Source organism: Telopea speciosissima, chromosome 10 (genome assembly GCF_018873765.1).
Source record: "Telopea speciosissima isolate NSW1024214 ecotype Mountain lineage chromosome 10, Tspe_v1, whole genome shotgun sequence".
In the NCBI taxonomy this organism is placed as follows: Eukaryota; Viridiplantae; Streptophyta; class Magnoliopsida; order Proteales; family Proteaceae; genus Telopea; species Telopea speciosissima.
Genome location: NC_057925.1, coordinates 34,047,545 through 34,119,633, shown reverse-complemented (window position 1 = coordinate 34,119,633; position 72,089 = coordinate 34,047,545). Strand labels below are relative to the sequence as shown.

Genomic DNA, 72,089 nt, shown 5'->3' with positions numbered 1-72,089 from the left:
CTTTTGGTAGGACTTCTATTGAGTACCTTGGGCATGTCATCTCTGGACAAGGGGTCTTAGTGGACCCAGCCAAGATCTCTGCTATGTTGTCTTGGCCAGCCCCTAAGTCCCTCAACAAACTAAGCGGATTTTTGGGACTTACAGGATATTATTGACAGTTTGTTTCTAAGTATGCACACGTGGCTTCACCACTGACAGACCTTCTCAAGAAGGGAGCTTTCACTTGGACCACAGAGGTTCACCAAGCATTCTTGGAATTACAGCAGCGGATGACAACAACCCTAGTGCTCGCCCTGCCCAATTTCTCTCTTCCATTCACCAACGAGGCTAATGCCTCGGGTACTGGGATCGGGGCTGTGCTCTCACAGGATGGGCATCCCATTGCTTATTTCAGTAGAAAGCTTTCAACCAGGCTTCAAGCGTCGTCGACATATATTTGTGAAATGTATGCGATCACTCAAGCCGTGGGGCGCTAGCGTCAATGCTTGCTAGGTCAAAAATTCTACATCAAGACAGATTAGCAGAGCCTGAAGTAGCTCACTGAACAAACCATACAGACCCTAGAGTAGCAGAAATGGTTGTCAAAGCTATTGGGGTATGTGTTCGAGATTTCCTATAAACCCGGTAGAGACAACACCGCAGCTGATGCCTTGTCACGCATTCCAGATGTCTCCCTGGCTGTGCTCACATCAGCAACCCCCACCATTGATTTATTGGATGAACTTCGTACGGCTGTGTCCAACTCCCTTGATCTTCAACAAATTATTGGAGGACTCGCATCAGAACCACTACGTTATGAGGGTTACACTTGGCGCGATGGATTATTATACTTCAAAGGGAGGTTGGTCCTTCCCCCTGACTCTCCACTACATGCATCATTTCTTCATGAATATTACTCATTTTCCCAGGGGGGCCACGCTGGCTATCTACGCACCTTTAAGCGAATAGCAACCAATCTATACTGGAAGAACATGACGTCTGACGTAAAAAGATTTGTGTTGGAATGTGCCACTTATCAACAAATCAAACCTCTCCAGACTTCACTTGTGGGATTACTTCAGCCTCTACCCATCCCCGACCAAGTCTGGGAAGACGTCTCCATGGATTTCATTACCGGGTTACCCAACTCTGCAGGGAAGGAATCCATCATGGTCATAATAGATCGATTGACCAAGTACACACACTTCTGTGCTCTGCCCAATCAATTCACCAACTATAAGGTTGCAGAGATGTTTACCTCTCATATTATCAAACTCCATGGCTTACCACGCTCCATCGTGAGCGATAGGGACCGTTTGTTCCTCAACTCTTTTTGGAAGGACCTCTTCAAGCTCCAAGGGACAACTCTTTCTATGAGTACTGCGTACAACCCCCAGACAGATGGGCAGACCGAGGTGCTAAATCGGTGCTTAGAGATGTATCTCCGCAGTTTTGTAAGTGAGCACCTCCTGCAATAGGCGAAATATTTAGGATGGGCTGAATACTGGTACAACACCGCCTTTCACTCAGCCACGGGAATGACTCCCTTTTAGGCTCTATATGGACGATTACCTCCCACTCTGCTCCAATATATCCCAAATTCTTCACCCAATTTGGCGGTGGATCAGGAGCTGCAGAACCGAGATCAACTTCTTCGCACTCTCAAATAGAATTTGGTCTGTGCCCAAGCACGAATGAAAGTTCAAGCAGATAGACACTGGACAGACCGGGAATTTAATATGGGAGATTGGGTCTTTATCAAGCTGCGACCTACCGCCAGACCTCTGTCGCGGTGTGCCATAGCCACAAATTAGCCAAAAGGTTCTTTGGACCCTTCCAGATCGTTGAACGGATCGGCAAGGTAGCTTACAGGTTTGCTCACAATATATCAATGTCCAAAAATCCCCGATCAAACTCCATATATCCCAAACACAGTCAAGAAACAACGATGCCTAAAAAGAGACAAAATCAATGAAATAGAGCCAACCTCAGTACCATTCCTATCATGTTCCTTCTCTTTTAAATCAATAACACCAACTAAAGAAGTTCTAAATTCACAATTGCACTTTTACAAACCAACTTTATAGAAATCGAAAACAAACTTGTTGAACCTTATCTTTGAACTCAATTTGGACTTTGCACTCAAAACAAGTGTGCAGCAGTAAACAACAACTACATTAATTCCTCTTCTCAAATCAGCAAATAAAATTAAGAAGAAGTGTCCAGGGCGGCTCCTCAGATCAGCAGCTCTCCAAATTATGTTATTTCCTTTCACTTCATCCTTGATTCAATCACCATTAAATCTCGATGAAAAACTGAACAACAAGATTGATACGTGAAGGGAAGAGGGGTATCGATCTACTTTGAGGGCAGGACCTCCAGAATAGAAGACTAAGAAGAGTAGCTAATTTCATTCTGCCTTAACGAGGCTCATCATTACACCTGGCCATGTCTTTCCTAATAATATTCCCTATTACAATATCATACCTTTTAACCCTTATGCGTAATCTTCTAGAATCGCAGGTCGTTTTCTAGCCCTCTGGGATCGGCGTGGCTCTATGGCCATAACGGTAGTCCTTGCCACGTGTGCTGTGGGGTCTCCAGGGTTTGCCTTGTCAGCCACGATTGTATCATCATCTTCCCCGTTGAAACAAACCTTGTCCTTAAGGTTTAAATAGGGAAAAGACTGCTAGAGAGTGGCGACATCGACCCATGATGCCTCCTCAAGTGGTAACCCAGCTCATTGTATGAGAGCTTGCTTAACAGGCCGTCCCCGGCGAACCAGTGAGTGAAACTGAAGAATGGCTATCGGTGTTCACGGCATCCTCCACTGGTTGCAGGGGCAGGGTATAAAGTGTGGAATGGGGTCCCCTACACAGAGCCGAAGGAGAGATACGTGAAACACAGGATGGATCTGGTTATTTTATATAAATCTCTGCTTTGATTTACTATTTTATTAAATGGTATAATTGAAATAGTATGAATGATTTTGGAATATGTTTTGGTTTATTACGAAAAGAATACATTAATGTTTTATAGCATAATGATACACAATGGTTTTCACGGATTTGCATTGCGGAACTATTACCATTGGAGTGCGACCCTTCCGACAGGGGGTTAACTATTGGGATGGCATGTTGAGTACAGGAGTGAGGCATCAACATGACGTTTAAGGACTTTACAAGAACCAAGAGTTTGATGCTCGCATTTTCATTTCGATTGGGTAAGAGGACTAGGGGTTAGGTAAGAGAATACATTTAAGAAGCGTGGTTTCCCCTCCATAAGAGCCCGTTACCTGTCCTGTGAGTCAAGAGCCAAAATTCTCTTCCCAATGATTATGTTTTATAATATGTCATGTTGATCTTTGGCAATACCACATTATGGACCTTACCTAAAATGAATCATGGGCCTATGTTTGGAACTTGATAATTTTAAAGTATGACTTGATGATTTGAATTGCATTCAATTTATGTATATGAAACTACATATTAAATATGTTTTGAAATGTTTACTAATATTTGAAAGTTCGTATGATTTATCGATATTATGATTTTGCTTCCCCTTTACTCACTAATCTTTCCCAAGCTTACCCTTATTGCTAATCTTCTAGATGGTGTTCGTACCAAAAAAAAAAAAAAAAAAAAAAAAAATTTCTAAATGATGTTGAGCAAGAAATTTTTCAGTGTGAGGAGTACACTGTGGATGTTGAGGGTGTGATCCCAGAGTTTGAGGAGAACTATTTATTTAAGGATTTTATTTGAATTATTGAAGACTTTAAAATGAGTTGGAACAATGTAACTTTGATTAATGAATGTTAAGGTAGATACATGAATTGTTTAAGGGTTTTGAATAATTGAGATGTTTTGAGGTTGTTTTACCTTTAGTTGTGGTGCCACCAGCACATTTGAATTTTAGACAATTCAGTTTGGATATGTGATAATTGTTATTCAAAAGTCTTCTGTTGTAGCATATTTTTTTTTTTAATTTACTTAAGTCATCCGCTGTGTGAGTAGATGATGTGATGAGATTAAATGAATTTAAGTGACTATAGTTCACTATTCAGTTCACTCATCAACCATATTGCAGTCCTGTGGTTTAGTGTGACGACTATTGTCCCCAAGCTGGAATTGAGAGCGTTATGTTATCTGGTCTTTGAGTCTCTCTCAAGAACACAATGATAATGGTGATTCTTGTGTATTTTTCACCAAGACCAAAATCCCCTCTTTTCCCTTGTTCTTTTAACTCTAACCATCAAGGAGTTACCCAAGGGATATTCTAACCACCTTGCAACTACCCATAGTGATGTGGCAATTGGGTCACATCAACCAAAAACTAGTGATTACTGCCAATGAAGTCGACTATCACCTCTCTTACTCTCCCTTCCTTCTCTAATCCACTGATTCCTGTAGTTCTATCGTACCTATGTAATATGTTCTATCTTACCTATGTAATATGTCCTTTTTCATCGATGACAAAAAACCTATGTAATATGTATTTGTTGGACGTCGTGGGATCATCTCAATTGAATCCCATGAGAAATCAATCATAGGAAATTTTGATTCTTGAAATCATCAAAAATGTTTTCTTTCTTATCCCATAAGAATTAGGGAAAATCAAGAAAAGAGAAAAATGTCTCTGCAGAATCCTCCCATGGGAAGAGGAAATCATCCCACACCCGGATGCGCAGTGGAAAGAGATCGAGTTGGGTTTCTTTCACATCTCATGAATATCAGAGAATCACCATGAAAGAGTTAAATAGATTTTCTTATTAATCTGACGATCATCAAGTGTTGCTACTCCTCCAGATAGTGGTTTTTCCTCCAACGAGCACACCGAACAAGACAATTTTGAAATTTCTTGGTGTAGCCAAAGTTCTCCAGGCCAATACGATGTTTCATCAAAGCTTTAGATAAACCAGGGTTTCAACAAACCCACACTCTCCATAACTAGTGAGCAAGAAGAGAGAGAGAGAGAGGGAGAGAGAGAGAGAGAGAGAGAGAGAGAGAGAGAGAGAGAGAGAGAGTGGAGAATTCGGCCAAGGGGAGGGGACAAAAAATTCGACTAAGAGCGCTTGGCCAACTCCCCCCCTTAGGTTTATATAGTTGAAACTCTAAAGAGCCCCTCTTGATTTCCTAGTGAGAGTCTGACTCTCTCTCTCTCCTCTTGACTTGAATCTATCTAATTCTAGTATGCTTCTAATTGGTGAAGAAGTAGAATCTTAAAGGAAAAATAATTAATTATTTATTTTTATTTAATGGAAAATAAAATAATAGCACCACATCCATTAAATTAATTAGAAAATCCAAAAAATACCATTACTTAATAACATCTTAATATGTACCAAACATCCACTAATCAATATTGTTGTTATTGAATCTAGGACATGTATACAAGTACTGCCAAACCCCATTCCATAGTACATGTCCATATCAGAGTATTTGTGTACGTGATTGAAATTTGCAAAACACGATCAAACATTTTTAATCACATATACATATAATCTATCATGTTATGTGAAAATAAGTTTTGTAAAACCATTTCTAAAATGGTATAGGATCCTGATTCTCATCCGACCATCCATAGATAATCTGTCACTTGATGTTCCCCAATCGGGCATCGGAGACCATATTGAGTGATTCTTTCATTCACAAAATGTTCTTATATTCCTAGAACACTGGGTTTGGTTCTTAGGAGCTCAGTCATTGATAAACTAAAGAATGTGTTCACATTTTGTAGTGATAAAATCCTCTCATGTATAGGGTCTCGATGACACATGTCTATCCCTAACTTACATCCGACAGTAGCATTAGGAAATTGACATAAATAGATTCTTCACCAATGCACATCAGTATGTGTACTCGCATTTATACCCTAACATCAACATGCCTAGGTAAAATCAATGTGACGACCATATGATAAGGGTGCCCAACTCAAACCCTAGTCGTGGCTACCATTTTAAGTGTAAACTTAAGGACACATAATGCTCAAAAAGTTTAAATCGCATGTGATAATATTAAACCAAGATGTATAAAATGGTTAAATAAAAATAAACAGGGCTTGATGGACACATAAATCCAACAACCTCCCACTTGTACATCATAGCCAATTTCCCATGTATTTTAACCCTTACCCTCCAAATGTCCTTCAAACACAATTGGAGACAAACCCTTTGTCATGACATCTGATACATTTTCAATAGTTTCAACCTTGGTCACCTTACAGGATAATTTTTTTGATGAGTTGATACTTTCGCCGCACGTGCTTGTTCCTTGATGAGCCCTAGGCTCCTTGGCTTGTGCAATTGCCCCTTTGTTCCTTTGTTGTCACATAACAAGGGAATAGGGCATTTGACAACTTGATGTGCAATCTCCAAATCAGATAAGAATTTCCTCAGCCAAACACCTTTATTTTTGACATCACAGGCTGCAAGGTATTCTGCTTTGGTAGTGGCATCAGCTGTATATTTTTGTTTTGTATTAAGCCAAACAATGACACCACTTCCCATTAGATAAACCATCACAGATGTGGATTTTCCATCATCTTTGTCAGTTTGGAAATCCAAGTCTGTGTATCCCAGAATTGACAACTGATCACATCTGTAAACCGAGAAATAATCCTTAGTTCCTCTCATGTACTTTAGGATATTTTTCACAGCAATCCAATGCTCTCGTCCGCGATTCAACTGGTAACGGCTCACAATACCTACTGCATAGAAAATGTTTGGCCTCATACACAATATAGCATACTTAAGACTCCCTACTGCTGAGGCATAAGGAATCATCTTCATCACTTCAATGTCCATCTGAGTCTAAGGATAATTAAGATTTAGAAAGATTAATTCTATGCTGAAAAAGGAACACTTCCTCTCTTGGAGTTCTCCATATTAAATCTAACCAAAACCTTGTCTATATAGGTTAGTTGTGAACCTAGGATTTAACTGGCTTCACCGAAATCTTTCATAGAAAAAGTATTGGATAACTACTATTTGACTGATGAAAGAAACCTCATATCATTATCGATGGGCAATATGTCATCTACGTATAAAATAAGAAAACACACTACGCTCCCACTGGTCTTCTTGTAAATGCACGGTTCATCCATATTTTGATCAAAATCAAATGATTTGATTGATTGATCAAATCTGATGTCCCAACTTCTAGAAGCCTGCTTCAGTCCATAAATGAACCTCTGCAACTTGCATACTTTTCCTTCTTCCTTCAAGGAAGAGAACCCGTTTGGTTGTTGCGTGTAGATTTCTTCAACAGGAAACCCATTCAGAAATGCGGTTTGCACATCCATCTACTAGATTTCATAGTCATTTTTTCATAGTCATAGTATATAACAATGGACAATAAAATTCTGATGGACTTCAATATCACCATTGGAGAAAAGGTTTCTTCATAATCTATACCATCTTGCTAGGTATATTATTTTTCCACCAGCCTAGCTTTGAATCTTTCAACCTTTTCATAGGATTCCTTCTTCCTCTTGAAGATCCACTTGCATCTAATAGGCTTTATGCCAGGTGATAGATCGATTAGAGTCCAGACCTTGTTGTAATACATTGAATCGATTTCAAAGCGCATTGTTTTCAGCCACTTAGTGGAATCAATGTCCTTAAGAGCCTCAAAGTATGTTATTGGATCATCATTTGATTCAACCAAAACCATATGGAATTCTTCCACTATTTTCTTTTCTTTTGTGAGAAGAGTGAATCTAGTGGGTGGTCTGATAGTCCTCCCACTACGTCAAGATTCTTGAGGAGTTTCATTTTCAGTGGGTGTGTTGATTGGTCTCATTTCTTGAAGTGAACTAAGTATCTGATAACTCTTTAATGACTACAGGTTCAGTTTTCTTGGTTAACATTTCTTCTTCCAGAAAAGTAACATGTTACAATGACCTTTTGGTCAATAGGGTCATAGAAATTGTAACCTATCGCACCTTTAGGGTAACCCAAGAAATAACATCTTGATGACCTAGATTCCAGCTTGTCTGTTTATTGCTTTCGCACGGGCGCAATGCAACCCCATACCCTAAGACATTGTAGACTAGGCTTACGCCCTTTCCACAACTCAAAAAGTGTCTTAACTACAGACTTTGTTAGAACTCTATTCAAGATATAAATTGTCATTTCTAGGGTAAACCCCTAGAAAGAAAGAGGCAATTCACTATAAGTGAGCATTGTTCGAACCATATCCAATAAAGTTGGATTGTGTTATTTGGATACACCATTTTTTTTGTGATGTTCCTGGAGTCATTAATTGATTAGCAATCCCCTGTGAAGTGAGATATTTCCTAAACTCATCTGATAGATACTCTCTTTCATGATCTGATTGTAAGGACTTAATGCTTTTATCCAACTGTCTTTTAACTTTGGCTTAGAATTCTTTGAAATTTTCAAAGGCTTCAGATTTTCTACGCATTAAGTAGACATAATCATACCTTTATTGCTAAAGGGTTTCTTGATCATTTTTCCCTAAAGGCATGACTCACAAGTAGGGAAGGACTCGAACTTCAAACTTTTTAATGGTCCATCCTTCATCAACCTACTGATTCGGTCCATGTTAATGTGACCTTATCTTAGATGTCATAGACATGTTGAGTTCACTGGAGCTGGTTTACGTTTCATATCAATATTTGAAACAATATTCGTTTTAACAGAGCAATCTAAAAAATACAAACCATTTTATAAGTATCAAGATACCACAAAAGAGTTATTTAAACGAATAATCAATTTAGAGTTAAAGGAAAAACTATATCCATCCATAATCAATTTAGAAATAGATAGTATATTCCTCTTAAAAGAGGGTAAATAATAACAATCCTTTAAAACTCAAATAATGGAATCAAATTATAAATAAAATGTTCCTATAGCCATCATCATGGCCTCAACTCCAATGCCCATCTGTAAACACACATCATTTCTTTCCAGTTTTCTTGTCTCCTTGAATCCCTATTGCTACACCCATAACCTAAACTCTATGTTTGTTGAATTTGTATATAGGTGTGGAGTTAGATTATGTCCTTGACCTGTGGGCCATTACTATGAAACCAACATACAAGGTCTTCGACCATGTGTTTGGTACGCCAGTTAAGGATAGATTCCTAGATTGGGACCGGGGAAGGTTCATGGCTGGGTGGAAAGTATTTGATCTTCCCTCTTACACATGTCAAGGGTGTGAGAGGCTGCGGGCTAATCGCACAGGGCCACCTTTCCCTGATGGTTGATGGTACGCACCGCTTTAACCTTTCACTATATTGTCTAGGCAATCGACCAATCTTTTATACCCCTCGAGCATTATTTGTTTGTATTGTGCATCTACCCTTACCATTCTTCCTTGTACGCACTCAAGGAAGCCCAACACTTTTGGATCCCAGACCCACACCTTGCGGGCTGCACTCTGCGGATGAAAGGTATCAATCGCAACCATTCACCCACAGAGACTTGGTGCAGCCTGGTTTATGATTTATGACTTGAGCTTGAGCCCAGGGTCAAACCCCAGCCTAGCCTAGGGATATTTATGTCCTAATGGACCTAAATTAACTCTAAGACCAATACCATAGGACCTATTTGGGATCCTTGTATTTTTAAAACATATTTTGGACTCTAAAACACCCCAATCCAAACACACCCTAAGATACTTAGCTAAATTAGGACAAAACCCTATCTCTCCTCATTTCCCTCATTTCCCAAACCCCAAAGAAGAGAGAAAACATAGGAGCTAAGGAAGAGAAGGAAGAAGGAAGAAAGAGGAGAAAGGAAGAAGAAGAAAGAAGGAGAAGGGAGGATCCAATCTTCCATTTGAGCTACACTAGAGCTCACCTCACTCTCTTGGCTACCTACCCTCTATACTTGGACTTAGAACTTGTGCAGCTTGATGTTGGAGCTCAATCACAGCCTTAGAAGACCCATCCTTGGCTGTCCTAGCTGATTCCTTGGTAAGCCCTTCAACTCATGTGATTTCCAACTAGTTTCTACTCGAGTTTGATTAGAATCCATTTAGTCGCCTACTAAACTATGGGTTTTTTTCTCCTAAATGGTTTGATGATCTCAATGGAGACTGGAAGCATCAATTGATGGCTTAGAAGTGACCCAATTCCGACTCCTTACCTTAGATGCCTTAGAAACCCCATTATTAGACTCCAACTTGGGGATCCTAGTAGTTGGGAACCTAAATTCCATTTTAAATCTAATTGGATTGAATGCATGCATTTATCAACACCTCAGGAGGCCAAATATACTCTCCAAAAGACCCCTTGCTGTCCCTTGGCCCTGAGCCAAGGTTGTGCTCAAAACAGAGCTAAAAAATAAGTCCCTACGAGCCAGCGAACGAAATCATGTGGACGGAGTGCTTCATCCATTGGTCCTTCGTCCGCTAAGGCCAGATTCTATCTCCCTACGGACGAAAGTCTGTAGATGAAAGGCTTCATCCGCAGCCTTCCATTCGCTGAGACCAAAACAGAATTGATCTGGATTTAACCTTGGGACTTGACTCTAGACCCTATCTCACCTATTGTTCACCCATGGGATGATTTGTTAAGGTAACCTACCGTGGTTGCGGGAGCGTACCTGCGCACAGGATCCAAGGAATATTCATTACAACAATAGTGAGTGGATTAAACATTGAATTATTTTATGAAATGTTTCTCATTAGGCATTGCTTAGGATATGCATGATGATTGTTATGATTCTTCTGCTTGTTAATTCAGTTATTCAATCTTCTTTTGACGGATTGTGGTGGTTGGTGATAAGATACGATCATGATGAATGCTAGGAGGTGTTAGGATTAAAATTCTGATTTGAATGGTAATAATAGATGATGTGATTAAAATGAAATGTGGAAATGTGTTGTGAAATGAGATGGAAATCAAAGCACTGTGAGTTGGTGCCGGGTTTGTGATTTTTATAAGAGTGTGGTAAGGTGAATGTGAATAAATGTGAAATTTAAGTAATGCGTAATCGATGGATTGGATTTGGGTGGTGACCGGCCAATTGGTATATCGGTATCACATCTGTCGGACTGTGACCTTATGTAGGTGTAAGCTAGGGGTGAGAGGATAGCCAGGCCACCAGGTATGGCACTATGGACTCGACCTCTAGGCTACACCTGCGCATAAATATATATTTATTTGTATTTCAGTAGTTGTTTGCTGGCTAGGATATAACTTACCTAGTACTATGATCCTCACCGACAGGGGTTTAGGTGTCAGGCAATCCTATGGGTCTCGACCGTGTTTTTAGGGTAACCCACCACAAAGTTCAGGCGTTGACTGTGGTTCGGGCTGGACGCCATGACGGAGTTTATATTGGGGGTTTATGGACAACCTAGTGAGGGGGTTCGATCTTACAGGCTCCCATTGTAACATGGGGTTGACATTGTCAGAATGTCAATGGTATATGGCATTGTTCGCTAACGATGTTGTCCATGTTATAATAGTACTTGACCAGACTTAGAATTTCGCTGTTAGGGGGAAAACCTACAAAAGCATTCATGCATCATATGTGATGAGCATACTTTAGCATGCATTATTATTATATCTATTATTCTATGGTTGTATATGGTTTGGTTCAGTAGTTGGGCTTGTAGAAGCTCATCCCTCGGGAACCTTTATTTTTAGATATGGATACAGGAGTAGTAGATCCAGTTGAGGAGGATGATCCGACATGTTGCTATGGAGGAGGCTACGAGGCTTGGGGTGCTCAACCCAAGGAGGAGCACAACCCTGACTATGCTTATGAGGCGTGTGCTTACGAAGCATAGTAGAGTGGGCCGGTGTCCCAGAGATTATGCATATCACTTTATTTTATCTTGCGAGTGCTTTGTGGCTAACTGTAATAAATATTGGATAATTCACAACTTTCCTTTATACCTTTATATTGTCTATATGGTATATGGTACTTGTGGATGTTGTGGAGATTTAAGAATAAATGCTACTTATAAATATATGATGGTATCACCTTTAGAGCTCTTAACCTATATTATATTATTATTCCTTAATTCTTCTACTGCGACTCTAAGTTTTACTCTTGATCTTAACAATCCTTAAATGGTGACCATGGCACTGCAAAGTGTCGATCCTGTGGTTTGTTGTGGAATATAGGGTATTCCAGTCATAATACCCTTGATTCGGGATGGGGGTGTGACAGTATGGTATCAGAGAGTACCACACGAAACCCCTAGTCCCATTCTAGGTGATCGATATCATCCTTGTCTGGGGAGAGTTTAGGTCAATGTGGTAGCTGATGCACTAAGCAGGAAGTCCCAGACCTTGTCCCTGGCAGCATTAATTCGAGTGAACCATTGATTGAAGAAGTTCGACAAGTAGAGTTAGAGATATGGACTAGTGATATCATTGCATCCTTGGTAGCCCTCACCTTACATTCATCCTTGGTTGACAGGATCAAGGAAGCTCAGCCCAATGATCCTGAGCTACAGGGGTTGACAGATAGAATTCGATCAAGCAGTTAGCCAGACCTGGATTTCACTTTATCGGAGGATGGCATACTTCGATATAGAGACCGGATTTGTTTGCCCAAGGATGAGTTACTGAGGAATGAAGTATTGAGCAAAGCACACAGTTCGTCTAATTTGGTACATCCTTGTAGTACCAAGATATACAAGGACTTGAAGAGAAATTTTTGGTGGAGTGGTATGAAGGCCAATGTGGCAACGCATGTTTTGAGGTGCCTTGTTTATCAACAGGTGAAGACCGAGAGACAGTGACCCCATGGTTTACTTCAGTCGATACCGATGCCAGAGTGGAACTGGGATAACATTACTATGGAATTTATCATCGAGATACCACGCATAGCTAGGGGTGTGGATTTTATTTGGGTCATAGTTGATCGATTGACCAAGGCGGAACACTTTATCCCTATGAGGATGACATACACCATGGATCGTCTAGCCAAGCGGTATATCCTATTTTAGTAACCGACTAATCTTTTGTGTAATTTTTCTGTCTTGTGTGTACACCTTGTGTACCTCCTCCCTTGTGTGGGTACCCTCGAGGAAGCCCCAACCCTAACCATTTGACCCACTCTGAATACAACCTGCGAATGGAAGGTATCATTTGTAGCCATTCGTCCGCAGAGACTAACTGCAGTTTGGTTATGATTTATGACTTAGGCTTGACCTAAAACATGGTTTGGACCTTAAATCACCCCAATCCGAACACACCCCAAGACACTTAGCTAAATTAGGACAAAAACCTATCTCTCCCCATTTATCTCATTTCCCCAAACCTTAAGAAGAGAGAAAACATTAAAGCTAAGGAAGTGAAGGAAAGAGGGAAGAAGAAGGAGAGAGGAAGAAGGAAGGAGAAGGGAGGATCCAATCCTCCATTGGAGCCTCACTTGAAACTCACCACACCTCCCCTAGCCGGCTGCCCTCTATACTTGGACTTGGAGCTTGTGGAACTTGTGGTTTGGAGTTCAAACTCAACTTAGAAGATCCACCGTTTGTTGTCCTAGCTAATCCCTTGGTAAGCTCTTCAACATATATGATTCCAAGGTCTAGTTCTACTTAGATTCATTTGAATCTATGCTTATCCCTACCAAACCATGGGGTTCTTACTTCTAAATGGTTTGATAACCCTATTTAATGTTAGATGCATCAATTAATACCCTTGAGGTGATTCCTTTCCAGCCCATGCCTTAGATGACTTAGAAACCCCATTTTGAACTCCAACTTGGAGATTCTTGGGATTTGGAATTATTAACCTTGTGTGGAATCTATTTGAGTTGAAAGCTTATGATTTTCATCATCTTAGAAGGCCCTTCTCACTCCCTAGACAACCCCCTGCTGCCCCCTTGAGCCAAGGCTAAGCTTTGACCAATACTGTATTCGATCCCTGCGAGCCAATGGACGAAAGCCTGCAGACGAAGTGTTTCATCCACTGGCCTATCGTCCGCTAAGGCCAAATTGTATCTCCCTATGAACGAAAGTCTATAGACGAAAGGCTTCATCCACAACCTTCCATCCACTGAGACCAAAATAGAATTGATTTGGGTTTAGCCTTGGGACTTGACTCCAAACCCTATCTCACCTATTGTTCATCCAAGGGATGATTTGTTAGGGTAACTTACTGTGGTTGCGGGAGCATACGCGCTTATGGGATCCAAGGAGTATTCATTGCGATGATTGTGAGTGGACTAGACATTGAACTATTTTACGAAATATTTCTCATTAGGCATTACTTAGGTTATGCATCATGATGGGTATGATTCTTATGCATGCTATTTCAGTTATTTGATCTTCTTTTGACGGATTGAGGTGGTTTGTGGTAAGCCAATCATAATGAATGTTAGAAGGTGTTAGAATTAAAATTCTGATTTGAATGATATTGATTGATGGTGTGCTTGGAATATAAATGTGGAAATGTGTTATGAATGTGAGATGGAATCCAAGCACCGTGAGTAGGTCTTGGGCTTGTAATTGCCATAGGAGTATGGTAAGGTGAATATATATAAATGTGGAAATTACGTATTGTGTAATCTATGGATTAGACTCGGGTGGTGATCGGTCGACTGGTATATCGGTATCACACCCGCTAGACAGTGACCTTGTGTAGGTGTAAGCTAAGGGGACAAGAGGATAGTCGGGCCACCGGGTATAGCACTATAGACTCGACCCCCAGGCTAAACTTGCACACAAAAAAAAAAAAAAAAAAAATATATATATATATATATATATATAGTAGTTGTTTGCTAGCTAGGATATAACTTACCCAATGCTACGATCCTTACCGATAGGGGTTTAGGTGTCCGGCAAGCCCATGGGGCCCGACCGTGTTTACGGGTAGCCACCGTGAAGTCCAAGCGCCGACTGTGGCTCGGGTTGGACACCAATCGGTAAGGGTGCCAGAGGGCTCCCACATAAATCTTTTGCTAGAACAAACACCATTGTGATTACGTCCTCTAACTCTCTCATAATTCTAGGCAAAGGCCACTTATCAACAGGTCCTTTTGATTAGCTTTTCGGGAAATTTCCAAACGAACAATTTCAATGAAATCTTTCAATTTCTTATTTTACTATGTTCAACTCTATGTATTCCTGTATCCACAGAGTACATTGAATGTACAGAAATGGCAATAACAGAGTTTCTGTTATTCGTATTAACAACTAATCTCAGAGGAATGTTTTTATGTGGTGCGAATGATTTAATAACTATCTGTGTAGCTCCAAAATGTTTTAGTTTATGCTCCTACCTATTATCTGGATATACCAAGAGAGATGTACCGTCTAATGAGGCTACTACGAAATATTTATTCATGGGTGGGGCAAGCTCTTCTATTCTAGTTTATGGTTTCTCTTGGTTATATGGTTTTTCCGGGGGAGAGATCGAGCTTCAAGAAATAGTGAATGGTCTTATTAATAAACAAATGTATAACTCCCTAGGAATTTCAATTGCGCTTATATTCATCACTGTAGGAATTCGGTTCATGTTTTATCTAGCCCCTTCTCATCAATGGAATCTTGATGTATACGAAGGAGTGCGGTTCGTTCGAGAAATTCCTACCTCTATATCTATCTCTGTAATTATAGAAAAGCCCTATGCGTATGCTCCTAATCAAGTCAAGTATGAGCCAGAAAATCAGGTGTTGATCTAGCTGAAAAAGAACAAGCTAACATCTCTATCTGGGAATTATTGATGGCCTCCCCGTTGCATCAGAAAGAAATTTTGAGCACTCAACAAGGTTCAGGTACCAATAGAAATGGGTCTGGAAGAACTCTCACACATTGTAGGGTCCACCTATGCCATGCAGTCCCCCTCCTTCTTGGAAAATGATCTCACGCCTGGAGGAAAGGACCATAATCGAGCTCTGCACAGTACAATAGAGTGCAATGGGAACCGAGTCCCTTAAGTTCTAATTGACAATGGGTCAGCTCTCAGTGTCATAGGTCTCAACGCCCTCTGCTCAGACAATCCGAGCTTATGATAATACAAAAAGGAAGGTTCTCGGGATTTTGACCATAGACATCCAAGTCGGACATGCTCTGTTCACTCTGGAATCTCAAGTGATTGACATCTAAGCACTGTTGGGACAGCCTTGGCTGCATTCTGTCGAAGTAATAGCCTCAAGCCTGTATCTAAAAATGTAATTTGTCTATGAAGGAAAAATGATCACTATCTTTGGCGATCTAGAGATTGTCCACACCTTGGCAAGCATTAAAGTAGGTAGCGAAGCCCCGGTAGATATCCAGTTGGGAGGATTTGAGATTGGGACAATCAATGTAATGGCCTCAGAAATGAAGGAGATAATTCCATCTAGTTACCCATCCACATGGAGCGGAACAATTTTGAAGATGATGAACAACAGGGGATATTTTCTGGGTCTTGGATTAGGAGGGAACCAACAAGGGATTCCATAATTCCCTGACTTTCCTACCTATGGCAACCATCACGGGCTAGGATACAAAGCATAGGAGAAGGGAAGTTACCTTGAAAAAATGAGCCAAGAATGCCAGAAGGCCAAGAAACCATCTCCATACTTCAAGACTTTAAATGGGTATTTTATCAAAGAAGGTGACAGCTTCCCTTACTGTGGAAATATTGAGCCTTGACTCGATCATGACAGTGGAAGTCTCCAGCCAGGGTTTGAAATCTTCTTTCAGGAGGACATCGACAGGATCGGCCTCGAAGTAGAACAGATGAAACTGAAAGCTACTAAAGAAGAACTGAACATTGGAGGACTGTTTAAAATAGCTATGATCTCTACAAAGGAGGAAGAAGGGTCAAAACCTTATCTGTTAATTCACCCTATCCAAGAGCCAATTGTGAACTAGATTAGTGTCTCTAAAAGGTTTAGAAAGATAGAGTCTCGAGAAGTGGTCAGTTTCGAGTTAGTCCTGTCTGTCGATGAGTCTATTGTAATTAAGGAGGGTAGTACCTTCCAGTCTATCGAGTCTGCTTGTATTCCTACTCTTATCATGAATGAAATCAACCATTCTGAGTATGTCTCATCTCCATCTGATTCCCCTTTTGATTCTTCTTCCGATGATGAGGATATCCTTGAACATAATCATTAAATAAAGCAATTAAAACAAAGAAAAGCCTAACATGTTCGAGAGGACATATGTCCCATAAATTTGGGAACTGAACAATGCCCACGAATGGTAAGATTGGTGCCTCCCTCAGCAAGGAGGAAGTTGGTCAAATGATAGCCCTGTTGAAGGAATTTCAAGAAGTGTTCCCTTGGTCCTACGAAGATATGCCCAACATCGATCCAAAGATAGTGCAACTCCAACTACCTGCTTATCCAAATGCACGGCCGATCAAGCAAAAGCCTAGAAGGATGCGACTTGATTGGAGTGAGAAGATCAGGGAAGAAGTCATAAAGCAATGGAATGTTGGATTTCTACAAGTGACACAATATCCTCATTGGTTGTCCAATATTGTCCCCATACCCAAGAAAGATGAGAAGGTGAGAATGTGTGTGGATTTCTAAGATCTCAACAAAGTCAGTCCCAAAGATGACTTTCCCTTGGCATATTAGTCAATAACATGACAAAATATGCCTTGTTATCATTCATGGATGGAATCTTTGGATACAATCAATCAGCATGTGTCCAAAGGATAGAGAAAAAACTACGTTTACCACACCATGGGAACTTACTGTTACAAGGTAATGCCCTTTGGTTTGAAGAATGCTAGGGCAACATATCAAAGGGTGGCAACAACCATTCTCCATGATATGATACATAAAGAAGTGGAGGTATATGTGGATGACATGATTGTCAAGTCGGTCACTCGATTGGGGCATTTTACGGCATTGAAGAAGTTCTTTAAACGAATTAAGGAGTACAAGCTAAGGTTGAACCCTCAGAAGTGCGTGTTCGGAGCAACAGCAGGGAAACTCCTAGGATTTCTCATCAGCGAGAAAGGGATAGAAGTGGATCCTGACAGGATAAAGGCCATAACAGAAATGCCAGCACCAAAAATAGAAAAATAAATCTGGGGTTTCTTAGGACGAATTCAGTACATAAGTCAATTCATAGCCCGACTAACCACCATATGTGAACCCACCTTCAAGCTCTTAAAGAAAGCAGAACCGAAGCAATGGAACAACAAGTGCCAAGAGGCATTTGTAAGGATAAAAGAATACCTAATGCGTCCACCTATCCTTGTTTCGTTAGTATTGGCAAACCACTACTATTGTACTTATTTGTCGATGAAACATCAATGGGATCCATGATGGCACAATAAGATTAGAAGAGTGGGGAAGAACACGCGGTTTACTACTTAAGCAAGAAACTATTGGAGTACGAAACTCGTTACACCCCATTGGAAAAGATGTGCACTGCTTTGGTTTGGGCGACCAAGAGGCCGAGACATTACATGATCGCACATCAAATCCGGCTCATCTTAAGGATGGATCCGATTAAATATCTCTTTGAGAAACCAACATTGACAGGAAGGATGGCCAGATGGTTGTTGCTATTGTCAGAATTTGACATAACATATGTCAAACAGAAATCCATAAAAAGATAAGCAATCTCGGACTATCTAGCTGCATACCCAATCAAGGTAGATTCACAGCCACTAGAAGACTCATTCCCAGATGAGGATTTGGCATATGTGGAGGAAGAAGACTGTGAAGGCTGGTGGCAAAGTACTTTGATGGTGCAGCCAATCAGAGAGGATATGGGGTAGGAATATTTTTGATAACCCCAGATGATCTCTATCTGCCATCTGCATTCTGACTCCCTTTCACCAACAACATGGCAGAATATGAAGTATGTGCAATCGGTCTCAAAACCGTCATTACATTAGGGATCAAGAAGCTAAGAGTCTATAGGGATTCATCGATCGTGATTTGTCAAACTCAAGGGAAGTGGAAGATAAAACATGAGAAGCTAAAACCTTACCAAGAACATTTGGAGAACTTGACCAAGAGCTTCAATGAAATCACCTTCAAATATTTGCCGAGGGATAATAACAGATTCGCCGATGCCCTGTCTACTTTGGCTTCAATGGTTAAATACACTCCAGATATTCAAGTTCGCCCATTTTTGGTAGATAGAAGGCATGGACCAGCATATGAAGAGTCAGTAATTTCTCTGATAACTGATGGGAGGTCGTGGTCTGCACCCATCATTAACTTTATCAGAGAAAGGAAATATCCTCCAAATTCCATAGCCAATGAACAGAAGAGGATACGGAAGCATGCCATGCAGTTTGTACTTCAAGGCGACTTGCTATACAAGAGGTCGTACAATGGTATACAACTAATATGCGTAGACAAGGAACATGCCCAAGTCATCATAGAAGAAATCCATCAGGGAATCTACAGGCTGCACATGAATGCTAGGATGCTTGCCAAGAAAATCCTTCAAATGGGATATTATTGGGCAACCATGGAAGTTGATTGCGCATCATTCGTGCGGAGATGTCACAAATGTCAAATATTTGCCAATATCATTCACATTCCTCCAACGGAGCTCCATTCGTTAAATGCTCCCTGGCCATTTTCAACATGGGGCATTGATATAATTGGGAAAGTCATGCCAAAGGGCATCCAATGGATATGAATTCATCCTTGTGGCCATAGACTATTTCACCAAATGGGTGGAGGCGCAGTCTTATACTGTCTTGACAGCTACAAAGGTAGCAAAGTTCATCAAAGAGAACATTATATGTAGATATGAAGTGCCACAGGCCCTCATATCCGATCAAGGAACACATTTTTGGGGAAAAGCGCACAAGTTTTGCACCAAGTTTGGTATCCAAAGGCATCAGTCTACGACTTATAAACCACAGACTAATGGGGCAATGGAAAGCAGCCAACAAGAATGTCAAAGTCATATAGCAGAAAATGGCTGATACTCATAAGGATTGGACAAATAAGCTCCCGTATGCATTATGGGCGTATCGAACTACAATTCAAACTTCTACCTGGGCAACCCCTTTCTCCCTGGTTTATGGGATGGAAGCAGTGCTACCTATAGAAATCTAAGTGTCGTCTCTCAGAGTATTGATGGAAAGCACATTACTTGAAGGAGAATGGATGCAAGCGAGACATGACAAACTTAACCTACTTGATGAAAAGAGGATGAAAGCTATGGATCACCTCAAGAATACCAACTCAGGATGGTAGGGGCATTCAGTAATTGAGTTCGCTTATGCAACATCGAAGAAGGAGATTTGGTACTTCGAGAACAAAGAACACCAGTTCATGACCCAAGGGGCAAGTTCAGGCCTAATTGGAGCGAACCTTACTATATAAAGGAAATCTTGGCTGGATGGAGAGGATCTAAAGGGACTTGTCAATATGGACCAACTTAAAAAATATTTTGTGTAGCTATTTGGTCTACTTGAACTACTTTTGACCAGATTCCTTTCCAAAGGATACGTAGGCAACTTGGTATGCTAAAGTGCGGTCTCAATAGCCAGTCCCCACCAGGGACATTCCTCTAATTCTACCACCCGGCATCTCTGTCATTTAAGAACCCTTTTTGCCAATTCTACCACTCGACAGTTCTGTCTGTTATAAAAAAAAATCTGCCATTTGGCATTCTTCCATGTGTCTCTAATAGGAGCTGACTAATCCTTGAGTCTAAAAAAAAAAAAAAAAAGAGACCTGTTCTAGTTTATTAAGGAAGTTCTTTGATTGAGTGTAGGTAACATGGTCATCCACAGAAGGGAACCTCCCTCGACGAGATCTTGCAAAAATGGACCGTTAACATGAATTCTGACGATCCAACTCTTCTGGAAGATGTTTGATTGCTAGTCCTAGGAAGGATCATGTACCTAAAGATTCATCACGACATGCTCCGACGAGCACACCAATTTTATGATCCAAAACTATATGTTTTTAGATTTGGAGAAGTAAGGGCAACACCCAAAGTTGAAGAATTCTGAGCTTGCATTCTCTCACCACCACCAGGGAAACTCTTTTGCCCCCCCTTATGCAACAACTATGAAGAAGTTATACAAGACTTCTTCAGATGGACCAAGAGGGAAGTCAAAGAAATCATGAATTAAGGAAAGGTGGATATTCTAAAAGGACCAGGGATTTTTCCAGGCAAAAAGGAGTTAAAAGAACCTAACAAAAGAACAGGAGGAGAGCGTATCTCTTTTGCATGATCGGAAGATACTTGTTACGAACTCCAAAAAGGGGTGTTCTCCCTATGGTTACAGACCTCATTTGGCAGCTCCTAGATGGATACGACATCATCCCCACGATACTGGTGGAGACTTTCAAGGGTCTAGATGAAATGAGTGCTTTCAAGGACTAGAAGAAGTAGTTGGAAGAGAGGACAGATGAGCAGGTTTAATGGAACTGCCATTGGTGGGACATGAAAACCCCAGTGCTCAAAACTCAAGGCTACAATGCTGTGAGGTTAATGGGTTTGGCTCATACTACTTTTTACTTGCCTCATTTGGTACCAACATAGTATCAGTCGCCGCCTAAGATAATAAAAGTGAAGATTCAGCCACCAGAAGAATTGACACCGAAAATTATAAATCTACTGGATAAACTATGGTGGAAATATGTAATTATAGGGTGACATTGTTGGTCTATGTGTCAATTACCCACCTTTTTTGGTTTTCCTTACCCCTCTACCATTTCCATGCATGTAATGGTCAGGGATTTTAAATAAAAATATTTTGGAAATTGTGCATTGCAAAGGAAAAAGCAAGTTTCTCAAATGGATTGACACATTGCAAAGGAAAAAGCAAGTTTCTCAAATGGATTGACATATTGTTCCCATTCCATATGCATAATAAAATAAATAAATAAATAAAAAGAATCATCCAATCATTCATCCAACATTCCCATATTTAAAACATAAGATCTAAAGAAAATATATGTAATAAGAAAGGAAGGAGACGAGACTAGTTCTCATCACTAGAGGATAAAGTCTCGGCATCCAGCACCTCCTCATCATTACTGCTCTCATAATCATGCGGCACGAACGGAGCAGGGGTGATTCCTGTAAACGCTAACTGTGTCCTGAGATGTCTATTCTCCTCAACTTGATTATGGCTGTAGTTCTCATGATAATCCCGAGAATCCCTCATATCGCCAAGTTGGCCGCTCTAGATTGGTTTCATTTTGAGAAGGTAAGGTCTCAAGAAAAGAAAAAAAGAAAGAAAAGAAAAGAAGAGGAAGAAAACACCCACCAGTTTTTGGATATAACATGTTTGCTCAGAAAGCACCGCATCCATGCTTGCCTGCATCCGACGCGTATCAGCATATCGTTCGGCATTAATCTATTCTGACAAAAGACTAGAGTTAGCACTAAGGATGAGGAATTCAATGAAAGAGGAAAAAAAAGTGATATACCCCATCAAAGGGAAGAGGAAGTCCCAGATCATGGTCGAAAACTTTGCAGATAGGAAGAACAGTTTGAAGACTAGTGTTAGAGATAGAAAAGATGGTCCATCCCTGGTACCCTGGGATGAGGTCACTCATCTCGACAATGCGAAGACCGGTGCTACTGCTCTGAGAGGGGTGGGAATCCATGCTGCAGCTATATGAGGGAAGCATCCAATATGCACCAGGAATCAGGGGATGACCTAGATATTGCGAAAAGAAGAAAGCAAGATTGTCGAAATAAAGGAAAGAGGACATAAAGTAACCCTCTTGAGTCAGGCAAACGCAGACTATCTCTTTGAAGAGAAATTCTTGATAGTTTTGATCAGCCAAAGTCAATCCCAGGGCAGGGATTCTGACCCTCAACTCTCCAATATCGGGAGATAAAAGAACAAAATGCGTATGGGAAGTAGGAGGATGAGGTACCAGTTGGGCGGAATACCACTGAAGGGTGACCCTCTCTTCCAAATAAAGCTCAACCTCGGCCGGTCCTTAAAACTATCCGCCTTTGGGTGAGCGCCAAGGCATAGTTGTAATCATTCTGATTGCCCTCATCATCAATCTCCTCTTCATCATAAAGATGCCAATGGACCTAGCAGACATGATCAGAAAAGTCAGTCATCATAATTAAAGCAATAACATGAGGAAAGTATTGATGTTACCCGATTGACTGTCAAGTTGTTGAGCTGGACGCACACTTGCTGCTCATCAATGATGGTGCACCTCGATGCCCCCCAATATGTCACTCTAGGGATGTAGGGGACGGTCTCGTCAGGAGAAGGGGGGACATAAATCCCCAGAACTTCATAGCCCCACACCTGTTAATGAAGGATGACACAAGGAAATGGCAGAAAAGAAGAAAAATGGAAAAGACAGGAAACTGAAATGTACCCAAAGGACATAGGTGCAGCTAGTGTGACTAGGTGACCCCAACGGTAACTTGTCCATCATCCCTATGAAGTGGATGTAAGTAGATCCGCCCCAATCAAAGGGTCTTGGCATCCTCAAAGTCTGTGAAGAAACGAGCACAGGAAGTATCTACGTGACCTCGTCTATCACAGAAAAGGACATTGGAGATCAAGTATAGGAGGAAGCTTCTAGTAGCTGGTCTACCAACTAATCAGAAGAAATATCATCTATCTCCTGGTCATCCCACTTCTTCTTCAAGGAGGGTACGAGCATTATGCGCTCAGTCACCTTGAAATCGAGAATCATTAATCTCCCTTAGAGACCTCATCCGATCTAATGGAGTCAATACAACGGGCCTCCTAGTAAAGGGAAGACCAGTATCACGAAAAAATCTAGATGGGTGATGGTTAACTCCCCTGCAGGCACATGAAAAGTGTGGCTCAATGGCCACCAATGATCAACTAGAGCTCGAACGACTGGAGTGTCGAGCTTCAGGGCGACTAATTGGGCCGTACGATTAAGCCCACTACTATCTACCCTCTCCCACACAACAGGGTGAAGCTGCCAATTACCATGACTGAACATCGTCCGTACGACAGTATTTCTTATAACGAGGAGCATAGAGATCCTACAAAGTGAATAGCTGAAAATGAAAAACTAAACCAAGCATATGCTATGAAATAGAAATAGGGCAAGAGTCATTTACATCTATGAGACCTTGACCCCAGATGATGTAGCATTTGTGATGGGCTGTGTCCATCACCGTGGAACCAGTATTCCACTTCGTTCGCATATCACCCACTGACCCTAAGGAAGGGCTCCTAGACCGAGATTTCTTCACAGACATCATGAAGAAGGAAAGCAAAATAAAAATAAATAAATTTTGGGGGCCTCTATGCCATGTTCTCTTGGGCCTCATCGCCATACCCTAAATTGTTCTTTCAAAAATTTTGGATCAGGAAACATCCTGTCTTTCAAATATTTGGTCGCGATGCCATCTCAATGTTATAGTTTCAAAAATTTGGTCATGATGTTGTCCCATCATTATAGTTTCAAAATTTTGGTCGTGATGCCGTCTCATCGTTACACTTTCAAAAATTTGGTCGCGATGCCATCTCATCATTACGCTTTCAAAAATTCAGTTGCAATGCTGTCCCATTGTTACACTTTTAAAAATTCAATCGCGATGCCGTCTCATAATTACACTTTCAAAAATTCAGTCATGATGCCATCTCATCGTTACACTTTCAAAAATTTGGTCGTGATGTCGTCTCATCGTTACACTTTCAAAAATTAGGTCATTATGCCGTCTCATCGTTACACTTTTAAAAATTCGATCGCGATGCCATCTCATCGTTACACTTTTCAAAAGTTCGATCTCAATGCCTTCTCATCGTTACATTTGTAAAATGCTCAGTCATGGTGCCGTCTCACCATATATAATCACCACATGGTCACGATGCCACCTCATCGTTGTAATGCTATCACATCGTCATAAGTACAGGCGAGCAATGCCCAAAGATCAGGTTCCCGCAAGCAATGTTCAAACGCCAGGAGAAAATTTGGCTGAGCAATGCCCAAAGATCAGGTTCCCGCCAAGCAATGTTCGAACACCAGGAGGAAATCCAGTCAAGCAGTGTTCAAAGATCAGAATCCCAGCAAGCAATGTTTGAACGCTAGGGAGAAATCTAGCCGAGCAATGCTACCTCATCAGGTAAGGGCACGCCTAGGTAAGGCCATCTGAACCACAAAGGATTTACTGAATGGATTACCAAAATGTGGTTTTTATCATTTAAAAATCCGTCATCCATGAGCAAAGTGACGGTAGTTTTCGCTCATCGAATGTTTTTGCCAAAGCGCAATTTTATCATTCAACTCCGCCACCTATGAGAAAAGTGGCGGTGATGCATGCTCCCGATGACAAAATCAAGCGGTCTTTTATCTTCACCCTTTGGCTGTTGGCAAAGGCCTTGGCCAAAGAGAGGCAAGTTGTGGACACTGAATTTTGTCACCCCCCCAGCGATGATGACAATCGAACATAGATGACTGACAATGTCCCTGAAAACCAAGTTGTCAAACACTATATAGCCCAGAAAACATCCCCACTCGCCCTATAAGGCATACATCGTACATACGGTAACCCCACCGACAGCTCCGAATAGCCTGCATAACCCCGTAAGGCAGCGCCACGGCCGTGGCTTGCAAGGTAGTGCCACACACTGTACTGCGGTCTGCATAGCCTTGCCGTGTGCGTGAGCTACGGCCCTATCATGCGGCCCTACGGGTGCATAGATCCAGATTTTTACCATTTTTTGCTCTGCCGTGGCCCCGCTATGTGTCCCCACACATTTTTCGCAGTGCCGCCGAACCCAAAATTTGCCTATAAAAGGGGGTCACCCCCCTCATTTGCAAAATCCAAGTTTGTGAGAGAGGGGGCACCCCAGAGCTCCAATTTTCCAGTCTCCTTGTTTTGGGGCTCTTCCCCCCCCCCCCACCTAATTTTGAGACTTCAAGCCTTGTCATTCTATTCGAAGTCTGGGCTATTTAAGTCTAGCTTCCTCGACCATTTTTGCCCAAATTTGGGAAACCTCTCATAGCATAGCCACTCTGTCCGGCCTTTTAGCCCCTAGTTTCCAAAGCCTTAGAATGTCGTTATTCTGTCCGAGATCTTAAGATCCGACACTCATAAAGCTGTAACTTTATCCGACAAAGGAACAAAACCAATCTTTTGCCTCCACCTAAGCTGGGGGTCGTTGTCCATCTTGCATAATTGCATTTATTTAAAGCATACAGGTATACATTTCTTTTGTTAACTTTTTATTTCCAGTACGATGTAGTCCTTTCAAGTATTCTCATGTAATGTACAGTAGTTAGTGTAATACAGTTTATTTTAATTAAATAGTTTGTGCATCATTATTTAGCCATATATTTAGGAATAGGACATTCATAAAGGGAGAATATTAAAAAACAAGCATCTAGTAGAAAGACCGGTTTATTCGGGCGAGATGGGTGTCTAACACATTCCCACTCTCATAACCTGACCACTTACCCCAAATCTCTGACCAGACCAACCGAAGTCTCGTAGCCCTTTTAGGGCTACACCAATGAGTCTTAGGCCATAACCCTAGATGGTGACTTCATTTCATGTCATTGTATGACCCCCATCTCCTGATAAATTGACATATACCCTTGAGAAGACGCATTCCTTTTCCCTCCTACCAAGGAGCATACAATAAAGAAACCCTCCATGCGCCAACCAAGCGCCAGAAGACTGGATCCTCATAGTCACCACTCGAGTCCAATCCATCGATTACACATTACATAAATTTCACATTTATTCACATTCACCTTACCAAACTCGTATGACAATCACAAGCCCAAAACTAACTCATGGTGCTTGGATTTCCATATCATGTTCATAACACATTTCCACATTTCATTCTAATCACACCATCTATCATTACCATTCAAATAAGAATTTTAATCCTAACATCTCCTATCATTCATCATGATCGTATCTTATCACCAACAACCACAATCCATCAAAAGAAGATCGAATAACTGAATTAGGATGCATAAGAATCATACCTATCATCATGCATATCCTAAGCAATGCCTAATGAGAAACATTCCATAAAATAATTCAATGTTTAATTCACTCACTATCATCGCAATGAACTCCTTGGATCCTGTGCACATGTACGCTCTCGTAACCATGGTAGGTTACCCTAGCAAATCATCCCATGGGTGAACAATAAGTGAGTTAGGGTATGGAGTCAAGTCCCATGGCTTAACCCAAATCAATTCTATTTTGGTCTCAGCAGATGGAAGGCTACAGATGAAGCCTTTTGTCCGTAGGGAGATAGAATCTGGCCTTAGCGGATGAAGGGCCAGTGGAAGAAGCACTCCATCCACAGACTTTCATCTGCTGGCTCACAGGGACTTATTTTTCAACTCTGTTTTAAGCACAGCCTTGGCTCGGGACCAAGGGACAGCAAAGGGGGTCTTTTGGGGAGTGTATTTGGCCTCCTAAGGTGTTACTAAACACATGCATTCAATCCAATTAAAATCAAAATGGATTTTAGGTTCCCAATTGCAAGGATCTCCAAGTTGGAGTCCAATAATGGGGTTTCTAAGGCATATAAGGTAAGGAGCTGGAATTGGATCACTTCTAAGCCATCAATTGATGCGTCCAACCTCCATTGAGATCATCAAACCATTTAGGAGAAAAAGCACAATAGTTTAGTAGGGGATTAAATGGATTCTAATCAAATTCGAGTAGAAACTAGTTGGAAATCACATGGGTACCATACTGTCACACCCCCATCCCGAATCAAGGGTATTGTGATGGGAATACCCCTGTATTCCACAAAAAAACCACAGGATCGATACTTTGTAGTGCCATGGTCACCATTCAAAGAACGTTAACTAGAGTCGCGACAGAAGAATTAAGGAATAATAAAATCATATAGGTTAAGACCTGTAAAACTCTAAAGTTTACCTAAGGGTATTTTTGTCTTTTCACCTATTTCAGGATTAGGGCAAGTTGGAGTGTGAGAAGTTTGAACTGATTGGGGGTTGCACTTACATATGTTTGGTAAGTAGTTAACCCTAGTGTGCCTCTTTATTTTGAATTATATTATTATTTTGCCTAATTTGTAATTAGGGCTAATTAGGATAAATATTTGATTTTATATGTTTATAGAATAAACAGTAACCTAGCCTTGTGGTTTGATATTTAATTCAAATGAATAGAGGTCTAAGGTTCCGTTCTTGAGAGGTAGAGTTAAATGTTTTTTTTTTATAATTTTTATTGGGCTTAAAAGGGGGGCTTCCACGATTCTAGCTTAGGAGTTTTTTTTATCCTTGCTTGTGCATGGATAAGCACCCCCCCCCCAAAGAGAGTGAAGGGGTAATTTGTATAAATCTAGGATTCTGTTTCACTATTGAATAAAAAATAAAAAATATTAAAAAATAGGAAGTAGACCTTCTTTGATTTAAATTAGAAAATAGAAGTTACTATAATTAGGGATTCTTATTGTGGACTATTTCTTTATAAAATATCTAATTAAGTAAAAGATTCCAATCTCTTCTATCCTATTGGTTAGGTGTCACCATAATAAAATTTGAAGGATAATTTCACTAAATAGGATTATTATGATAGATAAAATCTAATTTAACTTAAATAGCATCCTAGTGGTTGAGTGATGTGATGGTAGGATTGAGAGTGTTTAAGAACTTTGGATTAGAATTTCTTGGGCTAGAAGCAAGGGAGAGAGAGAGTCCAAGTTGGAAGAAAATAAGTCATTGTGGCTAGACTAGAAGGAAGCCATGATTCTACTTGCGCGGCTGCACAGGGCACACAGGGCTGCCTTACGGGGTTACACAGACTTCAATGATGTCTGACGGGTCTATCATGCGTACGATGTACGCCATACAGGGTGAACGGAGATATTTTTGGGCTATGCGGTGTTTGAAAAGTTGGTTTTCAGAGACATTGCCAGTCATCTGCGTTTGATTGTCTTCATCACTGGGGGGATGACAAAATTCAGCGTCTACAAGAGTCCCTTGAGATACCTTGGAGTTATGGAACTAACTCACTACCTCATAGCAGGGGTGTCAACCGGTCGGTATCGGTCGGTTTCGGTCGGACCTAATCGGGCACCCCTTATTTTAAGTCTCACACCGTTCCCGACTGATTATACATACGGGCCTTCCCAAGTCAGGCACGGACACGGTAGCATTCGGTCGGTCGGTTACCGGGCCACAAACGGGCTAGCCTTTATACATGTTTGTCAATCTTCGACAGCAATGGTGGGTCATAAATCATCACCATCTTCAAGCGAGTTACAGTAGCAGTAATTGATTAAAACCACAACCCAATCACAAACTCAAACGAAAGTAAAACAGAAATCAATTCTTTCATAGAGTAGACAGAATTAGAAGAACTTTAACTCAATCAAAACACATTAATGATGAAACAAAAAACCCATTCAGAGAGGGGAATATCATATAACAAAAACACTATGTCGAGTGAACTACAAATAAGGGACAATCCGTTCTCACTCCCTCGATGACTTGCCAATCCTTTCTCATATTAAGATCAAACAGAGAGAGAGAGAGGGTCTCGGATGCCATGGACTCGGCATTCTATTTCTCTTGGTCCATCACTAGCCTAGAATAACATTCCTAGCGATGTGATTCAGGTCATCCTCTTGTTATGCAAGTGTAAACCGAGACACTATTGGAGATTCTGGTGTCTTGCTATGGCGATGCCGTTCTCGCTGCAAGTTAATTCCGTCTTGAGGGTTTCAAATTGCGCTTTGTGAAGTTTGAAAGGGCAAAGAGAGAATAAAGAGGGAGAGAGGAAAGTAGATCGATGTAGTGGTTGTGGGTAAAATTTTTATTTTGATATTAAAAAGTAAGGAGTGACGTGATGGGGGTTGGAATCTTGTCTACTAAATAATATGATATAGAATATATTAATGTATATATTACATAGTCACAAGGAGGAGATTTAGACTTTTTGCCAACTATTGTCCACTTTTTATCAATAGAAATACATTTCGGTCGGTGCAGTTGGTCGCATACCAAGGACTGGGAACGACCGGATAATATTTGGTCCGGTCCAAGGCCCGACATGTTTATTATTCGATCGTGTCGGTATCGGGTTTTGATCGGTCGGTACAGATCGGTCCTAACGGTGCGGGTTTGCAATTGACACCCCTACCTCATAGTGGGCATGTGTCAGTTGTTTGTTAAACAATTTAGCCAGCTTATCCATTTTACCCCTAACTATATGTATATCCTTAGCCAAATCTGCTACTAATTTATCCAATGATCCTAGGATATAAAGTGAAGCTTTGGAATCCCCTGATAAGGAAATCTTGAAAGTATTCTTGTTCCACTAGATCATCAAGATGGGGTTCTAGAGGAACTTGTTCATCAAGAAAGGAGATGAGACCTTTCGTAGTCAAGAGCAATTTAATGCTCTGGTACCAGTCAATATAATTTGGTCCAGTCAATTTTGAAACGTTAATTAGGGCTAATAGATTGGCATTAATGAAAACCATTGAAATAGAATTTACGCATGTACAAATAAAATCACATGCATTAATAACCATCAATAAATTAACGAGTAGACAATATCAATGGTATGTCACAATTCAAGTCTCCCTCATGACCTGAAAAGTGAATTGGATACTTACAACCCTTGCATGGATAACTTACCCAGTCAGGAGTCATTATACACACTTTGGTTGTATGTACTATTTTGTCTGCCTTATGGGTTTAGCCACTTGAGTGTCATATCCAGATCCTATTGGCTGACATACACTCAAGTCATGCATATACCTATTATATTGGTTAGAATCACAAAATCATGAAGGATGTCCACTGTCGAAGTGGCCCCTCACTATCTGTACACTAAACTTATCTAGATAGAGATAAAAATAGATAGTCAAGTGTTAAAAACTTAACATTGTCCTATCAGCGTATGCAAAGCCATATCACGAAACCTCCACACTTTTCTTCGATAGGAGGCCATTGATTTGTCTACTAACCTAGACCAATCCATATCATACATGTATCGTAATCAAAGAGGGATAATAAATAACTCTCACATCATTGTAAAACACAGATGGCAAAATACAATTAAACATCTTTAATTAACATGATAATGGGATGACAACATTTAATAGAAGTGATAATTCCCCTCCCATTAAAATAAAGATTCTAATAAAATTTCTATGAACCATGGGTACATCTCCATGCCATGGATGTCACATATTGTGTACGCATGCTTCGCCTTGATCATCTCCTACGTCTGATCAAATCATCAAAGTTGGTGATCAACATCTCTATTTACTTTGAACTTCACATGTGGATCATCATCAACATGCTAAAACCTAAAAATATAATCTATACATTTTCCTTTCTAATGAAGAAACCCCGATGGAGAAACCAACCCACTATTTGGGCTGCCCGTGGGGGAGAGTACATTTATATTAAAAAAAAAAAAGAGGGAGAGATAAATAGAGAGAGAAGGATCACATCCATCCCATAACCCATTAAAAATAACTCATGTCAATCTAGCCATTCATTTTATTAGAAAGCCAATCCCATAATCACCAGCCTTTGCAAGAATTAGTTTCAATATGTATGGTTACAATAATCAATTAACTATTAATTGAGTCATTAGGGTTCATGTGGTATAACTTTTTAATTTAAGTCACTAACATCACATCTCATGTGATCAAACCCCAAAATAAAATAAAAAACAAGTTAACATTATATGTTACCATAAAAATCTAGGCCCCATATCATTAAAAACACTTTTTTAATTAAAGGTGGTTGAAGAGACACTCTCTTCACCCATCTTCTTCCTTTAAACAACATATATAATATTTTTTTTTGTTACAAGAAAACAACACAGAGGGCAGGAGCATAGCAGAGTGGCGAGGCAGTGAGGTGGGCAGCACAGGGGGAGGCAAACCGCACGGATATACAGGCCCGTGGGCCTGTGTTCACCGCACACTTGCATAACCCCAATGCGGCAGGTGCATGTGGGCACAACTTGTGGGGCTTGGGGTAATATGGTGTTGGGCGTAGGTCGCTTGAGTGCTAGGGCACTATGGCGGTATGGCATTCGACGCATGCGCTTGGGGTGTTTGGGCTTGGGCGATTGGGGCATGGTCACAAGCAGCCATGATTGCTTAGGTTTTTCTTCATATCCTTATGGAAAATTGGTAAAAAAAATTTACTCTAAATGATTTGGGGAAGATGAGGGCAATTTGGTCACTTTACGCTTTAATTTTGGTGGGTTTTAATCACAAGAGCATTTTGGTCACTTTCATGGGTGCATTTGTGCGTTTGGGCAATTTGAGGGGGCAGTTGAAGCAAACCCAAAAACTAGTGGTCGAAAGCCTTGATAAGCCTAAGTTTATCTCTTGAAATATTTTGAAAACAATGGCATTATGGTCATTTTGTATTCTCATTTTCCAAACTATCTTCTATTATTTTTTTTTGGAAGAGGGGGGTAAATACTTACATTTTTTAGGAAATGGGAGAAAGAACACTAACCGTGTAGCAACTCGATGTGCATCTATGCCTAGGCACAGACGCGTGTAAAATGACCGGCGTACCCCTGGTCCTTTCCATCTTTTAAGGGGTGCACTGGCCATATCGCGCACGATTGTGCTTGAGCAGATGTATATGTCACGCTGCAACATTGGTTAGTGTTCCTTTTCCCCAAGGAGATAACAGAAAAAGAAAGCAGATTATTCATGTGGTCGAGCGTACGAGATTTCCTGTTACATCCGCACCCAGAATTGCTATTAATTATAATTTCTCTCTCTTATGACGTGCAAATTCTGTTGCCGTGTATACTGGTGAGCTGTTTTCACTTGTGGTCAAACCTAGCCACAAGATAGTTGACCAGCTCACGGGCCTGCTTGTGGAGGAGAGGTTACTTAACCGGCAGTGGGGAAGATTTATTGATGGCGACTTCATCGACCATCCTCCTAGCACAAGTCCCCGGAGTGAAGAGTACCGGAAGGTGTTCCCTGTGTCCCCGCACCTAGACACCTCTTTTGGTGATGAACTTAGCATCACGATTGGGAAACTCTTCGGGATCACGAAGGACACATCGTGACGGTCGAGGGGTAAGATACTGCCCTTGTGAATGTTAGTGTACCTTTCCCTTGTTGGCCTTGAAGTATGGGCCAAAGCCCAATCAATTTCCTTAGGGTTCATCGTAGAAACGGACGCACGAATGGACTCACCAAGACCACATCCTTCAGTTAGTCTGCATGTGCTGTTAAAGGCTTTTGGGTGTTTTTCTCGTGTGGAACCCACACTCCATGCCCCGGGCATCCTACCTATGCACCTAGACAAGGTTGGCTCCACCCTTGGTCTCTTTGACTTATGATTGTACCATATAGGTGGACCCATTTGCCTAAGTAGGCTTTTAAATAAGTTTTGGCTCTTAAAGCCCAAGCCAAATAGGCCCTAAGTGGGGATTAGCCTTAAGGGTGAGACTTGACCATAAAGACTCATTACTTCTCGTACTAACACAAAACGTTGGGAGCTAAGGGGCATTGAAGGCCTTGGAGAAGAAGAGCTTGGAGGGACCGTGGAGGTGGAAATCACCCATTAATCCATCCTTGAGGTAAATGTCCTCATCTTCCTCCCTCTCTTTTCCATTCTTGAGAATTAGGATCCCCTTGGGATCGATTCCAAACTTGGGGTTTCTCTTAGGAACCCAATAATCCCTAAGGAATGCTCCCTTTGAGATTCACATCCCTTTCCCTTGATGCCTACATGGATTTGACAACCTAAGTTGTTGTTCAAGCATTGAAAACCTAGTTTAAGTTTGGGGAAATCCTTGGAGATGGATCCAATCCCTTGAATCCTCTAAGTTCCTTAAAGGACTATGTGTTTTGGGACCTCCAACGAAGGTTTGGACTCACCTCCCCAACCCTAGGACCTTTGTGGTTCCATGGATGAAGGGCTGGAGGTGGGGATTTTCACAGATTTCAAAAGAATGTCGACGGATCCACTAGCAGATCCACTGTCGTGTTTTCGCCCGTTAGTTCATCCAATATAGCCTAGCTGTTAGCATGGGGCGGAGCCACGAGCGGACTCATTGGGTGAATCCGCCCCTATCTCAGGTCGCTCTCGAGAATGTCTCAGGGTTTGGATGGATGCACGAGCGGATCCATGTTCCACATCCGTCCATGAGTCCGTTCCATATATTTTTGGGGTTTGGCCTAGATAAATCCACGATCGAACTCACCTGGTTGCCTCCGTTCCTAGATCCGCCCCTCCTGTCTTGACCCAAACTTTAATTGAGTTATTGGGGCCCTTCATGGAACCCACCTATACGCTTCTAACATTATTCTCACGCATCCTTAAACTTTAGAATCTATACGGGAGTACGTGCACTAAGGCAAACCTTGCCGAACACACCGAACGACAAGCAAGCGAACTATGAGTGGGTTTTGGGTGATGTTTGGGCTTGATATATAAAATATAACTATATAAATTTCATGATGGTTTTTATGTCTGGCATTCATCCTTATCATGTTGCATCTTTGCATATAAAACCATGTTGGATACGAATTGATGAAATGTGGATATGTTTACTTTACTTCTTATAATGGGTTACAGTGCCGTGTATGCCTGTGCCGGAACCCCAAAGATTCTTGTGATATTCATTGCTTGCCATCCTGGTCTGTATGCGTCGTGCCGTGCTAGTACCAGGGTACTAGATGGAATAGGACGTTGATGCACCCATAATACCTCTCGGGATGATAGGACTTGCATGTAGTTTATCTGTGGCTAGAATTTATTCTCCCTTATGCAACGACCCTTGCCAACAGGGGTTTATGTGTTAGATAGACTGAGCACCTGTTGCATGTGGAGGTGGGAGAGGCCAGGTCAGGGGTAGTGATGGCTATCAGGGTCTGCCACTGGGTGGTCTATAGCTTCTATTAGCGTAGGCTCCCTTGTGATAAGTGAGGTTTAACTGGGGCGATAAGTTAAGTGACCCTCAGTGTCTCCCGAGTTATCACAGTAGCATACACCATGACTTAGACTGTTTGTTAGGTAGAAAATATATTTAACATTACATGCATTATGGACTATGTGTGATTGTGTGTTTGTGCACTCCCCTTTCCCCTCACTGGCTTAGTGGAGCTAACCTCCTATGTACACAAATTTTTAGATTTTGATGCAGATGCTAGCTACTTGGCTGACTTAGAAGCTCAACCAGTAGAGTACGATAGTATTGGTGCAGAGGAGCCTGAGTTTGTGTCAGATGAACACAACGATGGTTGCCCTGTGATGATTGTGCTTACGGACACTGATGTTGTTTGGGGATTGTCCCCACCTTTTGATTCTTTTGGGGTTTTGTGCCCATCATTAACACTTTTTGTTAGAACTTACTATTATTCTGAGTAGTTATGTCATGGTTAGCGGTTGTCGGTGTTAAACTATTACTGTATCACCTAGCCATCTAAACATATTGTAGCTGCTTACGTAAATATTGCTTCTGCTCATATTATCTCTGATGTTTAATGGAATATTCCTTTCTTGATACGCAAATGTATTCATTTGGGTGGGTCCTTGGTTGTTGACCATGACTTGCAACACTATGTCATTGATCCTAGTGGGAATTGGGGTGACGCGTGTCATCCTAATCACCCTCTTGATTGTGCTTATGGCCTAAGCTTGGGATAGGGTCGTGACAGCGTGGTATCAGAGTGTGATGCTCTGCATCAAACATGGTTCACCAATGACTCTTGATTTACTCTACACAATAGGGCGTAAATTAAAAGCCTTCAACTGATATAATTGGAATGTGTGCACAACATAGGGAGAAGACTAGCTAAGGTGGAATCCGGTAATCATAAGATAAATAATAGGGACAAGACATGAGTTAAAGAGTTAATATATATATCTATGTAAGTTCCATATACATCCAGTGGTCTGTCTACCCAACCTCCTATAGAGGCGAGCAAACCCCATACACAAACCCAACAAGAAAATCTCCAAAATTACAACCGAAAGAACCATAATTACTTGTTCAAAAAAAAAAAAAAAAAAGAAGGAAAAGACAAAGAAAAAGCCAAAATAAAACATTATTCAGCAAATATCCATCCAAATAAAAAAGACATCAACCAAAGAAAGTCAAAATATAACTCCAATAGCCCGGGGTCTAGTCCCCCATCTCATCATCGTTGCCCCCGTCTTCTTCATCGTTGCCTTTATAATACAGGTAGACATTGTTGTCATTAATGTCCTTCTCCATCCTTTTGAAGGGATGGTTGTAAGAGGCAAACTGTCCATGGATACCTACAAAACCCTAAATGATGTCTGAATTGAGCCTGGCCATGTTCAGCTGGCTCAAGGCATCAAGAATAGTACCCATATCTGAGGTTCCAAAACTAGAAGCTCCGGCAACAAACTACACTGGAACTCCTCCTCCCTCATCACCATCACTCCCTTTTGCACCCATCTCTTCACCACCCTCTAGAACCATTGGCTCCCCATCACTGTATGTGTTGCATTTGATCTGTATTAGGGCCAAGGAATTTCATAAGGTTCTTTATAGCTTTCACAGGGTGGTTCATCCTCCAGGTTAACCTGGAAATGCTCGAAGATGCGGGTGAGAAGTCTTCCATAGGGCAGAGTCTTTTGTATTCTAGACTTGAACTAAACTTGCTCCATGTGTTTGACTATGATGAAGGGCAGACTTACTTGGACACCTTGATGCAGATAGTACCCTAAAGTTGTAGACATGAGAGAGGGCTCAGTGTTGTGCCCCTTGATAGGAACCAGGTTGGTCTTGGCTATCATGGTTAAAATCCCTTATGACTTACCAAAAGTAGTCATATTCATTCTGTACTCGTACTTGTCATTAGTCATGGTAGAGTACAGCTATTTGTACTCTGCCTTCGACACACAAGTCAAAGGATCCCTCCCTGGTGGATGGTACACCCGGGTTCCAACAGAACTAACCCCAAGAATGACTCCCAACTCTATCTCATTGAATGATATCCTAACTCCCTTCACAAAAGAGTTTATTCGCAGCCTCCCTGCATCCTCCTGAATAACTATCATGTTGGAGTAGAAATGCCCAATCAACTTGGGGTAGTAGTACTTGGTTAAGGTCAACATGTTGAACCACCCCAAGTGCTCAAATCTTGGCCCCACCTTAAAGGCAACTAACTCTTCCCTATGACATCGCTTCCCACTTCAGTCTTCCATTTATGAAGCTTCCGATTGTATAGGCTTCCCGCCTCTACTGACACAAAGAAGTTGGCATCAAAGCGGACTGGGGCTGGAGCCAGTGCTACTGCTGCTGCAAGAGCCCTGTTTCCCCTAGTCTTGGGAGCCATCTTTCCACTTAAATAATCTACACGCACCAAATGAAACCAAAGGGACAATGTGAGTGCTTAGTCACTCCAATTTTAACAAAATATGGAAATTTAAGACTAAAACACAACAAATAATTGAGTCACATTCACCAACATTAAAAGAAAAATTGATAGGACAATAGTTCTCTTGAACTCGGGATCAAGGAAGAAAATTTTAATAGGCCTACTATACAAAAAAAAACACAAAAATTAAAAAATTTACATATAATGACAAGGAATCAAACACAAATTGTGCAAGTAGCATGCTTGTAAGAGAAATCAAAGGAAGAGTAAAGCATACCCCAAAGCATCAAATAATTCCTTCTCAAATGGTAAAATTTGGGAATTCTTGCAATTCCCCTTTAGGGCATTGATAATGATGCCAACCAAGTAACAATGCCATTAAACAATCAACAAACCTGTGAAACCTATGGAGAATAAGAAATACATTACCCACCACAAAACTAATTACCTAAAATAGTAGAAATTTCGGGTTTGGCAAGGGTTTGACTGACCCTAGCCCTAATCAATGGGTGTATACATAGAGAGGCATATTCACAAATAAATTGGAACTTAGGGAAACAAGAAACATAAGATTCCAACATTCTTTAAAGTAGTCAAACCCAATATCATAAGGAAGGGAAAGAAAAACCAAACTAAAAAAAAAAACTAGAAAGAATTAAAAAACAAATCAAGGAAGCCAAGATGGGAAAGAATCACATACCTTGAAGTAAAATGTTGGGATTTGAGGTTGAAGAGGTCCAAATCCACAAGCTTAGGGCTAGAAATCTCGAGCGGATGAAGTTAGGCTTCCCTTGCTCTATGCCTCCGCCTTCTCTAAACAAGCCAAAATGAAAGGGAAAGGCGTGATTTGTATTCTTACTAAAAATTTTCGAGCGGACGCACAATCGAACTCACTATCATGATTCCGCCCGTGAATCCGTAGAGTATAAAAATCCTGACCTTTTGTTTGTTGAACTGTACAAACGAACGAACCAAACTTCGATCTAAGGATCCGTCCGTAGTTCCGTTCGGCTCAGTCCTTTTGGCCAATGAACACCTTGAGAATCGATGAATGAACGGACTCATGCTCCCCATCCATCCGTTAGTCCATCCAGCCAAATTTTATGACAAAGTCACGAACGGGCTCAGAAGATTAGATCCGTTCATGAATCCGCCCATGTTCTAAAGGGCTACTGGCCTATATTTTTGGCTCAGCCTCACTCTTAGGGCCCTAGTGTCCCTTATGTGTTGGTACACACACCTTGTATAATATTTTTGTGCTCTTTTCCCTTGAGGCCCCTTACCTTGCATTTATTCCCTTGTCCTTGTGCTAACATGTGAAACATCTTATCAATATCAGGTGCTAAACCATGGTCAATACCCGCAACCGGAATGGTTCCCCTCTTAGGGATGACACCGGGGACATTTTTGAGGAAAATTTTCCTACGCCGCCTCTAGTGAACACTAATATGGATGTTGCCGCACTCCTAGGGAACATTTTATGCAATATACAAAGGGAACATCAGGAATCTCAGGATGAGCAGCGCACTTTTATGCAGAATGTGACTGCCCAATTTCAAAATGTTGGTCAGGAAGGGCCAAGAGTGCCACCTCTGGTGCACGAAATCCCTAATCCCACAGCTAACACAACTCCTATCATTCCTCCTCCTGGGCTAGCTACAAATGAAGTTCCTGCAGTGCAAGTATTCCAGAATCCACCTCCTCCTGCTCCGGCTGCCTTACCAGTCCGGAATGTGGTGCCGGAATGGGCCGATGCCTCCAAACTTTCTGAGAAGTTCCAAAAGCACCGTCCACCTACTTATTATAAGTTGATCCATGACTCTATGTTCCCGGCTACCTGGATACGGGATCTCAAAAGGATCTTTGAGGTACTACCGTGTAGTAACCTTGAGAAGATTCGATGTGCTACTTTCCAACTTCGAGGTGAGGTTGATGCATGGTGGCGTTCCTCGAAGAAACATTTCTGGACCAAGTACCCAAATGCAACTTGGGCTCAGTTTACAGAAGCCTTTCTCGAGAATTACTTCCCAAGGAATTTTTGAGAGAAGAAAGAAATTGAATTTATGAGCCTCAGTTAGAGATCTAAGTCGGTCCTTGAATATCAACAGATCTTTGAGGAGTATTTCTACTTTGCTCTGATACACTTGAAGACTGAGGACGTGAAAGTAAGAAGGTTTGAAAGGGGACTTAGGGCCAGCTTAAGTACTTTTGTGGTACTACACAAGTACCCCACCTATGCAGAAGTGGTTGAAGCTGCCAAGTTGATAGAAAATCAGCAGAGGGAGAATTACAGGGCCATACAAGCAGGCAAAAGGCCAATGCCATCTCATGACTCTAGGGGACCTAACAAGTCCCAAAGGAGAGGGGCCTACACCAATGTAGCTCCAATTCAATCTCGTAGACCTGATGTGACCCAGGAGCCTAAAGCTACATCTGCTCCTTATTATGGGACCCAGACTCTTATTTGTTACAATTGCAACGAGTCCGGCCACATGGTCCAGGATTGTCCACAACCTCAACAGCCAGGTTCATGGCCAATTGTGACTTCCAAGGTGCCCCAAGCCAAGATTGCTAATCGCCCACTTATGTCTCCTCCAGTAAGTAAGACTCAGGGGTGAGTTTATTCTGTCACTCATGAAGCAGCCCAGTCTAACCCTGGTGTCATCACAGGTATTGTACTCAACCACCTTAGTAAAATTCTTTATGTTGAGTTTATCATGTTTGGCTATTCGATGTTTGTCAGGCATGATTTCTGTGTGCTCCTTACCTGCCTATGTGTTATTTAACTTGGGAGCGTCGCACTCCTTTATATCACCTTCTTTTGCCTAGAAATTACCAATTGAGCTGGCCAGAATGGAACAAAAGTTGACAGTTTGCACACCGACTGGAAGCAAAGTCGAGCTTAACCAAGCCTTCAACTCTCACCCTGTTCGAGTAAGCAACCATGGACTTGAGGCCAGTTTGCTAACCCTAGATATGAGACATTTTGATATCATTATGGGGATGGATTGGTTGTCCACTCACGGAGCTAGCCTGATCTGAACAAAGAGGAAGATACGCTTTAAGTCAGAGGAAGGCAATGAATTTATGTTCAAGGGCAAAAAAAGTAAAAAGCATAGAAAGACAATCATTTCGGCTTTCCAAGTTCAGGAGCTCTTAGCGCAAGGTTGTCAATGTTACTTAGCCTCCATACTAGACACTGAAGCTAAGATTACACCTATGGAAGAAATAAGTATAGTAAGAGATTTTCCTGATGTCTTTCCAGAAGACCTCACACGATTACCATCGGATCAGGAGACAGAATTTATGATTGACTTGGTGCTCAGTGCTGCTCCAGTGTCTAAGGCCCCATATAGAATGCCCCCATCAGAATTGAAAGAACTTCAAGAGCAGCTTAATGATCTATTGAAGAAGGGCTTCATCAGGCCAAGTGTTTCCCCTTAGGGTGCACCTATTTTGTTTGTAAAGAAGAAGGACGGTAGTATGTGTATGTGCATTGACTACCGTGAACTCAACAAGCTTACAATCATAAATCGGTACCCGCTGCCTAGGATCGATGACTTATTCGACCAATTATAAGGCGCAAGGGTATTTTCCAAGATTGATCTCTGCTCAGGGTATCATCAATTGAAGATCAGAGGTAGTGACATCAGCAAGACCGCGTTCAGATCGTGAAATAGATACTACGAGTTTCTGGTTATGTCCTTCAGGCTGATCAATGCCACGACAGCTTTTATGGAATTAATGAACAGGGTGTTTCACGACGTGCTGGATAAGTACGTTATCGTATTTATTAACGACATCCTGGTCTACTCCAAGAGCGAAGAAGAACATGCTAACCACCTTCGCTTTGTGCTACAACGCCTGAGAGAAAAGCAACTGTATGCTAAGTTCAGCAAGTGCGATTTCTAGTTACAGCAAGTGCCTTTCCTAGGTCATTTGATTTCTACGAAGGGTATTGAAGTTGACCCCGGTAAGGTACAGTCAGTAGCCGACTATTATAGGAGATTTATTGAGAACTTTTCAAAAATCTATGCTCCTATGACTCGACTGACCCGGAAGGGAGTGAAGTTTGAGTGGTTAGATGACTACAAGAGGAACTTCCAAGATTTGAAGCAACGACTGATTTTGGCTCAAGTACTTACTATTCCAAATGGTACCGGAGGGATGGTAGTTTACTGTGATGCTTCAAAGATGGGCCTCGGCTGTGTTTTGATGCAAGATGAAAGAGTGGTAGCCTACACTTTTCATCAATTGAAAGATTATGAAAGGAATTACCCAACTCATGACTTAGACTTGGTGGCTGTGGTTTTTGCCTTGAAGATCTGGAGACATTATTTGTATGGGGAGAAGAGTGAGATCTATAGTGACCATAAAAGCCTCAAATATTTCTTTACTTAGAAGGAACTCAACATGAGACAGAGGCGTTGGTTGGGACTCATGAAGGACTATAATTACACCATCCATTATCATCCGGGTAAGGCAAATGTCGTGGCGAATGCTCTTAGTCAGAAGTCCCAAACCTTGTCCATCGCATCCTTAGCTGTCAGTAAAGAACTGGTTAAAGAAGCTAGAAGGATGGATTTGGAATTACTGATAGAGGGTGTTACTCTATCTCTAGCAGCCTTATCTGTGCAATCAACCTTGATGAAAAGGATTAAGTCAGCTCAGGCTTCAGATGAACACTTTCAGGAGATAATTGAAGCTATCCAGGGTAACACATAGCGAGATCTGGATTTCACATTGATAGATAGTGGTATTCTCATGTTTAGAGATTGCCTATGTGTCCCTAAGGATGATCAGCTGAGAAAGGAAGTATTGTCAGAAGCACATGATTCTCCCTATTCAATTCACCCAGGTAGTACTAAAATGTACAAGGACCTGAAAGGACACTACTGGCGGAGTGGAATGAAGAGGGATGTAGCTAAATTTGTGACCCAGTGCCTCACTTGTCAGCAAGTGAAAGCATATAGACAACGGCCCTATGGCCTTCTACAATCTTTGCTCGTGCCAGAATGGAAGTGAGAACACATCACCATGGACTTCATCACTGGACTGCCTCGTATACCCAGAGGTGTAGATGCTCTATGGGTTATTATGAATAGGTTAACGAAGATAGCTCATTTCATCCCAATCAAGGTTACTTATTCTATGGATAAGCTGGCCCGCTTATACATTGATAATGTGGTTCGCTACACAGAGTTTCAGATAGCGTTATCTTGGATCGGGACCCTAGGTTCACATCCAAGTTTTGGGGTGGATTCTAGAGAGCTATGGGTACCCTATTGAGTTTTACCACTACCTTCCATCCACAAACTGACGGACAGTTAGAGAGGACAATAAAAATATTGGAAGACTTGCTTCGAGCCTATGCCATTGATATACAGGGCAATTAGGATGAGCATATCTCATTTATTGAATTTGCCTACAACAACAGTTATCAAGCTACTATTGGAATGGCTTCATTTGAAGCTCAGTATTGGAAGAAGTGTCATACTCCATTGTACTGGGACGAAGTAGGTGAGCGACGTATCCTTGGGCTAGAACTGATCTAAGCAACCTGTGAGAAGGTGGACTTGATCCACGAGTGAATCAAGGCTGCCCAGTCTAGGCAGAAGGGCTATGCAGACCAAAGGTGGAAGGATCTAAAGTTCCTTATTGGTGACAAAGTATTCCTCAAGGTGTCGCCTACCAAGGGCATGATGCGGTTCAGCAAGAAGGGCAAGCTAAGCCCGAGATATATTGGGCCCTATGAAATTCTTACGAAGATTGGACCGGTGGCTTATCGATTAGTGCTTCCACCATCTTTGGATGGCGTGCACGATGTCTTCCATGTGTCTATGTTGTGGAACTATGTGCATGGCGCCAGTCATATTCTATCTCAGGAACCACCAGAGCTGGTAGCGGGTATGTCTTATAAGGAACAACCTGAGAAGATCTTGGATAGCAAGGTGGTGAATCTCCGTAATAGACCTATTCACTATGTGAAAGTGAAATGGTGTAACCACCCAGAAGAAGAAACGTCCTAGGAAGCCGAGGTGAAAATGCGAGCAAAGTACCCTTCCCTTGGATTCTTACAAGGTAAGATAAACTTTGGGGACGAAATTTTTTGTTAGGTAGGGAGGTTGTTACATTCGCGCCCGGAATCGCTATTAATTATAATTTCTCTCTCTTGTGATGTAGATTCTGCTGTCGTGTACGTTGGTGAGCTATTTTCACTTGTGGTCAAACCTAGCCACAAGATAGTTGACCAGTTCATGGGCCTGCCTGTGGAGGAGAGGTTCCTTAACCGACAGTGGGGAAGATTTATCAATGGTGACTTCGTCAACCATCCTCCTAGCATGAGTCCCCAGAGTGAAGAGTACCGGAAGGTGTTCCCTGTGTCCCCACACCTAGACACCTCTTTTGGCGATGAACTAAGCATCGAGATTGGGAAACTCTTTGAGATCACGAAGGACACATCGTGATGGTCGAGGGGTAAGATATTGCCCTTATGAATGTTAGTGTACCTTCCCCTTGTTGGCCTTAAAGTGTGGGCCAAAGCCCAATCAATTTCCTTAAGGCTTTGCCCTTCATAGTAGCAACGGACGCACGAATGCACTCATCAAGACCACATCCTTCAGTTAGTCTGCCTGTGCTGTAAAAGGCTTTTGGGTGTTTTTCTCGTGTGGAACCCACACCCCATGCCCCAGGCATCCTACCTATGCACCTAGACAAGGTTGACCCCACCCTTGGTCTCTTTGACTTATGATTGTACCATATAGGTGGACCCATTTGCCTAAATAGGCTTTTAAATGAGTTTTGGCTCTTAAAGCCCAAGCCAAACAGGCCCTAAGTGGGGAATAGCCTTAAGGGTGAGACTTGACCATAAAGACTCATTACTTCTCGTACTAACACAAAACGTTGGGAGCTAAGGGGCATTGAAGGCCTTGGAGAAGAAGAGCTTGGAGGGACCGTGGAGGTGGAAATCACCCATTAATCCATCCTTGAGGTAAATGTCCTCACCTTCCTCCCTCTCTTTTCCATTTTCGAGAATTAGGATCCCCTTGGGATCGATTCCAAACTTGGGGTTTCTCTTGGGAACCCAATAATCCCTAAGGAATGCTCCCTTTGAGATTCACATCCCTTTCCCTTGATGCCTATATGGATTTGACAACCTAAGTTGCTATTCAAGCATTGAAAACCTAGTTTAAGTTTGGGGAAAACCTTGGAGATAGATCCAATCCCTTGAATCCTCTAAGTTCCTTAAAGGACTATGTGTTTTGGGACCTCCAACGAAGGATTGGACTCACCTCCCCAACCCTAGGACCTTTGTGGTTCCATGGATGAAGGGTTGGAGGTAGGGATCTTCACAGATTTCAAAAGAATGTCGACGGATCCACTGTCATATTTCTGCCCGTTAGTCCGTCCAATATAGCCTAGCTGTTAGCCTGGGGCAGAGCCACGAGCGGACTCACTGGGTGAATCCGCCCGTAGCTCAGTTCACTCTCGGGAATGTCTCAGGGTTTGGACGGATGCACGAGCGGATCCATGTTCTACATCCGCTCGTGAGTCCATTCCATATATTCTCAGGGTTTGGCCTGGACGGATCCACGATCGGACTCACCTGGCTGCCTTTGTTTCTGCATCCGCCCATGCTGTCTTCACCCAAACTTCAATTGAGTTGATGGGGCCCTTCATGGGACCCGCCTATACACTTCTCACACTGTTCTCATGCATCCTCAGACTTCGAAATCTGTGTGGGAGTGTGTGCACCAAAGCAAACCTTACCCAACACACCGAACGACAAGCAAGCAAACTGTGAGTGGGTTTTGGGTGATGTTTGGGCTTGATATATAAAACATAACTATGTAAATTTCATGATGGTTTTTATGCCTGCCTTCATCCTTACCATGTTGCATCTTTGCATATAAAACCATGCTGGATACGAATTGATGAAATGTGGATATGTTTACTTTACTTCTTGTATTGGGTTACAGTGTCGGGTATGCCTGTGCCAGAACCCCAAAGATTCTTATGATATTCATTGCTTGCCATCCTGATCTGTATGCGTCGTATCGTGCTAGTGCCCGGGTACTAGATGGAATTTGACGTTGATGCACCCGAAATACCTCTCGGGACGATAGAACTTGCATGTAGCATATCTGTGGCTAGGATTTATGCTCCCTATGCTACGACCCTTGCCAACAGGGGTTTATGTGTTGGATAGTTTGAGCACCTGTTGCCTGTGGAGGTGGGAGAGGCCAGGTCAGGGGTAGTGATGGCTATCGGGGTTTGCCACTGGGTGGTCTATGGCTTCTACCAGCGTAGGCTCCATTGTGATAATTGAGGTTTCACTGGGGCGATAAGTTAAGAGACCCTTAGTGTCTCCCGAGTTATCACAGTAGCATACACCATAACTTAAACTGTTTGTTAGGTGAAAAATATATTTGACATTACAAACATCATGGACTATGTGTGATTGTGTGTTTATGCACTCCCCTTTTCCCTCACTGGCTTAGTGGAGCTAACCCTCTGTGTACACAATTTTTTAGATTTTGATACAGATGGTGGCTACTTGGCTAGCTTAGAAGCTCAACCGGCAGAGTACGATAGTATCGGCGCAGAGGAGCCTGAGTTTGTGTCAGATGAACACAAAGACGGTTGCCCCTGTAATGATTGTGCTTACGGTCACTAATGTTGTTTGGGGATTGTCCCCACCTTTTGATTCTTTTGGGGCTTTATGCCCATCATTAACACTTTTTGTAATAACTTACTATTATTCTGAGTAGTTATGTCATGGTCAGCTGCTGTCAGTGTTAAACTATTACTGTATCACCTAGCCATCTGAACATATTATAACTGCTTATGTAAATATTGCTTCCGCTCATATTATCTTTGATGTTGAATGGAATATTCCTTTCTTGATACGCAAATATATTCATTTGGGCCTTGGTTGTTGACTATGGCTTGGGACACTGTGTTGTTGATCCTGGTAGGAATTGGGGTGACGCGTGTCATCCTAATCACCCTCTTTACTGTGCTTATGGCCTAAGCTTGGGATAGGGGCGTGACATTACTGCCTAGCCTTTTCTCAAAATAATACCCTCTATCACTACTCTTTATACAAGGCTCAAAGTCACAATTCACAACTGTCAAATCGTGAGTTTCTTTCTACCAAAGAAAAGTCCAATCGTGAGTTTCTTGCCACGCTGTATAGATACGAAGATACCAAAGGTTAACATCCAGGATTCAATCTCTTAGCATAATGTACAGCTATATCACGACACCAACCTTAGGTCACTGTCAGATTAGATTACCCAGAAACACTGAATGTGCAGAAGCCAGAAGCTGAGCCGTTTCCAAAGCCGCCATACTTAGGGAAGAAAAGATCGCTACAACTCTTCCTTTTCCTTTTCCCTTCTTTGCAATTTCTCACCGCCTCAGCTCAAATCTTTGCCATTTCCGTGAACGACCTCCCACTTTACTTCTTCTCAGATCTGTTCAGATATGGTTTTTCCCTATTTTCCCTTTGCCTTTCTTTCCTTCTTCTCAGATCTGTTCAGATCGTATTTCTCCCTTTTTTTTTATTTCCTTTGCCTTTCTTTCCTTTTCCTCTTTTTTCACTCAGATCTCGGCCTTCTTGTGATCGTCCTCTGCTTTAATTCACCTTATATTGATATGTTCAGATCTGTGCATCTGGTTGTCTGACCATAGCAGTTTCCCTTTGTTGGGAGGCACTGAAGGTCAAATAGACAAGGGGGTGGGAACTGGTGATGATGGGAGTTCTGCCACCACTAACGCAAGTCTCAAGCCTTGCTTCTTCATCATGTTTACCCTGTTTCATCGTATCTCCATCAACAACAACCACCTCTCCACCACCAACGCCTCTTTTTCCACCTTCCCAACACTTAGTTCCTCCCATTCCCATCACCATACCTGCAAGGTTTCAGCTGGTCTCTTCTCATTTGATGCACTCCACCTCACTTGGCACCGGTTGGAAGCGTGTTAAGACCTTATTGTAATTTACCTTGGAGGTCTTTCTTTTTGTCTTTTGTTTGTGTGTTTGCAGGTCATGTCAATTCAGGTGCCGGTGGCACTGAGATTATCATTGGCTCCGAAGCTCCTGCCGCCATTTAGTCTTCACCATCCCTCTCCTGTCGTTGAACAAAGCTCCACTCGCCGATCCATTAAATCCTTGCAGATTTGTTCGAAAGTAGATTGTGGCGGTGATTTTGGTGGTTTTCTTGCCGTCCCTCAAAGCTCCACTCATCAATCCAACAGACCTTTGTCAATCCGACAAGTCTGTTTGAAAGTAGGCTGTGGTAGCACGACGGCACGCATGGGCCATTTGGCATTGATCTTTTCGGCACGTATGGGCCCCCCTCTTTTGGCATGCATGTGCATGCGCTTATCTGTTGTTGTGTCTACAGCTTCTTATTTAGGGAAGTGTTTGTGACCCATCCCCTAGCTTGGATGACCTAGTCAATGGCATTTGAGACCGAGTCAATTTCTGCTCCTTGGTTTTGGATACCATATATCCATACCTTGTGTTTATCATGTACTCTATCTGTTTTATGTATTTGGATTTTCTTTGCTTGGCACTGAACGCATATGAATGTTATTGGTGCAGATCGTACATTTATAGTACAATGAGATCCTCGGGAGACAGCCGTCAGATTGGAATAGTTGTCGTACAACGCCAATTTTCTTTTTTGTTTTTTTATTTTTTAGCAGTTTTCTGTAGGTGAGTGTGGCTTTCTGTATGGGAGTGTGGCCTACACCAGCGCTCCTATGTCTCTATCTCTCTCCTCCTTAAAATAAGGGGGCATAGATGTCTTTTCACATGTGGAGGAGAGAGATAGACTCATGGGAGTGTTGGCGTAGGCCACACTCCCTGTCAGAGAACTTTTTCCCTTTTTTTTTTATTTATTGGTAGAAAATCATAACGTATGGATCTCATAACAAAAAGAGAAAATATGGAATAAAAAAGGCTTTTCAGTTAAGATCACGTGGAATTCGGAGTCTGACAAGGCAATGGCATGGACTATGGAGGGTCTGCTTGGTGGACTACTTATTAAAGACTGTCGGAGAGAAGTGAGAGCAGTTGTTAGCAGGTGAGAGAGGGGACGAGACGAGGGGATTTGGTGTGGTTTTACTAGGGTCTTGGTTCGTTGTTTCCGAGTCTGTAGGTACGATTTTGGTTACTGAGGTTTAGGACGCCATTTCTGGAGATTTTCACATTGTTTGTGCTCTGTTTTCTGGTCTTTTTCGTGGAATTTTTTGGCTCATTATTAAGCAGAGCTTTGGCTATTTGAAGTGCATTGATGTAAACGAAGTGGATTTTACTGGTTTTGAGTTTTAATATGTAATAATGCTGCTCTGATCATGCACTAGTTGGGGGTTTTCTTTGTTTGGTTAACTTGTTTAAGCTTACTCTCTGTTTTGCTCTTTGTGTAAACGAAGTGGATTTTACTGGTTTTGAGTTTTAATATGTAATAATACTGCTCTGATTATGCACTGGTTGGGGGGGGGGGGGTTTCTTTGTTTGGTTAACTTGTTTAAGCTTAATCTATGTTTTGCTCTTTGTGTTAGCGTGTGGAACTGTTTTTAGTTGAGTTTGGATGTGCGTTTTGTTGATAATCGTTTCATTTGGGTTACGTTTTGTTGCGATGCCTGGAGCTTAACTTGCATGTTGGTTTTCTTCTTCACCATTTCAGGAGATTTTCACATCGTTTGTGCTCTGTTTTCTGGTATTTTTCGTAGAATTTCGGCTCATTATTGAGCAGATCTTTGGCTATTTGAAGTGAATTGATGTAAAATAAGTGGATTTTGCCGGTTTTGAGTTTGAATATGTAATGCTGCTCTGATTATGCACTAGTTGGGGGGTTTTTCTTTGTTTGGTTAACTTGTTTAAGCCTAATCTCTGTTTTTCTCTGTGTTAGCGTCTGGAACTGTTTTTAGTTTAGTTTGGATGTTTGTTTTGTTGATAATCGTCTCATTTGGCATATGTTTTGTTGGGATGCCTGGAGCTTAACTTGCATGTTGGCTTTCTTCTTCCCCCCTCCCCTCTGAATGACAATTCACTATCTTTTGTAGTTTGAGTTCGTTTTAAAGTGAGTTTGCTCTGTTTTTTTCACGTCTTCTCTTTGTTTTTTGTACTTTGTTGTTTCAAAATGTTTTTGTTATTATTTAGTTGTATGAGCTTGTTTACCCTTGTGTTATTTGTGTCTTGTGTACTCCCTGTGTTTTTACTATTTGTGTTTGTTGAAGTTGCTTGTGGTCATTGTTTGCTCTTTCTTCATGTCTGTAGTTGTTCTCGTAGCTGTATTTCATTTTGGCTCAGTGTTTTTGTCATAGTTAGGTTTTTTAATTGCTGAAACAGTTTTGTACTACAATGTGAACTTTTTCTATTTTTTTTCTTTTTCGTTTGTATTGGAGAGTCTACCTTCTCATACTGGAGAGTATGTCTGCTGCGTGCATGATTTTCTCCTTTTATTTTGTCATGTTTATACTGATGAAGATTTTCTTGGATGTTTTCCCCTCTTGTTATTCATTAAGCCGTTTGGTGCGTTAATAATATCCCATAATCCATGACATGCCTTGAGCCGTGTTTCAAGTGTTGGAACAGAATTGGTGATATTGCTGTGGCACCGTAACAAACACCAATCTTTTAACAGTGGAAATCGCTGCCTTGTTTTTACATTACTAGTAGTGCTGCCATGTTCTGTCTTCTGGTTCTAAGTTTTAATGTTTTTTTATTATTTTATTTATCAGTCTCTGTACATAATTTCAGAACTTTATATTGTGGTGTTCTTTATATTAAATTGTTCATTCTTTATGACACTTTTGGTTGTGGTTGTTTCTTAGGATTTAAGATATGGATCTATCTGATCCCGAAGGAACAGGGTTCGCAGAGGCTCTGCCGCCACCTCCACCAATTCCGCCAAATGTAACTCCTTTGAGACTGGATTCAGAAGTCAGACCTGAGCCAGTAACGAAGGTTTCAAAGACCAAGTGAGTTCCAATGGCTAGGACTGGTATTGGGCGCAAGGGGCAACCAATACAGTTGTTAACCAATCATTTCAAGGTTAACGTTAACAAGGTTGATGGATACTTTTTTCACTACAGTGTAAGTATTTGTCTTTTTGTAAAAATTTTCTGCTTTTGGAATTTGCTTCTGCTGGAATAGGAAAATGAATCTTACTTAATGCCAAGCATGCTATTTGAATTTTTTCTCTGTTGTAACAGGTTTGTGTGTTATATGAAGATGGTCGTCCTGCAGAAGGAAAGGGTACTGGAAGAAGAGTGATGGATAGAGTTCATGAGACTTATGATTCTGAGCTAGCTGGAAAGGACTTCGCTTATGATGGGGAAAAGAGCTTGTTTACAGTTGGACCTCTTCCCGCTAACAAGCTCGAATTCACTGTTGTGCTTGATGATATTTCATCTAATAGGTGCATGTGTCCTTTGTGTTTGTACTTTAGCTTCAGTTTACTAACTATATTCTTTTGGTCCTAGATATTAACTCTGTGGTTTATTTTTGCATCTAGAACTGTGGGCAATGGCAGCCCTGGTGGTAATGGGAGCCCAAATGGGAGTGATCGGAAAAGATTAAGGCGTCCATACCAGTCTAAGACATTTAAAGTTGAGATCAGTTTCGCAGCAAAAATCCCAATGCAGTCTATTGCTAATGCACTACGTGGTCAGGAGTCGGAGAACTCGCAAGAGGCTCTGAGAGTTCTTGATATCATTCTGAGGCAACATGCAGCAAAGCAGTAAGTTAATGCTTGGTTCAACTATTTTGGGAGCTTGCTTTTGTTGCTACTGTGTCACTAAACTTATACTGTTTCTCCACAGGGGCTGCCTTCTTGTCCGCCAATCTTTCTTCCACAATGATCCAAAGAACTTCACTGACTTGGGAGGTGGTGTGCTGGGGTGCAAAGGGTTTCACTCCAGTTTTCGAACCAGTCAAGGGGGCTTATCACTTAACATCGGTGTGTTCTAGATACAAAGCTTGGTTCTGCATCATGATCATTTGAGCTTCTTTTTCTCACTCGTTGTGTAACCAAATGCAGATGTATCTACCACAATGATAATACAACCAGGACCAGTAGTGGATTTTCTAATCGCAAACCAAAAAGTCAGGAACCCTGGGGAGATTGACTGGGCGAAGGTAACCAGTGTTGGTGATCAAGATTTGACATCATACTAATGGAGCTTTTTATTCTTGGGAAAAGGATTTTCAATTGTCTTTGTTACCAGGCGAAACGAACGCTCAAAAATCTGAGGATCAAGACAAGTCCCTCTAATACAGAACATAAGATCACTGGATTGAGTGAGTTGCCATGTGATGAGCAGAGGTAAGCTTCTGCTCCTATTTTTGTATTATTTCCTTTCCTCCAGTAATACTGAAGTATTTTATTTTATCAAATACCATAAATAAGTACCTAGGCATCATGGGAGAAGTAATTCAAGATGGTTTCCAGTGATTGTTGCTAGCTAGTTAATGTGATTTGTAGGTTCACTCTAAATCAAAAGAGTGGAAGGGATGGGGATGGCTCGCCTCAAACCATTGAACTAACAGTGTTAGAGTATTTTAAGGAGTATCGCCATATAGAGTTACGCTACTCGGGAAGCTTGCCATGTATAAATGTTGGGAAGCCAAAGAGGCCTACCTATATCCCCATTGAGGTGAAAGGAATAATTCCTAGTTCAGTAGAAACAACCAATTTACATATGCATTTTATGGTATATGTGGTGAATCCTTTGCTTTTGAATATTTCTAGCTTTGTTCATTGGTTTCCTTGCAACGCTATACAAAAGCATTATCAACTTTTCAAAGATCTTCACTGGTGGAGAAATCAAGACAAAAGCCCCAAGAGAGAATGAGAGTCTTGACTGATGTAGGTTTCTGTCATCTAGTTCTTCCTAAATTGTGATTTTTTAGGTTTATTTAATTGATGTTTTTTATATAAAAATAAAAGTTGTTGGTTTTTATGGTGCTTTCTTGCAGGCCCTTAAAATCAACAACTATGACTCTGACCCGATGCTGCGTGCCTCTGGTATTTCAATTAATACTAACTTTACACAAGTTGATGGCCGTGTTCTGCCTCCCCCAAGGGTTTGCTATTTATTGCTTCTGTATTTTGTGCTCTATTCATATTTCTACCAATTTTGTTTCTTTGGGGATTTGTTCTGGCTTTTGTTATCATTTGGTGCCTAAGATGTTGTCTAAAGATTTCCATCTCTTATTCTTTTATGCAGTTAAAAGTAGGGAACGGAGAGGACTTCCAGCCTCGAAATGGGCGGTGGAACTTTAACAATAAGGTGTTGTGTGTGTCTGTGTGGGTGTTCTTAAATTAAATTCTTTACTAAGTTTGACATGTTGGTCAAAAACTTGTGTAGAAACTAGTGGAACCATCGTCGATTCAACGTTGGGCTGTTGTGAACTTCTCAGCCCGTTGTGATGTCTGTGGTCTTATTCGAGATTTGATCAAATGTGGGGAGCAGAAAGGAATTGTGAGTCTTTTCATTTTTTATGATATGTACTATATTTAAGCACTTCATTAACATTTTCTTGTGTCTTAATAGGGCATTGATCCACCTTTTGATGTATTTGAAGAGAATCCTCAATCAAGACAGGCTCCTCCTATGGCTAGAGTTGATGAGATGTTTAATCAGATAAAGTCGAAGCTTCCTGGGGCACCCCAGTTTCTTCTCTGTCTTCTCCTGGAAAGGAAAAACTCTGATGTCTATGGTGAGCTCATTTGCCTTGATCATTTGGCCATATTTAATGTACTGTATGTTCTTGAGCATTGCCTAATAGCTGACTTTGTTTAATAAGGTCCTTGGAAGCGGAAGAATCTTGCAGAGTTTGGAATTGTAACTCAGTGCATTGCACCCACGAGAGTCAATGATCAATACCTTACTAATGTCCTCTTGAAGATCAATGCCAAAGTAAGATGTACTTGCTTCACGGATGTTATACTTTCCCTATTATTGATTCTATCTAAATTTCCATCCATTGAACTTCTACATGCTCATTTTGCTTACCTCCCTACAGCTTGGTGGTATGAACTCTTTGTTAGCAGTTGAAAGGTCTCCAGCTATGCCAATGGTTTCTAAGACTCCCACCATCATCCTTGGAATGGATGTATCACATGGCTCTCCTGGCCAGTCTGATGTGCCATCTATTGCTGCGGTAACATATCTCTTTTCTTTTCTACTCATCTCCTGGCCAGTCTGATGTGCCATCTATTGCTGCGGTAACATATCTCTTTTCTTTTCTACTCAGGTTTCTGTGGTTTTACCACCTACCTTTTTTTCTCCTGCCACAGCTGTCATAGTTATATTTTTTCTGTTAGTTTTTCATTAGGTGGTAACAATCTTGAGTTGTATGTGTGAGGGTTAGCTAATGGTCATCATAATTTGATTATTTACAGTATGGTTCATGACATGTATAGGTTGTCAGTTCCAGGCAATGGCCACTGATTTCTCGTTACAGGGCATCAGTGCGTATAATCTGTTTAAACGACAAGTACCAGATGGTGAAGATGAAGGAATAATTCGGTGTGTTCCTTCCTGCTATTTTTTTATAACATTACTAAATTTTAAGTTTTTGTCTTTTTCCACTGTTTATTAACAATTTTTGTTTATTACTTTAATAGAAACTCTCCAAAAGTTCAACTTAATAGGTTACTGAAGGGATATGCCATTTTCTCTTTGTTCTTTGTTCCTTTTTTCCCCCTCATTATTTTTGCAAATTGCAGGGAGCTCATGCTGGACTTTTATGTGAGTTCTCAGAAAAGGAAACCTGAGCAGATAATTATTTTCAGGTATTTGAGTTTTTGAAATTTTGAAGGTTGTTCCTTGCTTGAAATTTCCATCCCTTGTTGAACTGTGTGTATGGTCCTTCATCGCTTGTCCTTAAATAGGCTTCAAGAGCTTGGAGAGTAAGAATCACTAACAAAGTAACAAGAGTGTAATGAAGATGTTCAAAAAAATAATAATAATGACACAGAAACATGAAAAAAAAATTTATAACCATCTAATGGAAGATTGAAATAAGAATTGAGAACATAAAGAGGAGCAAGTGACATGGAAATTTTTGTTGTTCTGCTGCTTATTGAAAATGCAAGCAGGGAATACTATCTTACTTAGTTGAAGATTGATATAAAAATTGAATATATTTTCTCTTCAATTTATTTATGATAAGAAAATTATTTTCTGAAGAAAGTAAATTTCCGAAGTCAAAACTCATAAGTAATTTCTTATCTTAGTTTTTTTCTAATCCTTTTTGCTTAAGGCTTAATGAGCCCTTCCATTCGGTTCATGACGTAGTGCAGGAGTTGCTTAATCATAGGGAGTTTACTTTCCCTATATTTTACATGCAATCTGACTGATATTTGGCTATTGATTACTGATACTTTCATTTGTGGGACCTCGTGAAGGTGGTCCATCACTCCCGTGTGATGCACATAAGGTGTATCATGTATGGTACTGAAAAGTAGTGGTAATACATCATCTATCCTGACTACAAATGAACTATATTGTATCATGTTCAGTAGTCCATGTTCTTCATAACTTTCCTTGATATCTTATGTTAGATGCATGTTCAATATTTCCATTTCTATATGATGTGTTGGCTCCACTAATTTGATTTAGTTTGTATTGTTATTTTGAACACTCAAATTTCTTCAATATATACTATTTTTGGTCTGTTACCATCTTTGGCTCTATTTTGGAGCATCCTCCACTTTTTTTTGTTATCTACTTGAGTTTAATCCATGATTGTTGATCTCAACATGTTGATTTCAGGGATGGGGTTAGTGAATCACAGTTCAACCAGGTCTTGAATATTGAACTGGATCAGATAATAGAGGTTATTTTCCTGGAATGATTGCCTAATTGCCTATTAACAGTAATTTGGAATAGAATTAATATTGTTCAGTTCGGGAATTGATATTATTTGATATCCTATTCACTTTTCTTTTACCGCTGTAGGCATGCAAGTTCCTGGATGAGTCATGGTCTCCTAGGTTTGTCGCGATCATTGCTCAAAAGAACCACCATACAAAATTCTTCCAGCCAGGATCTCCTGATAATGTTCCTCCTGGTTAGCTTTTTCTACTAGCTCAGCAAAGAAAAATGCTAATTGCATGATTGTATTTCGATTGCCTCCAAAAATTATTGTATTTGATCCATTTTTTTGTTTTGTTATCTGCAGGCACTGTTATTGATAACAAAGCTTGCCATCCGCGTAATAACGATTTCTATATGTGTTCACATGCTGGGATGATTGTGAGTAGTTGAAATGGACTGGACATGGCGTTAATTTTCCCATGCATTGGATGATTGTTTTCTAGTTTTATGAACTTTTTCTTGCCGGGTTTGATTCTGAGTAATACTGGAGCCTATTGATAGAAATTTTTAATTGCTTGTGGGTGTACCTCAAAAATTTGTCACCCATTTCACTTAAATGCTTTGGCAACAGAGGAGCCGGATTGCAGGGATTTACTGACATGTCTATTTCTGTGTCTTCGCTATGGCAGAATGAGACTTGTTTATGTTCAATGACTTGAATGGACATTCGTCTTTGCAGGGTACAACTCGTCCAACGCATTATCATGTTCTGTATGATGAAATTGGCTTTTCATCTGATGATCTGCAGGAGCTTGTACATTCTCTATCTTATGTGTGAGTGGATCTCAAGATTACCCATTTTATTTTTTTGATGCTGCTATAATTGTCTGACTCTCTTAACTTTGCAGATATCAGAGGAGCACAACTGCCATTTCCGTAGGTAATGAAAAGTTGTTACTTTCTAAATCCTCGAGCACTCCTAGGAACAGTGGTCATTAAGTTTCTTGTTCATGCATTTGAAATAGGTTAACTTGATTCACCAAGGGTTGCTTGAAAAAAAAAAAGGTATTAAATTAATTCCAACCAATTTGTACCCATGACAACTGAATTCACAAGACGCAACCATCTTTCCACTTCAACCCAGGTCATCTTCGAGCTTCTCATTGGTCCATCCATTGAAACTTTTGGTTTCCCAATGTCATTCTTTACTGTACTGTTCATTTGGTTGACCTCAAGTAGTTGTTCTCAGCCTTGGTTTAATTGATTTTTCTTCCTGCTTAGTCTTAAAATGGCAAATCTCATGTGATGTGGTATGCATGCAGGTGTCCCGTTCCCATTTTAGTACTGTATAGAGTTCATATTATTCTTACAAGTTTCTTTTCTTTTGAAATTTTGGAAACCCTTTCGAATCTATGTTTAGTGCTTTCCAGTAGTGCATGAAGGTGCTTTCCCTCAGTTACTAGTAGGGTCAGCGAGATGAGAATGCTTGAATTAAAATCCCAGGGCCACATCTCTTGTTAAATCATTGGGCATTCATTTGTTTTCTTATTCAAATCATTTTTATTTTCAATTTTTCCTTGCCAGGAAGATGTGCAGCTCATTGTTGTTGAAGCAGTCATTGGCAAGCTATTGATTATCCCTCAGTTTAAACATTGTTACTTCAGTGGTGAAAATTTGATCTTGTTTTTGCTTCTTTTTTTTTTTGCTGCAGTTGCTCCAATATGCTATGCTCACTTGGCAGCCACTCAGGTTTCTCAATTTGTGAAGTTTGATGATATGTCAGAGACTTCCTCAAGTCATGGTGGGGTGACATCTGCTGCAGCTGTGCCAGTACCTGAATTACCAAGACTGCATCAGAATGTATGCAGTTCCATGTTCTTTTGGTAAAGTGGGATCTACAAAAGCCCAGTTAACTTCAGACAGTTTTATCACCTTACAAGCTAGAAATGGTGTGTAATTGGGCTTTCAGTCTTAAGTCTTTTGATGCCTATTGTAGACCTCTGACCATCAGACTTCATCCTTTTGTTTTGGAGGTCTGGATTTCCTCCTGTACAGGCCCCTTTTTGCCTTTTGACTATGATTTTGTTTCAGACTCTATATGTATAGGCTGCTGTAGTCTAAAAAATGGTTGTTAATATAGGTCACTTCTCACTTGTACAGGTGTACATCTTCTGATGCATTGATTGTGAAGTCTTTGGTGTTTTGGTAGCTTACTTCGACTCCCAGCTTTGCTGCTTTTATTTGTTGCTGAGTTGAATGGTAAGATAGCACAAATGAGAACTCATTGGGATTGGTTCTTATTGGCCTCTATCCATTGTGTCAAGGGAGATCAATGCAGGTATTGCATTTGTGTTATTATTAGTGCATTCTCTGGATTCTTGTAGTTCCCATATAGGGCTGCAATATCTGCCCTATAGTATAGGTCAAATGTGATTATAATTCAGTGTTCTAGTTTTCATCATTGTTTATGGTCATTAATTTTATAGCAATTGGGCGACTCTTTAATCTTTAGGGAAAATTACATATACCTCCCCTGTACTTTGGCCTAATTACACGTTTCTCCCCTTGATTTTCCCACCTTACATTCGATTCCCCTATAGTTTTTCAAAAATTACTAATTCCTCCCCTGCAGTTAGCATCTGTCTGTTATGTGCTGACGTGGTGTAGTTAGATTTTTTATAATGCCCAAACTAACCCTTGGTCATTTGAGATGACCCTTTTGCCCTTCTTCTTCATCTACCTCCTGCAACTTCGTCCCAACCATGCTCCAGCAACCTCTGATTTTGACACTGAATCAAAATTTTTTGAACCCAACAATACCCTTCTTCTTCTTCATGCTGCAATCCCACCCGCCCCCACCCACCTCATCATGGATAAATCCACATTTTTATTACCCTTCTTCCATTTCATCTTGCTTTCTAGGGTTTGGTAAGAATCGTTCTAACTGGTCCCTAGATTCCTGTGAACCCAATTAATAGGTGTTGAAGATGATAATGTCCGAAGAAAACAAAGTACAAGAAGTAATGCTAGGGCTTGCAACACAGGTTTTCAAGTTCATGACTCCTTGAGAAGCAAGTATCACGTTCAATCGAACTGGAATCAATGAGATTAAATTAACAACGAAATTCCTGCAAGTTCTAAAATTCTATCAATACCCATCAGTCAAAGCTCCTAGAATAAAGCTCCTAGAATAAGAAGGTTTGCAATCGAGCTAGCAATTTGGATGATGAAAAACAACAAAGCAAGGATTCGTACTTTTAGGGCTCTTGGGATGGAGGGGGAGCTTGAGATTGTGAGAGAGACGATATCAGAGATGGAAAAGGCTAGAACATTTTCTCAGGAACAGTTGGATTAAGCAGGCACACTGAAACACTCCACTCACTTGTTGATAATGCACTTGAGTTTCTGCAAATCTAATATTATTTGACTAAATGCACATTGTGTATAGTTATTGGTTTTTCTTAGAAAGATTTAGAGATAAAATTCTTCATTCTTCATTCATTCTTGAACCCCTAATTTCCATCTATAAATACCTTTTGCTCTCCTCCCTTAGAATCAATCAACTTTGAAGCTGTAAATAGAGAGGAAACAGAGAAAGGGAGAGGTAGAGAGATGGCGTTTTTTCAGTTTCTGCAACTTCTGGGATTAGCCATGGCAGCCATTCTCATGTTCATATGCTGGATTTCGCCCATCCAAGCTATAAAAGGCTTGAAAGAATGGTTTTGGAGGTCCAAAATCAAATTTCCCTTTGAGGAATATTGAAGATATGTGGAAAAAGGATAAAGATTCTCTTTTGAAACTGTAAATGAAACCCATAACATCCATTCAATTGTCTTACCTTATTTTGCTCCGAGGATAAAATTATATGGTAATTAGTTAAGCTTCATGGTCCATGGATGGATTATCTTTGTGTATATATTGCTAAGAGGAACAGAGTGAAGGAGAGGAGGCAAAAGGGCTTTGCGATTAAACCCATCTGCAGGTGGCCTCGCTCAAATCATGGGTGATTTCTTGAGTGGTTTGGAGAGTAGGGTTTTTATTAGAAATGAAAAAAGTCAAATGGGTTTGTGAGTTTTTTTTTGCTGAGGGATCTCAACTCTGCTTGGTTTTCTTTCTTTTTGGATGGCCTACCTTTGGCTAACTTTGAAGATGCAGAGATATGGGGTATCTTGATCGCCGAAGCAAGTGGTAGCGAAGTCAGCGATGGAGTCGACAATGGGGGGGATTGCAGAGGGGTGGGGGTGGGTGGGGTTACAGGAAGAAGAAGAAGAAGAAGAAGAAGAAGAGAAGATGAGCATTGTTTTTAATCAAAAGGGTGAGAGGGTCATCTCACAAAGACTCAGTATTTCTCTGATGTTGCTGACTGTGAAAACAATCTCTGAAATCTCTTTCCTAAGAAAATTCCCAACAGTACAAGAAGTTCTTGCGAGCAACTTCAACAAATGCAGGGCTCGTTTCATCATTTATATTCGATTATTTGTTTGGTGGACTGTTCCTGAGAACCCTCTCTCCAGCATGTCTGAGATCAACAATTTTTTGCAGGAGACCTCTAGTGTTACCGTATAAGAGTCCGAAGAGGAGGAGGAGGCGGCGGCAGTGGTGGCGGTGGAGGAGGAGCCAACGACTGTAGTGATGGTGGCTACGGTGGTGGTGGTGGCGGTGGAGGAGGAAAGAAATGAGTGTTTTAAGGTTGAAGATGATGAAAAGGGTATCATTGTAATTCTACTTGTGATATTTTAGAACAAGGGTAATATTGTCTTTTTAAACCATTAACTAACAGTTCCCCAACACCGTCAGCCATAAGGGGTCAAAGTGTAAGGTGGAAAAATCAAGGGGAGGAACGTGTAATTAGGCCAAAGTACAGGGGAGGTATATGTAATTTACCCTAATCTTTATAGTTAATGGATTTTGGAAAATATTTACTAGGTATAAATTTTGGATTTATCAATTTTAAAATTTGGTTAAAAATAAATATTAACTTAAAATAAAATTTGGATTTAGATTTAGTTATTATTTGTTTCCGTATAAAGATTTAAGCAACAAATAACAATTGTACATAAAACATCTATCCAATCCACAACCATTATATTTGAAACATCTATTAAAATGAAGAATAGAAGAATACCATTGCATCACAAGTCCCTATTTTACTAACCGTGTCTTTTTGTTTTTTGTACCAATCGTTGGAGTTGAGTCTTGCTCTGTCCCAATAAAAGTGTTTTTTTGCACCAAATAAATAGTCTTTGGTATGGTTTGTGTAGGTCAAGCTACGGTCTATGGGATCATTGTACTCATGTATCAAGTTGGGTTCACAAATATTGGAAAGTTTGAGTTGCCTTAGGGTGTCCCAAAGTTGCCATAGGGCACCTTATTTAAATCTTAGGATTTTCCATGGCCGCCCATGGGTGTTCTACTGTGTCCCAAATAGGGTTCGATATGAAAAACCAATGACCAGTCTCTCTCTTTTTTGCCCCATAAAATTATGGGATCCATGACAAAGAGAAAAACACATCTCTATTCCATCCCATTGAAAGAGGGATTCATCCCATATCTGAATGCGTAGCGAAAAGAGATCGATTCGGGTTTCTTTCGCATCCCATGAATAATCAATAATCGATAACAAGAGGAATTAATCAGAATTTACTAACATGATGAGCCTCAAGTGTTGCTCCTCCAATAGACAGTGGTTCTTTCTCCAATGAGCACGTTAGGTAAACAGATCTGAACCTCCAATGATGCAGCCAAGGTTCTCTAAGACAATCCAAGAGTCTCTTCAATTCTTCAAACACAAATCTGGATTTCCAAAATCCTAACTCTCAAAGACTAGAGAGAAGATATCACAAGAGAGAAAGGGAGAGCAAAAAATGTGGGAGGGAGGGGGGCACAAGGCACTGCCAAAAACGTGGAGCCTTAGTCCCCCCCCCCCCCCTCAGCGATTTTAGGTTTTTATGAAGACAAGGTTTCTAAAACCCTAATTGGAAAATACCTATGAGAATCTGACACTCTCTTCTTATTGGCTTGAACCTGTTTAAACCTGATGGTCTTCTAATTGGTGAAGAAGCAGAATCTAAGGGAATAGTTAATTTGTTAGCATTGTAATGGAGAGAGTTTTTTTCTTTGAGTTTTTTTCTTCTTTTAGTCTAAGCTGGATCTTCTTTCTTTCTTATTTGTACAATCTAGCTTAAGGGGGAATGTTAGAAGAATGTACTCCAGAATACCGTGGGGGTATTCTGATCCTTTTGGGGGTATTTTATGTTATTAAGTGTTTAGTTGGCTGTATGGGTTTAGTCCCACATCGCCTAGCTTATGTAAGTTGTAACTTCCCCTAGGGGGTATTTCTCTCATTAAATCAATCAATTCCATTATTTTATTTCCTCTCTCTGACCCACGATTCAACTAACATGGAATCAAAGCTGGTTTGATCTAGGTTAGAGGAAAACCCTATTTTCTCCCTTCTTTTCCTCCAATCAATCTCACCTCCTCCTCCCTTTTCTCGTTTTTTCCTGCTCCTGTTCTCCCTTTCAGCCCAAAAATAGGGGCATCACTAATGAGGTAGACATAATATCAATGATTTAGTGCTGCCCCCCTTTCTCTTCTATCGTTTTTCATTAAAATCCTGCTGGACCCTAATCTGCGATTTGGAATTTCCCTTTTGTCTTTGGAGATCAGATTCCTATCACCTAAAGAAGACTGATCCTCCACTTTTGGAGCACCATATGCAGCCTTTTCCAGCACCTTCCTACCCTATTCCATTGACCTCCTTACCTTTTTTCTATTTCTCCATCTTTCATTAACCTTTCCAGCCCCTACCCTAATCGATCTCAACTTGTCTGGTTATTTATCTTCTTTGGCTGGTTATTATGAGCTTCACTACCTACCTGGTTAGTGTTATTGATTGGCTTCTATAAGCATGACTAGTTGATGTGTTACTGCTGCCTTCATGTGGAATACTGCTACCCTATAATTGTGACTGTGTTTCCTCTTATTGGAGATCGAATTTCTCTTGTTATTGAAGACTCGAATCTACTACCCTGGAGATCAGCCTATTTGGGATTACCACAGTGTGTTCCACGATTTTTTGGTTGCATCTAGGAACCTATTCAGTTATGTAAAGCTTTTCTGGTTAATATCCAACATACTTTGGAGCTTGCATACTAACATTGTTACAGATTCAGATCTGGTCCAGTTTTGTTGATGCTACTTCCATTCATTGCTGTCCAGATATCTTCTTAGTACTATCTAGCATGTGGGAGTTTCTACCATGGAAACTTTTACACAATTGCTCCTCCCTGTTTGAAGATTGAACAAGCCTTGACAATTGGAGCATTTCCTTACTTCGAATCAGATTTGTATCTTTTTCAGATCTGAATATTGGGGTTAGGAGTTTCTCCCCTGCAGGGGTTTCCACTCAAAGTGTTTGCTTGATTGATGGAACAAGGTTGGAGCTTTCTATGTTACCCAAGTTAATCCTACTCCATTATCCCACTGCTGTTTTTCCTTCACCACCTCCCAAAACATACATTTGGCATTACCCATAACACCCTTGGAAGTTAATGGTATTCTCTTCTTTACCATTTCTTCTTTTTTCCATTACACTTGGCCACCACTGAACCATTCTGGAATGTTATGTTTTGCCCTATCTCTAACCTAATCTCTCTTAAGTCCACGTGCACTACACTTGAGGGGGGGGATTATATACAGTATACCTGCAACCATTGCAGAGAGCAGAACATGCAGGGACACTTGGTGCAAAACATAGAAGGTCAGAGGTTTCACCATTGCCAATAAGTATCTACCTTGTTATTGGGTTGCGTTTTCCGTAAGGGGGAGGCTGGTGTTAAAAGTTTTGAAGATGTTTGGTAATTGCCTACCCATATGAGGTCCTAAAGTATGGTTGTTTCCGCTGCTTGATCTTTATTGCTGCCTGACTCATCTGCTTGCTGCCCTAGTTACTTACCTTCAAGATTATCAGTCAGAGATTCATCCCTGGACAATTGTTGAAGATTGGTAACAATTGATCAAGTCTGCCCAAGTTTGAAGGTCTATTTTTTTCAAGTTCTTGAAGGTCTATTTGGGAGCTGCATTCCTTTTGGAGCTGGATTCTGCTACAACTTATTTTTCCCATTTTTCATTCAAGTTAGGCATTAGTACCTTGTATCCGCCAACTTGAAGGGGAGTGTTAGCATTGTTATGGAGAGAGTTTTTTTCTTCTTTTAGTCCAAGCTGGATCTTCCTTCTTTCTTATTTGTACAATCCAGCTTGAGGAGTGTTAGAAGAATGTACTCTAGAATACCGTGGGGGTATCCTGGTCCTTTTGGGGGTATTTTATGTCATGAAGTGTTTAATTGGCTGTGTGGGTTTAGTCCCACATCGCCTAGCTTATGTAAGTTGTAACTTCTCCTCTATTATAAATAGAGGAGGTCTTTCTCTCATTAAATCAATCAATTCCATTATTTTATTTCCTCTCTCTGACCCACGATTCAACCAACATAATTAATTATTTATTTAATATTTAATGGATAAATCAAATAGTACCATATCCAATAAATTAAATAAAAAATTAATATAGTAAATTCCATTTATACCCTCACATAATAATTAATTATTATATACCAACCCACCACTAATCAACACCATCGTTATGGAATCTAGGGCATGTACATTAGTACTGCCAAACCCCATTCCATAGTATATATATAAGAGTGTCTGTGTATATGATCGGGTCCTGCAAAACTCGATAAAATATTTTAATTAAATAACTACATATAATCTATCATTTTATGTAAAATTGATTTTGCAAAAACCATTTCCAAAATGGCTCTGGATCCAGATTCTGATCCGACTATTCACAGACAACCTCAATCTTGGTGTTCCCCAATCGGATAGTGGTGATCATGTTGAGTAACTCCTTCACTCACAAAATATTTGCGCATTCCCAAAACACCGGCTTTGATTCACTTGAGTCTCAATCATTGATGAACCAAAGAATGTGGTCACATCTTGCAGTGATAGGGTCCTCTCAGGTATAAGGTTTCGGTGACTCATGTCTATCCCATCTTACATGTGACTGTAACACATGAAGGAATCGACAAAGTAGATTCTTCGCCAATACACACATCAAAATGTGAGTACTCACATTCGTACCCTGACATCACATGTCTAGGCATACCCAATGCGATGACCATATGATAGGGGTGCCCAACCCAAACTGTCACGCCCCTATTCCAGACAAAGAATATAATATAATATAAAGGGTGACTAGGACGACGCGTGTCATCCTACTAAATCATCCGGATCACTGACATAGTGTCTCAACGCACAGTAATAACCAATATTAAAGCAAGATAATACTAGAATGCAGAAAAGGAGTATTTCATTCCAAGGATCAGTAGTATTGCGGAAGCGTATAGAATCAAATAGTTACAAGATGTTCAAAGGCTAGATGATAAATACAGTAGTTAATTACATTCCCAATGACCATCTAATAACTATCAAAAGGTATAACGGTAAATGTTTATACATGGGTCTAAGCCCCAAAAGTAAATCAAAAGGGACCAAGTCCCAAATATCCTCACGGCCCGTAGACGCAATCATCACAAGGACACCCATCGCCATGTTCCTCTAATACAATTTTTGGCTCATCCGTACCAATGCCATCATAACCCGACGACTGGACCTCGAGTCCCGCGAGATACCTGCCATCTGCATCATAATCTAAAAAGTGTGCGTACGAGGGGGTTAGCTCCACTGAGCCAGTGAGGGGATGGGGATGCACAAACACGTAATTCACATAGTTCAATGATGCATGCACATGTTAATTCTATTTTTATTCCACCTATCACACAACTAAGTCAGAGGTATATGCTACTGTGACAACTCGGAAGACATTGTGGATCACTTATCTTATTATCACAACGAATTCTCAATTGTCACTAGGGGCCTACGCCGATCAAAGCCTCCAAGACCACTCAGTGGCAGACCCTGATAACCAATACTACCATGACTGGCCTCTCTCCCCTCCATAGAATCCGGTGTACTGATTACCCAACACCTAAACCCCTGTTGGTAAGGGTCGTAGCATAAGGATGCAAAAATCCTAGCCGCAGATATACTGCATGCAAGTCCTATCGTCCCGAGAGGTAATCCGGGCACATCAACTTTTCATCTGGTTTAGTGCCCGATTACCAGCATGGCACGGCGCATACAATTCAATATGACATTCAAAAAAATTACTTCATAAATATATAATATTCGGGATTCCGGCACCGGTACTCACCGGCACCGTGATCCATTAAAATGTAAGAACAACCACAATCATAATCATGTTCATCATTTAATAAAGTATGCAAATGCACAAATCATGCCAAATTAATTATACTAATAGCATGGTAAAATTATGCAAGTAATAGTAGTAAGCCCAAACAAACCAAACCCACTCACCCTAGGTGTTATATCCCGAAGCTAGAAGATGTCATCGCGATTAAGTAGCACATTATAAAAATGGGAGATTTAACCTAGTGAAAGAGTGAGAATATGGTTAATTATGTCAAAGGGGAGGATCCCCAAAAAGGACCCCCACAAATTACCTAAGTTGTAGACTTTAAAGGTAAGGTGGTTTTATGGGTGGTTTCATACCCAAACTTAAAATCACATGTAAATCCAACCTTAACAGGGGCTTAGGAAGGGTTCTGCTAGGTGCGATTTTACGTGTGATTTCTTAGGGTATATGAAATTGTAGGTAAAACCAACTTTAACAGAGAGTTTCTTAAGAAGATGGTCTTAGGGTGGTTGCAGGGGCGGTTTCTCGTAGGTATTGAAACCGTAGGTAAAACCGCGTGTCTCCAAACCTTAAAATCAAAGGATTCTTCACCAAAGCTTCCATTTTCAAGTAGATTGGAGGAAAGGAATCACCAAGAGGACTCTCTCCTTGGCACATTAGGGTCCTAAGACCCCATTAGGCCTATGCAACCCATGGATTCAATAAAGGAAAGCAAGGAGAACTTCATTTAGGGCATAATAGGGTAGAAACCCTATGTCTATCGATGGGGATGGGATTGAGAGCTTTGAGGTTAGCCAATGGAGTCAAATAGCTCCACAAAATCAAGGCCATGAGTTCCCATCGATTTTTGGGTCTCAAGACAAACCCTAGACCGATTCTCCACCATCTCCCAACCCCAAAAATTCAAAATAAAGAAGGAAGGGAGGGTCTTAAAGGCTTACCTACCTCAAGGAAGTAGCACCCACGTTGAGACTCCAAGAAGCAAGATCCTCAAGCCTCCCTAACAAGTTCCTCCATGCCTCTTCTCCTTTCTCTCCTTCCTCTTTCTTTCCTCCACGTTTTAGGTTAGGTGAGAATAGTAATGAGAAGTAAATGCCTTTAGTTCTAAATAGGCAAATGAGACTTTAGGACCCGTTTGGTTGGGTAACACTAGAATAAAAACCCATTCTTAGCTCATTAAGCCCAATGGGCCTAATGGGCTAAATGGTTCATGAGAACTAAATGGGTCCTTAAGTTAAATGGTCACTTAAGCCCAATGGGCTTCTCAAACTAAATGGGCATGCCCACAGGTTTCAAACAGAAAAGAACCCACTTGAGGATAGTTCCATCCACCATGGGATTATAAGCCATCACACGCTCCCTTAAATAAGTGGGACCCACAATTAAAATATCCCCTATTCAACCATAATAGATCGGGTAGTTCAAACCCTGACCCGTACTTCGAGGACACCGAAGGGAGGGGTAAGTAATTAAATTAAAGGTTAGAACTTACATCTCCCTTGTCATGGTTTATCACTCGTGACCCCAAATAGCTTCCCCACAGCAATGCCAAGCTCATCACTGAACGAAGTGTCCAACTGAGGCGACGGTCCAGGATGCTCTGTCCTAAACTCCTCGCTTTCCGGGCTGGTACTTGGTGGATAGTCAACAAAGTCGCCATCAACGAACTTTTCCCACTGGCGGTTGAGGAACCTTTCCTCCACCGGTAAGCCCCTACTGTGGTCAATGATTTTGTAGCTGGGTTTGACCATCATGGAGAACAGGTCATCAGCATACATGACAGCGGTATCTACATATCACGAAAAGAAATAATATTTAATTGCATCCCGGGGTGCGTGTATAACACAAACCCTAGTCATGACTACCATTTAAAGTAATACTTACAGACACTTAATGCTCAAAAAGTTTATATCGCATGTGATAATATTAAACCAAAATGTATAAAAGGTTCAATCCAAAGTAAACCGGACCAAACTGTTGGACAAGTGTATGTCCATCAAACCCGATTCGGTCCAATTCAACCCGGTTCACCTTTGTATTGAACTTTTATACATTTTAGTTTAATATTGTCACATGCAATATAAACTTTTTGAGCATTAAGTGTCCGTAAGTTTTACTTAAAATGGTAGTGTCGACTAGGGTTTGGGCTGGGCACCCTTATTATATGGTCGTCACATTGGGTATGCCTAAACATGTGATGTCAGGGTCCGAATGCGAGTACTCACATGTTTGATGTGTGTATTGGCGAAGAATCTACTTTGTCGATTCCCTCATGTATTACTGCTAGATGTAGGAAATGATAGACATGTATTACCAACACCCTTTGCCTGAGGGAACCCTGTCGCTGTAAAGTGTGATCGCATTCTTTGGTTCATCAATGACTGAGACTCAAGCGAGTCAAAGCCGGTGTTCTGGGAATACGTGAACACTTTGTGAGTGAAGGAATTATCTAACATGGTCACCGCTGCCCGATTAGGGGAACACCAATATTGAGACTGTCTGTGTATGGTCGGATCAGAATCTGGATCCAGTGCCGTTTTGGAAATGATTTTGTAAAAATCTATTTTACATAAAATGATAGTTTATATATATTTATTTGAACAAAGTGTTTTATCGAGTTTTGTGGGACCAGATCAGATGCATAGACGCTCTTATATGGACATGTACTATGGATTGGGGTTTGGCAGTACATGTGTACATGCCCTAGATTCCATAATGATGGTGTTAATTAGTGGGGGGTTGTATATGATAAATTGTTATCATATAGGGAGTTATTTGGAATTTCCTATTTTAATTGGTTCTTTATTTAATTCATGGATATGGTGCTAATTGTAATTATCCATAAATATTAAATAAAGCAACTAATTAATACTTTCCCTATTAGATTCTGCTTCTTCACCTTTTTGAAGCACTCTGAGTTTAACCAGAACTGCCAAACTGAGAGAGAGAGAGAGAGTAAGACTCTCACTGGGATTAAAGTAATCCATTAGGGTTTTTAATTAAACCCTACCTCTATAAAAGGGGACCAAAATGCAGAGGGGGCATACAATGCTCCGCGTTTCAGCCTGGCCCCCTCTCCTGCGTTTTGCTCTCTCTCTCTCTCTCCCTCTTGTGATCTCTTTCCTTCTTCTTCTAGTTTCTCTCATCTGTGTTTGAGAGTTAGGGTTTGTGAAACCCTAGATCCGTGTTAAAGAATTTGAGAGCATCTGGGATTGGCTTGAAGAACCTTGGTAGCACCATTGGAGGTTCAAAAATTTGTTTACTTGGAGCGCTCACTGGAGGAAGAACCATTGTCTCTTGGAGGAGCAACACTTGAGGCTCACCAGATTAGCAATTCTTGATTGATTCCTTCAATTATTAATTATTAATATTTATGGGATGCGGATGAAACTCGAATCGATTTATTTTTGCTGCGCATTCGAGTATGGGATGGATCCCTCTTGCCATGTGATGGATTAGAGATGTTTTTCTATGTCCCTAATGCATTCCACACATGAGGGAAGGAGAAACCCTAACAGGGATGTCACCAGGGTTCCCATGGGCAACCATGGGAAACCCTAAAATTTAAATGGGGCACCCATGGGACACCATGGGATAACCCAGGGTGTGCAACACCCTAATTTTGTAGTATATTAGTTTGCCACGGTGAACCATAATGATCCCACGAACCGAGTTTGATGGCCATATAAATCCAACGATCTCCCACTTGTACATCAAAGCCAATTTCCCATATATTTTAAACCCATGCCCTCCATGTGTTTTTCAAACACTCCAGGAGACAAACCCTTTGCCATGGTATCAAACACATTTTCAGTACTATCCACTTTGGAGATACTCACATTGCCCAACTAGATAATTTCTCTGATGATGTGATAATTTCGCTGCATGTGCTTGTTCCTCTGATGAGCCCTAGGCTCCTTGCTTGGGCAATTGTACCTCTGTTGTCACATAACAGGGGAATGGGGCCCTTAACAAGATCAGGGACAACCTCCAAATCTTATAGGAACTTTCTCAGCCAAACACCTTCTTTTGCTGCATTGCAAGCCGCAAAGTATTATGCTTCGGTAGTGGAATCGGCTGCAAATTTCTGTTTTGCGCTCCGCCACACAATGGCACCTCCACCCAGTAGACATACCATCCCAGACGTGGATTTTCTGTCAACTTTGTCAGTTTGGAAATCTGAGTCTGTGAAACCCAGAACTAAAAATTAATCAGATCCAAAAACCAAGAAATAATCCATAGTCCTTCTCAAGTACTTGAGGATATTCTTGATAGTAGTGGTCCAATGCTCTCGTCCAGGGTTAGACTAGTAACGACTCACGATACCTACTGCATAGCAAATGTCCGGCCTTGTACACAACATAGCGTACATAAGACTCCCTATTGCAGAGGCATAGGAAACCTTCTTCATCTCTATCTCCCTATGAGCCCTCGCTAGCTCATCTTGAGTCATCACTACTTCATCTTGGGACCTAGCCAGCTCACCCTGAAATCTCTCAGACTCCCCCTGGTGAAATGTGGATTGTCCCATCTAAAAAGAAGAAAAGAGGAACAATAAGAAGATAAAGAATAAAAGCAAAAGAAAAGAATGATGAAGGGCTGATCAAGGGACTCACCCTGTGTCGACTAATCTTAGCCCTTGCTATGATAGCCTCATCCATGCTGCACATCATGCGTCGCATAGCAGCATATCTCTCAGCATCCACCTAAACCTAAACAAGTAAATTTTTTTGTTTTCATAACTAATAAAAAGATAAAATGAAAAAGGAGGAGAGGAGATCTTACCCCGTAATAAGGAATGGGAAGGCCCAAGTCACTATCAGGGGTGCTCAGGGGTGGTAGGATCACATCCGGCCTCCCACTCTCTGAAGACTGAATGGTCCACCCATGATAACCCGGAACATGGTCACCCATACTAGCTATCTAGCAACAAGGGCCTCCGCTAGAGGTCCCTGCCCGAGAATCTTCTGCTACTGACCGAGAACCATGAGAAGACTGTCTAAGATTATTGCAGCCAAGATAGAGACTCCTATAACTTATTTGCCAACTGGATGCCATTATTTCAATTTGGCTTATATTTGTTGTCCTTCTTTGGTGATGTCTTGTGTGTAGGTAATTCTAACCATGGGTCCCAAGAGGAAGAGGAACCTGGCCATGGTACAAGCTATTCCTACGGCCTATAATGTACATCGATTCACCTCCGAAAAGACCGAAGGGATCTACAGGGAGCATCTCTTTAATAGGAGGATCCTTGTAGAGAGAGATGTCACAGTAGAGGAACTTTTAGCCTACAAGGTGGGGGCTAGGTTCGATAGACTGGAATGGACCAACATGCTCATTCAACCGGACTTCTACTATCCCACACTGGTCAGAGAGTTCTATTCAAATTTGGTCCTAACCAAGGAGGAAGATGATGAGTATAAACTGACTTCCTTCGTGAAGGGAGTTACCATTGGTTTCACTGCAACTGAGTTGGGGATTCTTCTCAGTGTACCCTCAGAAGGTGAGAGAGTATACTATCCTCCAGGAAGTCATCTGGACCAGTGTCTTTCTCCATATGAGAGGCGACAATTGTTTAAGATTCTCTCTAATGACAGGTTCGAGGAGAACTAAGATCTTTCCAAGTTCCCTCATTCACAGCGGGTTCTGATCTTTATAATCAGGACCAATCTGGCTCCTTCCAAGGGACACAACAGTCTTCCTCCTCTGATGTCTGCGGTTCTGGCCCATTCTCTATACACTGGCCAGCCCATTTTTCTGTCTCACGTGGTCATGCAGCACATGGCCCACGCGGTGATGAATCTTGCTTAGAACAACACTCTACCCTACGGTCGACTACTCACCCGGATTTTCTTATTCCTTGGGGTTGATATAGACCGTGAACCCAAGGGAACATGCACTGAGGGACCTATTGGGTTCAATGCATTGCAGAAAATGAATTTATATTGTGATTATGACAGTGCAGGGGAGCAGGTGCATTATGGAGATGGCAGAGGGGCCAGGGAGGAAGATGAGGATGACAGTGATGATGACTTGGAGTTTATGGGCTCAAGGCCTTCTATAGATGGTACTTCTAGTGCACCTGGGGGAGGTAGCGACATCATGATGGCTATTCAGTGGTTGACCCTGAGGATGACGGATGGCTTTGACGATGTCAAGAAGTAATTCTTTGATCAGGTTCAGCGTCTAGAGAGCATCAAGCGAGGGGTGAGGTGGTTCAAATGCCAAGCCAAAGGGAAGCCCCGTGATCATGTGGAAGTCAAGAGGTGTGATGGTCACCTCTCCCAGGGGTAGGTGGAAGGTATGAGTACTCGGCCACCATCTCTCTACCAACGCATGAATGATCGTGTTGTCCAGATTCTGAGAATCTTACTGTCACGGCCCTATCCCGATGTAAGATATTTTGCCACATAGGGGTATGACTAGGACAATCACACATCATCCCGACTCCTACCAGGATCGCAGATACAGTGTCCCGAGCCATAGTCCACCCTGTCATCACATCTTGATAACAGAAAGGAATGTACAAAAGGAATAAATCATTCCAGATACAGAGTTAGCGAAAGCGAAATTAAATTAAATTAAATCATGTGAAATTATAGAACATCGGTTCTCTAATGATAACACATAGTACGGTTCTAATATAAGTAACCATTCATTACTGTCCTATTAAATAAACATACAGGTTATACATGCTTGTGGAATGAAGACAAAAAATAATAAAATAATAATTAATTATCCCAAGGGCACCAATCTTGGGCGTACATCTACATCCAAGGCACAGTCACCGGCTCCACTTGATTCGCATCCA

General features: G+C 41.1%; 1 protein-coding gene and 1 long non-coding RNA gene across 2 annotated transcripts; one reads left to right on the top strand and one right to left on the bottom strand.

Annotated features, from left to right (window-relative positions):
* Positions 1–48,257: 48,257 nt before the first annotated feature.
* On the top strand, positions 48,258–57,148 carry LOC122643055 (protein argonaute 4A-like). Its single transcript, XM_043836690.1, is given in 24 exon segments — positions 48,258–48,326; positions 50,005–50,266; positions 50,386–50,591; positions 50,688–50,912; positions 50,995–51,131; positions 51,213–51,310; positions 51,400–51,497; positions 51,657–51,828; positions 51,924–52,040; positions 52,151–52,258; positions 52,402–52,464; positions 52,543–52,656; positions 52,729–52,894; positions 52,982–53,094; positions 53,201–53,338; positions 53,601–53,652; positions 53,655–53,706; positions 53,907–53,972; positions 54,955–55,018; positions 55,141–55,252; positions 55,364–55,437; positions 55,739–55,833; positions 55,908–55,939; positions 56,711–57,148. Coding segments are annotated over 23 exon segments (2,583 nt in total). The 5' UTR covers positions 48,258–48,326; positions 50,005–50,161; the 3' UTR covers positions 56,887–57,148.
* Positions 48,483–48,845, bottom strand: LOC122643056. The gene is made up of 2 exons (XR_006330155.1): positions 48,692–48,845; positions 48,483–48,566 (listed from the first exon to the last, which is right to left on the bottom strand). It is a non-coding gene; the product is annotated as an uncharacterized LOC122643056 (long non-coding RNA).
* Positions 57,149–72,089: the final 14,941 nt, after the last annotated feature.